The 72089-nt window shown below is 40.6% G+C and overlaps 2 protein-coding genes across 4 annotated transcripts in view; one reads left to right on the top strand and one right to left on the bottom strand.

Annotated features, from left to right (window-relative positions):
* The window catches only part of Cc2d2a (coiled-coil and C2 domain containing 2A), a 71248-nt gene extending 50575 nt beyond the window's left edge, over nt 1-20673 (top strand). For both annotated transcript variants that reach the window (XM_090343815.1, XM_090343813.1), the window contains exons 25-35: nt 1121-1217; nt 1805-1903; nt 5564-5740; nt 8976-9179; nt 10132-10221; nt 10518-10631; nt 12795-12929; nt 15406-15528; nt 16769-16827; nt 18545-18722; nt 20376-20673. In XM_090343815.1, coding sequence (XP_090199941.1) covers nt 1121-1217; nt 1805-1903; nt 5564-5740; nt 8976-9179; nt 10132-10221; nt 10518-10631; nt 12795-12929; nt 15406-15528; nt 16769-16827; nt 18545-18722; nt 20376-20564 — 1465 coding nt within the window. In that variant the 3' untranslated portion in view covers nt 20565-20673. The remainder of the gene's footprint in view (nt 1-1120; nt 1218-1804; nt 1904-5563; nt 5741-8975; nt 9180-10131; nt 10222-10517; nt 10632-12794; nt 12930-15405; nt 15529-16768; nt 16828-18544; nt 18723-20375) is intronic.
* Nucleotides 20674-25659: 4986 nt separating this feature from the next.
* Nucleotides 25660-65507, bottom strand: Fbxl5 (F-box and leucine rich repeat protein 5). Of its 2 annotated transcripts, none has more exons than XM_090343811.1 (11): nt 65354-65507; nt 53587-53802; nt 52616-52711; nt 50680-50866; nt 48189-48371; nt 45202-45327; nt 43018-43178; nt 42377-42459; nt 39995-40717; nt 34916-35064; nt 25660-26413 (listed from the first exon to the last, which is right to left on the bottom strand). In XM_090343811.1, the coding sequence occupies exons 1-11, from the start codon at nt 65435-65437 to the stop codon at nt 26337-26339; spliced, it is 2085 nt and encodes a 694-aa protein (XP_090199937.1). In that variant the 5' UTR covers nt 65438-65507; the 3' UTR covers nt 25660-26336. The 2 variants fall into 2 exon arrangements, with proteins under 2 accessions (XP_090199937.1, XP_090199938.1); XM_090343812.1 differs by having other exon boundaries at nt 43018-43166.
* Between the last annotated feature and the right edge of the window lie 6582 nt (nt 65508-72089).

Below are 72089 nucleotides of genomic sequence, written 5' to 3'. Positions count from 1 at the left end.
TGAGCTAACAGTTAATAAGTTTGGGGGTGGGGTGGAATTCTTTTTTTATTAAAGAACTTATTAACATTGATTTTTACATCATATTTCAAATGACATGTTTAACAAATAAGTATTCAAGAAGGGAATCTCTATATACACTTAGATTTTAGAACATAATTAAAATTAAGCTGAGGGTTTATATGTCATAGATACATATTAATCCATGTAATAAAATGTTATGTCTATCAAGTCATAAATTTTTATGTCTATGTAGTTATGTTTATATTCCCATGTCCATAGCATTGGGTATGCAAATATTGAGTCCTCGCTCTTTACTCTTTAGATCTAATAGCCACATATTAATAACCATCTATTTTTATGAAGAAAAATGTAATGCTTGGAAGGTGAAAAACTTAAAGCTAAACAGTAAATTAGAGATAGAGCAGAGATTCAAACTAAGTCAGAAGAGGGGAGCAGTTACTGCTGTTCTATGTGAAATAATCGCTAAGGAGGAAAAAGCCACACAAGCAAATATAAAGACATAGACTGAAAACATGCTACCCCAGTCTTCAGTCCTGCCATGGACAGGCAATCTCAGGAAGACCTGGTTGGGGTCCAAGTGAGTTCTGGGTCAGGAAAGAATTCTTACTTCTGAATTGTTTCACTTGAGCATAGGATATTGGGTGGGCGACAGGAACCCTTTGACCAGACTCAGAACAACCTTTGGATCAGCACTGCCTTCCTGGGAACACTGTATTGGAAGTCTGTAACTACATTAGCTGGAAACCTTTAGCCTTTGCCAGAGCCATCTTGGTCCTGGAGAGATGGTTCCCTGTAAAGCTGACCATAGAGGAAAAGAGGGAGCTCAGCAGCAGAAGCAATGGAGAGCACAGAGGGTGAGAGAAGGAAAGGGAGAAAGGATGGTTTGATCCAGAGCTCGCTCCACTGGAAGATAAGCATTATATCACGCTATCAGTGTGACCTGGTATAAGACAAATCTCTGTAATGGAAGCCTGGCTTTTAACGCTGACAGCTTATATCTTACTCCTACTTGCATATTTCTCAAAATGTTGACACGTGAGTGCTAAGAATTTCTGTTCTGTCTGTTCTCATGGCCCCGGTCATGTGTGGGATTTTGCAGGGCCCCTAATGGGGATTACAGCACAGCCAGCCTACAGTCAGTGAAAGACGATGTGTACATCAACATTTTTGATGAAGTCGTGTACGACATTGTAGAGGTAAGTGCTCAGTTTTAAGGACGACATCACAAACTGGACCTATTTCAAACCTTTCCAGACAGAAGAGGGAATATGCAGAAGTATGTATTCTGTTCTGAGAATTATACCTACTTGGTTTTTTGTTGTTTTGTTCTGTTTTTGCCAATCCAGGGGTTTTAAATTCTCCTGGGTGCTATCCCTGAACTACTTTTGCTCAAAGTTATCTGTACTACTTGAGTCACAGCTCTGCTTCCTGCTTTTTGGCAGTCAAAAAGTCTCACAGACTTTCCTGCCCAGGCTGGCTTCGCATAAACCACCAGCACTCAACTGCTTTTTATATATTTTCTCATTTAATTCTAAAATAACATTGCAAAACAGACTGTAAAATCTCCTGTTGATTGACCAGAAAACTGAAATTCAGAGAAGGTAAATGGATTTCCAAGGATCATAGAGATATGAACCATCTGAACGAGAATGTGGTTAGGTTGGTGGTCTAAGCTCAGTCCACGTGCATTCAGCTAAAATCCTGCTACTTACCTACTGTCACATTAGTCAAATGTGTGTGTGTGGAGTTATTAAACCAGCATTCCTTGCCACACTTCCTTTAGGATGACCGTGAAAGAGGAAGTGGAATCCATACCCGTATTGAGAGACACTGGTTGGGATGTGTGAAGATTCCATTTAGCACTATCTATTTCCAAGCAAGGGTAAGTAAAGGCAGAATCCTGTGAGAATGGGGGACAGGTTTCTCCATTTTCATTCCTGGTAGTGTCTGAATACTGAGAGAAGGCATGTACAAAGCCATTGGAAAGGTGAAAGTTACTATATACAAAGTTACTTGTCTTCCATCATACTTGCATGGGCTTATTGAACATGTGTGTGCCTTATATGTGACTGGTCTAATCTGAAATTTAAGCAATTTTTATTATCTTTAGTTGTACAAAAAGGTTTCAATTCAACATATCAGATAATAAATACACTATGTCTCCATCAATGTCACTCCTACCATTCTCCTCACTCCCCCCCACATCCCAGCCCTCTGCCCCTCAAGATTAACAGTTGTTTTATTTTTTTTAATTATTTGTAAGTAGTTGCCATAAAACAAAGCAGTTTATGAATACTATGTATCTGGTTTAATGTCACCTCTTCCAATATTCTCATCTATCCCTCCGCAATCCACCCCTTCCCTCACTCTTTTCATTTTGTAGGACGTACATTGAATTCTTCACTGTATTCTTCTAGCCTTCTTTTCATTGTCTACCCTTCTTCCTTTGACCCCTCCCCTTTCAAGTACCCAATTCCTGATGTTTCATTGTGCTTCTCTATGCAATTGATTTCTCCCTTGAATCTACCATATTTCAGTTAATATAATTGTAAATATTTGTATACTCCCAAATTTAGCTACTTATATGCTTGTAAGGTAATTCTAGCTTCCACACATGAGGGAAAACTTGAGACCTTTGCCTCTCTGATGAGGGTTGTTTTAAATATTTAAATAGAAGTGGGAAAGGTGAGACAAAGTTGAAATCTGTCAAAAATAACTGAAATGGAATGGAGAGATGTCTGAAAGTAACTTGAAGAAGGTGATCAGGATCATTGACGACCTATTTAATCAAGAGTATTTGATTAATAGTTCCAAAAAAGAAGCAGCATTCAAGCCATGAGAAATCACTAGCACAGACATGCTCAACAAAGACATTTTTCTCTAGAGTTTCATTTTCCTTAAGAGGTTGACAGCTCTTGAAGGACTTATTAGCTTTAATCTGGAAACAAAGATTCTAAATCTCTGTTAACAACCCAGGATTAAATCCATAGCAACAGGAACGTGTGAGGCTCTGTGCCGATCACACTGCTGCCTGGGCCGCAGAGCCACTCTCAAGGCCAAACGCAAAGCTCCAGTCTAGAGGCTTGGCTTGGCTGGCCAGGCACCAGTGGCTGTAGTCCTCCAGCCACAGGATTATAGGCCACTGTAAACCTGAGATGTGAGGGCTGTCACTAGAAATCAGCCAGGGAAGAAAATCTGCAAAACTCTTGCCTCTAACCACACACACACACACACACACACACACACACACACACACACACACACACACACACACACACACACACACACACACACACACACACACACACACACACACACACACACACACACACACACACACACGGGTCAACTGTATTAGCAGTCCAGACAATAGGGACAGTCTATAGGCATGCTCACCAAGAGAATTTACATTTCCCTCTTTGGAGAGAATTTAAATGACTAAAAAAAAAATTAAAGACCCTATGACTTTACCAATCAAACGATGTGTAGTATTCGACATTTCTGGATTTCACATTTGGAAGGACCCTCAGAAATAATAACTCAGTCAGGCGCTGGTGGCTCATGACTTAATCCTAGCTACTCAGGAGGCTAAGATCTAAAAATCAGAGTTCAAAGACAGCCTGGGGACAAAAGTCTGAAAGTCCATAAGATTCTTATGTCCAATTAACCACCAGAAAACCAGAAGTAGCACTGTGGCTCAAGGAGTAGAGCACTAGCCTTGAGCTAAAGAGCTCAGGGACAACGCCCAGGCCCAGAGTTCAAGTCCCACGACCAACCAAATAAAAAAAAAAAAAGAAGAAGAAATAACAACTCTAATAAAAGGCCCTCCTCGTCTCTGCCATTCCATGTCTCAGCTCTTTCTGGAGCTCACAACTTCAAGAGCTAGTTTGTTCTCTTCCTACAAGTTGTCATAAAGTTCTTCCTTGAACTGTGCTGTTATCTGTGGACTCCCCTATAATCTTCATTCCTAGGTCATTCTCTGTGACCTCTTGAAACTACTATAATCTGACTGAGTGATAATAATAATAATAATAATAATAATAAAGACTTTGTTAGGTATACATTACATACTATTTCTAGGTGGCTTGTCACCTTAATGAAACCTCATAAACACCTGGCCTCATTAACTTCACTTTAAAAATGAGGAAATAGAAGCCTAGAGAATTACATGTCTTGTTCAAATCACGAAGCTAGGATTCAACTTTGACCTGTTTTCAACTGACTGACTGACTGACTGACAAACTGACAGACAGACAGACAGACAGACATTGCTTATCCCTGGGGAATAAGATTAGTAAAAACAGAGAAATGTGATTCTGCTTTATGTTTGTATGTTTCAACGTATCTTTAAAGAATTACCTCATAACATTTGTCCTTTAAAACAGTTTTGTCTGACTCCAAAACCCGTGATGTATCCACAGGGAATATTTGGCACTGGCTGCAGACATTTTGGGTCACTAAGCTAATGAGAGTGGCTACAGGCACCTTGTGCAGAGAGGTTTACCTGGCCCCCATTATCAACCATAACCATGTTCTGCAGCCCATCTTAAGTTCTGACACTTCAAATGCCAGCCCCAAATAGTTTTATATTTGCTTTGACTTTACACAAGTTAAAAATATTCTGGCCAGGCACAATGGCTCATGCCTGCTGTCATCCTAGCTACTCAGGAGGCTGAGATCTGAGATTGAGGTTCAAAGCCAGCCAGACCTTGAGACTCTTATCATCAATCAACCACTAGAAAACCAGAAGTGTCCCTGAGCTGAAGAGCTCAGGGACCATGCCGAGACCCAGAGTTCAAGCCCCATGACCCACAAAAACAAACAAAAAAACAATTCTGCCCTTTTCAGCTTCTATGTAAGTTGGTCCTTTTTATATCAGTGGCTTGTCATCTACTCAGACAGTTTATGGAAGGCCTACTGTTATAGAAAGGTGACATAAAAGGAGGTAAGATGCAGATTCTGTTTGCAGAGAGTAATCTAGGATAGGACAGAGACACATGGCCATAAGTCTGGCAGAGTATGTGAAGGCAGAGAAACAGTAACATAATTTATGAGAGAACTGACACTAGGTTAAGCCTTGAAAAACTACAGAGAATCTGAAAGGTAGAGAAGAAAAGCTAGATATCCCAGAAAAGGGAAAGGGCGTCAGCTAGTATTTACTGAGTGTTTATCATACACTACTGTTCTTAGGATTTTATCTCTCTTCATTCATTCACTCATCCATTCATTTATTCACTGTAAGTCTTAGAAAATGGGTCCTATTATGTTCTACTTTTTACAAATGAGTACTGTAAGACATCTGGAACTTAAAACAGGATTCGAACCTAGACAGTCTGACAGTTGGGCATCTTTTTCTGCTAAATAAAGAAAAGAAGAAACTATGATAGTTTAAGGAATCAGGCCCAAGGTGTGCTTTGAATACCAGCATGAATTATTATTTTTTAGTATGTTAATTAGATAACATAATAATTAGATGGCATTTGCCTTTGAATTTCCATTGGAAAGTCATCAGAATATTTGTCAAACCACATATTCTTCACAGATTGATGGAACATTTAAAATAGACATCCCCCCCGTTCTTCTGGGCTACAGCAAGGAGAGGAATGTGCTCATGGAGCGAGGCTTTGATGCACTCCGAAGCCTGAGTGACGGCTCTTATCTCACCCTGTTTATTACTGTGGAGCCCCCGATGGTTCCAGGAGAGGCAGTTCGAGAAAAGGTAAGCACACAGAGTTTGGAAAGTCATGTCTGATGCTGGTATGATATAAGTTATACTTGCTGGCCAAAGCTTTGGGGCGTTTGTTCTGCTCTGTACCTACACCTGTTCTCCTCTGTTGTCTCCATTCATTGTTCTTTCAGTGGGCCAGGATGGTGGGCAGAGGGCGGATGTATGCTGAGCTAACAGTTGGGTCAGTCAGTAACCCACACTTTTAGGGAAAGCAGGACATGCTGTGTTTTTAGAAGGATTTCGTTAATGTGATCTAAATTAACGATGACATTGCTCTTTGATGACACATCCATTGGCAAGCGTGTGGAAATAGATTCGCTTACATGTCCTCGCCTCCCTTGGCTATGCCTCACATTGACTCAGCTCTTAGGATCCTAAAGCCAGACGACCTCCGTGGGTCACCACAATTCATGCTTACAAAAGAAACAAATGCGCACACAAGTTCACTCTTAAACAGCTCCAGGGAACAAGCGTTTCCAGATCTGCCATGTATCAGCAACTGCTCCCCACCCTGCATCCTTGGGAAACACCTCTGAGAGTGTAGAATTTGGGGTCAGCATTTATGCCTACTGCCCTTGCTGAACCTGAGAGAGTGAATACTTTGACAATAGCATCCTCCCCCCACCGGGTTTGGAGACCCTACTCTGTCACCAGCACTGTCAGACACTGGCTGTATGTTAGTCTTCGATATAGATGTGTTAAGCAAGCTTGATTTAGCCAGGGTCACAGAGGCAGTATGTGGCAGGGGTTATGCCTATTTACTTAATTCTACATTATATACATTCAAAATGTATTCCCGAACAACCATATTTTAGCACCATCACAGAGCAGTGGGTAGAAATTCTACCAAGCTTATATTCATGCATATGACCAAGTTGTTAAATGGCAAGTTATTGTGCTATACAGAGTATTGTACCATTTTTAGTTTTCCATTGTAATTAAGACATTGATGGACATTTTTTTTAAAGCCCACTTCCATTTCCTTTCCAGTATTATGGTTTAGTTCACAGAGAGGAATGCTGTTTAAACCTAGTACTGGTGGCTCATGCCTATAATCCTAGCTACTCAGGAGGCTGAGATATGAGGATCGTGGTTCAAAGGCAGCCTGGGTAGGAAAGTACACAAGACTCTCAACTCCAATAAACTACTCAGAAAAAGGCTGGAAGGGGTGCTGTGGCTTGAGTGGTAAAGCACTAGCTTTGGGCACAAAGAGGCCCAGGGAAAGCACCCAGCCTGAGTCCAAGCCCCAAGACCAGCAAAAATTTAAAAGAAATAAAAAGAAAAAGAAATACTATTAATATCCCATTATCAAGACATTGACAAGGCATGAAGGCTTCCTGGAAAAACAAATGTGCTAGAATTCAAACTTATCCTAGGCTTTGTCACTCACTAAGCCAAGCTTCTCAGAACTAATCCAGGCATTTCAAATTATTTTCCAAAATACTTGTCTTTGTGTGTAAACTCAAGAGAAAACCAAACAATGGCAAGGAGTTTGGCCTAGTGGTAGAGTGCTTGCCTAGCATGCACGAAGACCTGGGTTCGATTCCTCAGTACCACATACATAGAACAAAGCTGGAAGTGGTGCTGAGGCTCAAGTGGAAGAGCTCTAGCCTTGAGAAAGTCCAAGGACAGTGCTCAGGCCCTGAGCTCAAGCTAGGACTGGCCCCCAAAAAAAGAGAGAGAGAAAACCAAACAAGAAAACCAACACAGAAAAATACTGTCAGGCTGAGCTGAAGTATCCAAAGCTCCCTCCAGACTGGGCCACAACATGAGACCTGATCTCAAAAAGGAAAAGAAGAAATGCCATCTCAAATAATAGATAACACTGTTAGTTCTGTGGGTTCTTAACAGAGGAAAATACAGTCAGCTAGCCCTCCATCGGGGATAGACTTGGAGAGGGTATGAAAAGCAGGGGTCACTGAATCCTGTACACAGACCTTTACCCAAGCTGAGGGACCACGGCGAGGCCTCCAGCCCCTGCACAAAGCTGTGCACCACGCAGCCAGCTGCTGCCTTTGGAGACATTTCAGTGCCTTGCTGTGGCTGTAGGAAGCATTTCTGTTAGACCTCCAAAGGAGGGCTTATATTGTTTAGCTGTTAGATAAAGAATGCATGTTGAAAGACAACACCTGACATCCTAAAGCTGCTGTCCTGAAAACATCACTGGGTCACACCAGAAGACTCCAGAAAAGAGAAGCTCTCACCCTGTCAGATTTCTGGGCTTCCCCACTGAAAGCCAACGTTTATGTACACATTAAAAAAAAAATTCTATTCCGAGGATTCATCAATCAGAATTTGTCTACCATTGTTTGATTTTTTTTTTCCCAGTCCTGGACTTGATCTCAGGGCCTGAGCACTGTCCTTGGACTTTCTCAAGGCTAGAGCTCTACCACTTGAGCCTCAGCACCACTTCCGGATTTTTTCTATATGTGGTACCAAGGAATCGAACCCAGGTCTTCATGCATGCTAGGCAAGCACTTTAACCACTAGGCCAAACTCCTGGCCCTGCTTGATTTTTTTAATGGATTGCTTTATTAATCTAATAGTTTACACATGGCAGCTTGTCTCTTCACTTTAAGTCTTGTGGAATGTATACTAGCATCTAATAAATCAAACTAATTCCTAAGTTATAAATGTAATGAAATAATGATGAAGGACACCATGGCATGATGGTTTTCATAAGAATAACTTTACAAAAGCTGTGCACCGGTGGCTCGCATCTACAATCCTAGCTACTCAGGAGGTTGAGATCTGAGGATTGCAGTTCAAAGAAGTCTATGAGATTCTTTTTTTTTTTTTAAGTAAAAGCGTCTTTATTTACATATGAAATGTTACCGTGTTGATTTACAATGGGGTCCTTAATCCTTATTGTTTGGCATTTAACAAAACATTATAACAAAATGTAGCAAATAGCAAATAAACTCAAAGCCTGAATAGAGAACAGCAAGATATTAAATTGATAAATAATTATTTTGATGGGAAGATTCTTATCTCCAATTAATCAACTAAAAACTGGAAGTGGAGCTGTGGTTTCAAGTGATAGATTCCTAGACTTGAGCAAAAAAAGTTCAGGGAGAACCCAGGCAATCAGTTCAAGCCCCACAACCAACAACAACAACAAAAAAAAATCACTGAAACCTACTTTCCAAAACACATAGTAGTACATGTTAACTGTGGGAGCTGCACATGTGCCATTTCTAAACTCCATGAATGTTTCTTTTTGAAGTTTGAGTCTCAAGAAGATGAGAAGTTACTTCAAGCAACAGAAAAGTTTCAAGCTGAATGCACCTTAAAGTTTCCAAATCGCCGCTGCCTTACAACAGTCATCGACATAAGTGGAAAAACGGTTTTTATTACACGTTATCTCAAACCTTTAAACCCTCCGCAGGAGCTCCTCGACTTCTACCCGGATGACCCACACGCAACTGCAGTAAGTGTTCACAGATAGTACTGCCGGACGGTAGCCAAATGGTCATGTTTGAAATCTTCAATAAACTGCCACTTTCCTATAACAGGATACTAACTACATCAAGATCACACGGAATGGAATGAATAATCAAAACCTTTTTAGCATGAGGTTTGCATGAGAAAAGTTCAAAGGTAACAAAGATGAGGAGAATCCTTAGTTTATTATCTCAATGACTCATGATGAGGCACAGACTATAAAATAGATACATTTAATAAGTCTGGGAAATCCAGGATACCAAAAGTATATGTGAACAATCAACTATAGAAAGTGTAGTTGTTAAGTATCAGATGGAATTTGCATTGATAAAAGATATAATACTATAATCATATTAAGTGAAGTAAGCCAGATCTAAAGGAGCATAGGCTCGATGGTTTCCCTCATTTGTCATAATTAGTACACACCTAGGACTCTCCTAGCAAAGGATTACAATAGGGCAAAACCTAGATACATAAGGCCATATAGGTTGAGGCTCCAGGATATGGAAACAAGAGCTATAATGTATGATTATTATTCTTAATGGACTATGTTATTTCTCATCTCTTTTGTTGTCCCTTGGTTATTGTCATATTGTTACAGTATCTTATCTTGTAATCTGGTATATTGTATATATGTTTATTTGAAATAGAAAAGGGGGAAAACAAGATGAGGGGAAGGTGTGGGAGGAGGGAAATGGGGACAAAAACATGAGAAGGGGAAATAATGAGTGTGAAGTAAAGCTCTTTCTATCTGGCGAATAGAACTGTAACCCCTCTATTAATTACAATAAAAAAGATATTATTATCAGAAAGTAGGCAAAGGAAATCAATGAGTCCTTAAGTACAGTTAAATATAAGTTAAACTAAGTCGACAGAAAATTAGTGAACTGGTATGCACATTCATTAGTATTCTTGAAAACGAATTTTGGTTTACACAGGAACTGGTGGCTCGATATGTGTCCTTGATTCCTTTCTTGCCTGACACGGTTTCCTTTGCTGGTGTCTGTGATCTGTGGAGCACATGTGATGTAAGTCTTTCTCAAGTTACTGACTTCCTGCAGATTATGCATAATCTTAAATTGCAACAACATTCATTAGTTATCCTAATAGTCCACTCGGCCATTTGTTTTAACAGGATGAGCTAAATTCTGCATTTTTTTCTAGTTTAATTGTCCTCAAATCTGAGAAATTTGGAAAAAATAATAATGACTGGGAATGATAGATGGCGTGCAAAACCTTGGGTTCCATTCTCAGGACTGAATGAAGCAATGAATCTGGAATAAGCAATCAGTCAGTAGAGCATTTTCTTTTTCTTTTTTGTCAGCAATTTCTTGATCTCCTGGCAGGAGACGAAGAAGAGCACGCGGTGCTGCTGTGTAATTACTTTCTGTGGCTGGGTAAAAAGGCCTGGCTGCTTCTGGGCAACGCTATTCCCGAGGTAAGACAGGCAGGATGGCTTTAGCAGAGGGCTGCAGTTGTCTCGTCCACTCGTACCAGACTGTGGACAGGACTTCTTTCACAGCAGTCCTTTGAGGTGTTTGAAAAATAGCCCGCAGACATGAGATGATTTTACAACAGCACTTGAGATTGCTTTGGGACAATTTTGGACCCTTTACCATCCACCATCCAAAGCCTTTATTTGTCTCAGTCCTTTCAGCATAAGCCTCACTCTGACCATGTTTCCAAACATTCTCATTTCTTCAGTCATTTCACTGTATGTGTGTGTGTGTGTCTGTGTGTTTGCTTGAACTGGTCCTGGTAATTGAATTCAGGGCCTGGGCACTGACCCTGAGCTTTTGTGTTCAAGTTAGTGCTCTATCATTTGAACCACAGCTCCACTTCCTGATTTTTTCTTTTTTATAGTTAATTAGAGATAAGACTTTCACACTTTCCTGCCAGAGCTGGCTTTAAATCAGTATCCTCAATTCTCAGCTTCCTAAGTAGCTCGACTTACAGATGTGAGTCACCAGCACCCAGATAATCTCATGTTTTTCATGCTCCTTGTAAAAAGGATTCAGAGAGGGATGGTAAGGCGAGACCTCTTTCCCAACATGCTTATATCTTCCTTAAGCATCTGCTGCTCACCTGGAGAAGCAAGAAGGAGTAAACCAAATAACACACACATACACATAAAGAGAAAAACATTAGCAACTATGTTTTGGGTTTATCATCATTATTTTTTTTTAATAAAATTGATGACCTCTTGACTATAAGAATTTTATCCCCTAGTACATAGCAAGTATCTCCAAATTTGGAGCACAAAGAACTGATTCTGAGCACAAGGTTAGAAATTTCATGTTGATAGAAGAAGCTTATCTAGCGGATTTCAAAGGCCCTGAGCTCTGGGAATCCCAGGAATTACAGAGCAGGAGTCCTAGCCCCAGTGAAAGAAAGCCTATCAGGGAAGGAAATCACGAGGCCCAGGGTCCAGGTTCAGAGACTCCTCTCTGTGAGTCACGTGATACTAAGCAGTCACTTCATAGCTCCAAAGCTGTGGAACATCGAGTAGAAGCATGCCAGAACAGGAAATGAACACTCATTCACAGTCCAGGAATGAAATCATATAAACGTTTTCTGATCAAAAAGCCCCAAGACTACTAGTCTTCCTATCCAGTACACTCATTCTGAACACTTCGATCTGTATCTTTTCAAATCTTCTATGCAGTTATATAATTCTGAATGGATTGCAGCTGTAAGTGGCTTTGTGAGAGTACAAATATTATTCAGATCTAATCAGCTTCCTGTGTCCTTAAATGACAATTTTATAAAACAATGGAACTCTCGACCATTATTCCCCTGGCCTGTTTTGAATATTATTTATCTTTGATTAATAAAGCATACAAGAAAATGCTGACTGCCTATTTCCATTAATAAGAGTACTTGCCTAGCACTGATGGCTCACACCTATAATACTAGCTGATTAGCTAGGAGGCTGAGATCTGAGGTTCAAAACCAGGTTCAAAGCCAGCCCAGGCAGGAAAGTCCAGAGACCCTTATCTCCAATTAACCACCAGAAAACCAGAAGTGGAAGTGGCGTAAATGGTAGAGAGCCAGCACACACATACACACACACACATACACACATACACACACACATAGAATTCATCCACAAATTTTAAGATATGACTGTTAGGAAAAGTGCCACTATATTTATTTAGTCAACATTGCGCTAGAACAGATGCAAGAAGTGGGGAGGAGGAGGAGCAGAAAGGTGTGCTATGATTTCATTTTTTTTGTCAGTGGTAGGACTTGAACTCTGGGCCTGGGTGTTGTCCCTGAACTCTTCACCTCAAGGTTAGTGCCCTACCTCTTGAGTCACAGCACCACTTCTGGTTTTCTGGTGGTTAATTGGAGATAAGAGTCTCAGGGACTTTAGTGCCCAGGCTGGCTTTGAACCGTGATCTTCAGATCTCAGCCTCCTCAGTAGCTAGGATTACAGGTGTGAGCCACTATGCCCAGTTATGATTTCATTTTTTAAGAACCACTAAGTTTCACTGTGGAATATTCTAAGTCAGTGGTCTAACAAATAACTTATGTAACCTACTATTGATCTTAATTGCCTAATTAATTGAATACTATTTTCAATGGCTTTTCCCTTCAGGGTCCAACTGCCTATGTTCTGACTTGTGAGAGAAAACATTATTTAATATGGAATCCCTGCAGTGGACATTTTTATGGGCAATTTGATACATTCTGTCCCCTGAAAAGTGTGAGCTGTTTAATTGGCCCAGATAATGTGAGTAATGGCATTTCTTTTTTAAACTCGGTTGATTGATTGCTGTTTGCTTGATTGTTTTTAATTTGATATGCTGATTTAAATATCTTATATAGTCAAAATTATGTAAATATAAACATCCACGTATGCACAGAACAATTCAAGAAATGTATGTCATGTCCGGTGGTAGACTGAAGTCACCTAAATAATCCTAAATAAACATTTTGGCTGAATTATTTACTTAACTTGCATAGAAGCAGAATAAAAATCTAAGAAATAAATGAAGAGAAGGGGAGAGAAAGAGAGAGGGAAAAAGAAAGAGAGACAGTTAAAGAACCAGAATTCCGACTTGAGCTCTATCCTCAGTGTTCACTTCTAAAATAGTGCTTCCATCACCCAATTTGTAGTGTTTTGAGAACTAAAAGAAGCAGTCACCTGAAAACTGGGTTTCCTTATTTTTTACAGGAAGTTTCCATGTGCCACCTGACCTTCTAGAGCTTCAAATTATAATGGCTCCACTGTGTCGGTCTGTTTGAGTTCCTTGTGAAAGCTCTTCTACAAAGCTAAAAACTTTAGTTAAAGGGTCAGAATGCCTGAGTTTAAAAAAAACTTCCACTTCACTTGCTAGTGAGAGCCTGGAAAAGTTTCCAAGTCTGTCATTGCCTCAGTCTCTTCACGGGACAAGGTAGGCAATAATGAAGTTAGTGCTTTATGGAGTCGGTACAAAGAGAATGGCTACAAAGTACTGAACACGTGGCAATACCTCCCCTTCCTTACTGAGCCCTCAGCTTTGAAAATGTCAGTAAAAAGTGTTTGCACATGTGTTGCTGATGTCTTCTATTTACACATTATATTTACATAGAATACAAAAATACTTTTAAAAAGTAACAGAAATACCAAAAACATGAGAAAGGGTATCAATGTATGTGAATGAATGCCCCTCCTATCTGGCAAATATAATGTAACCCTTCTTTTAATTACAATAAAAAATATATGAAAAAGTAACAGAAATAATTATAAAATCTTGTACATGGAGTCTATACCCTAATCCTTCAAAGCAGCTGGTCTATTTTTTTAAGAGTTAACTCCTGAAGTTAAAGATAATTTATGCCAGAGCACCCCCAAAATTGTCTTTTATTTCCCCTATTCCTTACTTCCATCTCCTTTAATCCTGTTTTATTATTATTTATTCACCCTGTATTACTGAAAATATCTGCCTAATTAGTCCCCACTTCAGTTCACTATTTGGTGCATTAGGGCACAGTTAAGTATTTTATTTATTTTTATTTTGCTAATCAAGGCTGGGCAGCTCGGCTGCACCCAGTGGTGGCCAAGACAGCTCTGCCATCTTCTGTGTTTTTCCTGGGACATGGAGCAATGACAGTGGAAGAGACACAAAGTGCAAGTAGGAGCATACAGAGCTTGTTAAGCTTAGGCTCACAGACTGAACAGACAAACCCACCCCAGTCTACTGGCCAAAAGTGAAGGGGGAGGGAGGGATGTTTTGTCTCTTCTAGTGGAAGGAACTAAAAACCTAAGAAAGAAGACAGGAAGGTGTGCAGGATCTGGGCTGAGTTTACATCCCAGGATAGCATCTAACACATATTTCATTGACACTCCATGGAAGGCCTTGGCGACTGCTGTCCATAGAGACTGTTTCATTCACTACTTCAGATTGACTCAGAACTGAGGAAGTACTTGATTAAATATCTTGAGTAAACATGGTATGACTTGTTTAAATATGTTGTGTGGATACATTTACCATCTGTGCCTGCCAGTGTGCCTACTAGATTCTGGGAGCTACACTACAAGCTAAACCTGATAAATAATAGGCATGGTAAATGTGCCTAGGCAATAATTTAATAGTCTACTGAGGACACAGATGAGTAAACAATTACCAAAAAATGGTAATTAGTAATAATAAAAGCTTATTTGAGAAAATATAGATGCATTAGAAGCTCATTGAAATTATTCAACCTTAGGGGGTAATTACTAATTTTTTTATATCTGTTTTATAGAAGAAGAAAGTGAGGCACTCAGAAGTTTGATGAATCATTCGGATCAGTCAGTAAATGTGAGAGCCCAAGTTCAAATACAAATCCTAGAACCATTGTACCCATGCCCCCTACCAGACAAGGGCCATTTCTCACGCTGCCTGGTGCTGCAGGAATGGAAAACTGGACCAGGAACTCCATTCGGAGGATGAAAAGAGCAGGAGCAGGGAAGGCTAGCCTAACAAAGGAAGGGTCGTGATTATCTTCCTAAAAATATTTCTTAAAATCAGGAATTGTTTATTTCACCAAACCTACCATCAACAGTACAGTGCTCAAAAAAAAAAAAGTGGAAATTTGGTCAATGACGGCTCTACAAAGACATTGATTATAAAAGGAACACAGGTTTACAAAAATCAAAAAGTGACCAAGTGCTCACAGTTCTTTTCTCTGGTATCTCCCTTGATGCCAAACATACATGCTAATGTGGTCTCATCTTTTTTTAGGTTTGGTTTAACGTTCAACAATATGACTCACCATTAAGGATAAATTTTGATGTCACTAAGCCGAAGCTATGGAAATCTTTTTTCTCAAGAAGCCTTCCATATCCAGGGCTTTCCAGTGTTCAGGTATAATTCTTTTTATTGACAATTGAACATAAAATAAGGGATACGAAATCATTCTATTAAGTAATTAGGTAGTTCCTGGCCCTCAAGTCTACACCTAAATAGAATAGTATTTTCAAACTTACTTGAGACAAATTCACACTAACAAGCACATTTACACACACACACACACACATTTTCATGTGTCTTAGGTAAACAAAGACAACTGGAGAGCTTTGAACAGAGGAGTGACATCATTTGCTTTTCATTTTAATGGGAACATTCTTTGCTATTTTGGGTCTAAAACAAGAGAATTAAAGGCAAGTTGTGATGTCTTCAACTAGAGGCAATTTAAATAATCCAGCTGAGAGTAGCAGTGACTTGGATGAGCCAATAATTAAAAGAATTTAAAACAGAGCTGGGCATCCATGGTTCATGCCTGTAGTCCTAGCTACTCAGGAGGCTGAGATCTGAGGATTTAGGTTCAAAGCCAGCCCAAGCAGAAAAAGTCCCTATGGGACTCTTTAACTCCAATTAACCACTCAAAAACTAGAAGTGTAGTTATGGCTCAAAGTGGTAGAACACTAACCTTGAATTGAAGAGCTAAGGAACAGCACTCAGGCCCTGAGTTCAAGCCCCACAACCAAAAAAAAAAAAAAAAAAGAATTGAAATAATAGAAGAGATAAATTATGTAGTAAATAAGTGATATCAATAAACCTTAGTAAGCACTCTATATAAATGTATTTTCTATTATTCCTAACATCAATGTTGAGTAAGAGAAAGCAAGTTACACATTCACAAAATAACAGTCCACTTGGCTAACAGTACATAGATTTGCAGTGAAATTACATACACTTTGTAATAGTTGACATGTCTTCTTTCACTACAATGACAAAAAAATCTAAGACTGATATTTATTCATGGCCATATTCCTATCTTATCATCTGTGAAGATGACTAACTAGCTGAATGAAAAAATATTAAAACACACACACAGAGAAAAATCCTCAGGTCATAGTTATTTGTGTCATGAAAAAGGGAAATGAAACTGAGAAAGTTCTACAGAGCTCTGAAATTTCCTGCAACTCCACTTACAGTTCATCATGTTTATTGGCATCCTTTATAGACCCCTTCTGTCTTGATGGTGTCTTGATAGTATTAATTTTTTAAAAAGATTTAAAATAAGCATAGACAAGGGAAACACAGCTACTGAAATTAAGTAGAGGTGATCTGTAGTACCTCTGAACAATTTTCTCTTTCACAGCCTGAAGAACTGATTTATCAGCGCACAGACAAAGCAGCTGCTGCTGAGCTGCAAGACAGGTAACATAATAAAAATCCACAGATCCACATATAATCCCATCACTTGCTGGGTAAAACCAAACTTTAAACAATTCTCAGCTTGGATCAGTATGAATTAATTAGGTCAATTAAATGCTAATTTGTGTCTGTGGATACCAAGTTCAGAGGTGAGCTCTAGATCCCGTGGTTCAGCAGAGGCCTTTACCTTGGCATGGGGGTAGAGGAAGACACAGAGGTGCACCTCCAAAGACTTTCCCTCAGCTTACAGCTTAAAAATCATGCAATTATGGGTCTCATTGGGCCACATCATAACCCAAAGCTTAACCAGGCTTCTTTTGTACAATTAGTGGTTTGCAGAATGCCAGCCAGTTTATGAACCTAGTCCAGAAGGCCAGTTAGAGCCTGTGTGAGTCTCTGTAATTTCTCTAGTCTTGTAAAATTAGAACTACAGAGAGCTTTTGAATTTCAGAGCCTGTGTGTCATTTCCATTGGATTATGCCACACGAGGAACATCAAATTATACAGGATTAACTGCGATTCTTTTAAAGACATGATTACTTAAAAAAAAACACCAATTTACTTCCAATTTCTCCATAATGCTTGAGATTCATATATATAATAATAAATCTCTATAAACCCAGTATTTTTCCTGATTGTTTCACCACATTATTGATAAGAAACCAATCATTTATTCTTCCAATATTAGAATGTTTGGCAATTGACCTACTTTCTTGCTTAGGCCATCCAGAACCCAAAATAAAGATGTGTTCAGTGGGCCGGGAATGTGGTCTAATGGTAGAGTGCTTGCCTAGCATGCATGAAGCCACAGGCTCAATTCCTCGGTACCACATACAAATAAAAAGCCAGAAGTGGTGCTATAGCTCGGGTAGTAGAGAAAGCTCAAGGACAATGTCCAGGCCCTGGGTTCAAGCCCCAGGACTGCCAAAAAAAAAAAAAAATGCGTTCAGTGTCCAAGCCAGAAGTGATCCTATGGCTACTGAACAATGGCAAGTTAGATAGAGGGCAGAGGCATTTAGCATCAAAGAGATCCCGGCTCTCTTGCCTTTCTCAGATCATTTCTCTACCTCCAACTATTCTTTCATATGTAAAACCAGTGTCCCCTATCTCATGAGGCCCTAGATGGAATCAATAACAACATATGCAAAGATGTGTTCCAGTATCTGGCAAGTAACAGCTTTGCAAAGTGATAGCCATTTTCCTTCATTCTGTGTTTAAGCTTCAGATCCTATGACTCTAATACATACACATATTAAGTTACAGCAGTTTAGAAAATAAATTCTGTTATCATGAATAAAAGTCACTGAGAAAGAAAATTAGCAATGTAGAATAGGCCTCTCAAATATTTGTGGCTCCCAACAGAAGCTTCAGTCTAGTTTTATGTATCATCTATTAATAAAATATTTATAATACTAGATACCTTGCTAAATATATTCAAGTTAGCTAGTCTCTGGCCATCTAGGGCTAGCTTTTTGGGGTTATTTTCAAGAATTTATAATTGACCTCAGAATACCATTTCTATTCATAGATCTATTTCCCATCCCAACAGATACACAATCCTTAAGGAACACTTTTGTTTACTTTCCAGTTCCCAGAAAATAACCTGTATTAGTTATTAATTTGCCTAGTGAATTTCCTCACCAACATCTAAGCCCCACTATATAGGCATGAGTAAAGTCAAATCACCAAAGAATGGATGGAATCTCTTTCCCATGAACAGGATTGAAAAAATTCTAAAAGAAAAAATCATGGACTGGAGGCCACGTCATCTGACTCGGTGGAACAGGTATTGCACCTCCACTCTGCGTCACTTCCTGCCTCTTCTGGAAAGCAGTCAGGGAGAAGATGTGGAAGGTGACCACCAAGCAGAGCTGCTCAAACAGCTAGGAGACTACAGGGTAAGCACAATGGCTTCAACTGACCCTGCACAGGCCCTCATTTCTTTCTTTTCTTTCTTTTTTTTTTTTTTTTTGCCAGTCCTGGGCTTGAGCTCAGGGCCTGAGCACTGTCCTTGGACTTTCTCAAGGCTAGAGCTCTACCACTTGAGCCTCAGCACCACTTCCGGCTTTTTTCTATATATGTGGTACCGAGGAATCAAACCGGGGACTTCGTGAATACTAGGCAAGCACTCTACCACTAGGCCACACTCCCGGCCCCGAGCCCCTCATTTCTAATGAGAAATTACCCCACCACGTGGTTTGGGCATAGACTAAATGATGTGATTTTTTTTTTTAGGCCTTAGTAAATAACTGATCACTAAATAACAGAATACCTCTATAAAATGAAAATCCTGCCAGATGCTAGCAGCTCACACTTATAATTCTAGCTACTCAGGAGGCTGAGATCTGAGGATCACAGTTCAAAGCCAGCTAGGGCAGCAAAGTCCATGAGACTCTTATTTCCAATTAATCACCAGAAAACCAGAATGAGAGCTGTGGCTCAAAATGGTAGAGCACTAGCCTTGAACAAAAAAGTTCAGGGTCAGGGCCCAGGCACTGAATTCAAGCCCCATGACTGACGAAGGGAGGGAGGGAGGGAGGGAGGGAAGGAAGGAAGGAAGGAAGGAAGGAAGGAAGGAAGGAAGGAAGGAAGGAAGGGAGGGAGGAAAGAAAGAAGGAAAGAAAGAAGGAAAGGGAAGGGGAAGAGGAAGGGGAAGGAAAGGGAGAGAAGAGAGAAGGAACAAAGTCCCCCTGGTTTTTCTAAAAGGACCTTATGAAATATAATACCCTTTATGAAATACAACCCAAGTACCATTAAAATGAAAACAGCTGGCTATAACACTTAAGACTCAACTATACATACATAAAGGTAAAAGCAAACACTCAGTAGGGTGTTTTTTTTTAAAGATATGGCTTTCCCCAAGAAAAATTCTCATCAGTAGTGCACTGTGTTCTTACCTTCTAACTATGTAATAAAATTCAGAGGTAGTTGGAAACCTCGTTGGCTCAATAGTTTAAAATGGATGGTTAAAATGGGTCAGAGTGAAACTCAGGTTCTTGGAATGTTTTCAACTTACTAGCAACCCGTCTACAAGCAGACTTGAGCAAAGTCTGTAGGTTCACATAAAGTGTGGTGGTGAGCAGCTAGCAGGCCTGAGTCCCATCTGCGCCCCCTCGTGTGACACTGTCCTCAGGCTGACCGCACCCTGAGAAGCCAATGCTAGAGGAGGCCATGACAGATGCCTGCACACCTGCTCAGAGGGGAGCGCCTCTGTGCCATCACTGCCAGCAATTTCCTGATACTCCCTATCACTGAAAGGCCACCCCTGTCAATGAACTTCAGTGGTCAGGGTGGAGTGCACCGACTGGCTTCCCCAGGTCTGCAGAAAGACGAGTTCTTAGGCATGCTAGATGCTGTCAGGGAAAGGGAACAATGGAGAGTCTATATGCACCAGCATAACTTCTCTCCATTTTCTGTATTGCTAACATAGACCTAAATGGAAGAACAGACTTCAATGACATTGTAATCTAGACTTACTATAGAGTGATTACATGAGAAAAATGTATCATCATCAAACCTCACTAACTATAAATGGGTTCTTTCTCTCCCAGTTTTCGGGATTTCCTCTTCACATGCCTTACTCTGAGGTGAAGCCTTTAATTGAAGCCGTGTATAGCACCGGAGTACATAATATTGATGTTCCTAATGTGGAATTTGCTTTGGCTGTATATATCCACCCATATCCCAAAAACGTTTTGTCTGTTTGGATCTATGTTGCCTCCCTTACACGCAACCGGTAATTTTTTCACTATCCCTTTTGTATCATGTAAAATTACAAGTAGAATTTAAATATTTTATATTATACTGATTATACCAGAAAATATTTTTAAATAATGAAATAAAATTATCTTTGGCTGTTTTTAGATATATTTAAAAGATCTGTTTTTATTGAAGTCAACCTTGTCTCTCTGCCACTTTAACCCTCAATCCAACCCTGTGATCATCTACAGTAAGGGATACTGAGATTTCAGCCTCTATGCCCTCCTGCTTGTTAGCTTGAACTTGGGTTATGTTTCTCCTGGGCCTGTCCAACACAGTATCTACCATACTGTTAAGCTCTATTAATGAATACTTTTCGGGAGGGGGGAAAGGAACAACTTTGCAATATCAAATTTCTGCCCTACAAAAAATGCTGAGCAAGCCTACATATGCACACCCATTAAAATACAGTGTTAGCAGAAGAGAGACTAAATATTCACCCAAATGGGAAGCAGTTCTAAGATACTATTACAGATTATCTGTGGCTTTTCCCCAACCAACTCCTGGCAATGTATGTTATAACCCTTATCTCCAGCACATTAGGAGAAGCCTTTGGGAGATAATACAGCCTTTCGTGGGAGGGGGACTCAGGTTTATGCGCTCTTGCAAGTGACTGTAAAGAGCACGTTCTGTCTCTGCCCTACAAAAACAAAGATATGAAAATGGTGCATGGATGACTCACTCCTACAATTGGAAGGCTAAGTATTTAAAAATCATGGTTCAAAGTCAGCCCAGACAGAAAAATATGTGAGATTCTTCTCGCCACTAAACCACCAAAAAGTCAGTAGAACTGTGGCTTACATGGGAAAATGATGCTAGCCTTGAGCCAAAACGCTACTGGACAACATCCAGGCTCAAGCCTTAAGACCTTTGTTCAGCACAACAACAACAAAAAGCCAGCATCTTGTCGGGGCATGGAGGCTCACGCCTGTAATCCTAATTACTCAGGAGGCTGAGATCTGAGGATCAAAGTTTAATCTCCAACTAATCACTAGGAAAAGGGAAGGGGTGCTGTGGCTCTGGGGTAGGGTGGTAGCCTTGAGCCCAAGAGCTCAGGAACAACACCCAGTCCCAGGGGTAGAGTGGTAGCCTTGAGTAGAATAGCTCAGGGGCAGCACCCAGGCCCAGATTCAAGCCCCATGACCCACCAAAAAAAAAAAAAGGTAGGCATAAATCAAAAATAGCTCACAAAACACTGGATTTGGACTTATCTTGAACTTTCCTGACTACAGAATGAAAAGAAATCAGTGTTTTAGCTACCCAGACTGTAGTAATTTGTTACAGTAAACACTGTAGACAAATACATTGTATCATACTGAGTCATTAAGAGAAGAAGGCAAATGTACGTGCTCTATCTGAAGATGTACACAAAATGGCATCCTTCTCCCTTTAGCTCACTCAACTGGCAACCAAAAGTAGCTTCCAATGTTGATGTTTTCTGTGAAACAAATAGTGTTAGTAGCAAATACTTACGTTGTTCTTACTGTAAAAGGAAAACCTATAGGAAGTTTGAGATAACCTCAAAACAAACCCCAAAAGATGATCTGCTTAAACAGCTTCCTTAAAGGACACCAAGAAATTGGAAGGCTCCTTTATTTTAAAAATATAAACAGCAATAAAACTAAAATAAGAAAGCCATCAGAACAAGATACAGCTTCATGGCATCAACAGATACCCACTCTTCGGAGCACATCATTCCTAGAAAGGCTTTAGTGGAATTAAAACACAAGGTGAAGTCTCATTGCTATTCCCATCCACTGATTCTTCTCTTTTTTTCCCCCCTAGTGGTTAATTGGAAATAAAGTCTTACAGTATTTAGTGTCCAGACTGGGAATCCTCAGATCTCAGGTGAGCCACCGTGCCCGGCTCTTCCCTTCTCTTTAAGTGGCGCCTTCAGAGGGCATGGCATTGGCTTCATCTTTCTGACATAAAATTACACACAACACAAAAATGACTTGGTATGTGCCTTTCTCAATGGCAGGTTTCACTCTCACGATGTTTCACAAAGCCATTAGGACATAACAACTTCAAAATGTGACTACTGGCCGCAGATGCAGTGGCTCACGCCTGTAATCCTAGCTACTCAGGAGGCTGAGATCTGAGGCTAAGGGTGAGAACCACCTGAGAAGCTTACGGCTTGGATGAGCTGGTGAGCCCCCATCTTTTCCAGTGGAGACTAGCGTACATGTGTATATGTTCCCTGGAGGTTTCTAGGATTTCCTAGGAGATTTTAAATTTCCACATAATTGTGGTTCCCCCCCCCCCCAAAAAAAATCACAGCTTTGTGGTCTTATTTAAATTTCTGAAGAAAGCACTGTTTTTCTGAGATTGAGAACACTTGAATACATTTAGAAAATGCAGTTGCCTTTTTGAAGACATACCTGAGTCACATAAGGTTCGGGGCAGTAGTTAAATGTTTGCTCTTGTTTAACTAGTCTAATAAAACATTCCCAATTTGACATACAGGTAAGTCAGAATTGATAGCAATTTTCCCCAAGACTGCAAGAAGTTAGCACTAATTACAAGCTGTATATAGTTAGTGAGATTATTGTGTATATTCAAGATTAAAGTCTCGTTTTCTGAACTGTGACTTCAGTAACTCAGCAAAAGAAAAAAAAACTGCATTGAATTTTGGATCATTTCTTAGTGCGAGGAGCTAATAATGAAAATACCTCTTGGGATATGCTTTGTAAGCAAGAGTGTGAAAATGAGTGTTAGTGATGGCCAGTCCTGGGGTTTGAACTCAGGTCCTGAGCACTGCCTTAAGCTTTCCTCAGGCTAGTGCTTTACAGCACCACTTCCAGCTTTTTTGTTCATGTGGTACCAAGGAATTGAACCCAGGGCTTCCTGCATGCTAGGCAAGCGCTCTGCCATTAGGCCATGCTCCCAGCCCTAGGCTGAATCGTCTTAAAGAAATGAAAGCTTCCAGTGTTGTATCACTGTTCTTTGGTTGTGTAACTCAAGACATCTAATCTAAGTAGTCTACAACAAAACTATCACAGTGACAATGTGTGTGTGTGTGTGTGAATTAGTTTATTGTGTGTGGGGGGGGGATGGGCAGTCCTGGGGCTGGAACTCAGAGCCTGAGCACTGTCCTTGGGGTTTCTCAAGGCTGGGGTTCTACCACTTGAGCCATAGCAACACTTTTGGTTTTTCTTTGTATGTGGTACCAAGGAATCATTCCCTGGTCTTCGAGCATGCTAGGCAAGCACTCTACCACTAGGCCAAACTCCCGGCTGAGAATTAGATTTTGTAATCACACCAGTATATTATTTCTCTGTGTTGTAGTTTTTTTTTTTTTTTTTTTGGCCAGTCCTGTGCTTGAGCTCAGGGCCTGAGCGCTGCCTTAGGCTTTCCTCAGCCTAGTGCTTTACCTTGGGCCACAGCACCACTTCTGGCTTTTTCTATGTGTGGAGTACCAAGGAATCAAACCTGGGTCTTCGTGCATGTTAGACAGGCACTCACTCTACCACTAGGCCAAACTCCGGGTCCCTCTGTGTTATAAATTTTGAGTCAGAATGTCCAGCAGCAATGAAGAAAGTCGTTTTATTTCCAACAGTGAGATTCTAAATTACAATATAGTATAGACATAACCTTTTATTATTAGGGCCAACCTTTTTCTATGCTTAGGTCTCATTTAGTTAGAAGAGTTCTGAATTTTGCTCATAGAATTTTCTGTTTTATAAAAAAATACTGAGACCTTTTTATCCTTTGCTATCAGTAGTTATTTGAGGCAGATGGGGGCAAGGGATATTTCTGTCCTCTACTTAGGACTTACAGATTAGAAAGGCCCATGGCTGGCTGTGCAAGGGTTTGGTATAGGGTCAGGATATAGGAAACTCAGGTCAAGATTAAGACTGTCTGATTTTCTTTGTATGAAATGATAGTAGTTTCTGATTTCTTTGGTAAGCTTTATGTTATGTTATTAAATGTCTCTTAATTGATTTCTGAGGTCAGTTAGGATGTGGTTAGTATGGGCATCTTTTAATTAGAACTTTGAGCGTCCCTATGTTTTTTAGGTAAGTTGTTAAAAGTGCCATATACTTTGTCATTTTTTTTGCCAGTCCTGAGCTTGAGGTCAGGGTCTGCACTGTCCTTGGATTTTCTCAAGGCTAGAGTTCTACCACTTGAGCCTCAGCACCACTTCTGGCTTTTTTCTATGTATGTGGTACGGAGGAATCGAACCCGGATCTTCATGCATGCTAGGCAAGCACTCTACCACTAGGCCAAACTCCTAGCCCTACTTTGTCACTTTTATTCAAAAAATAATTTTATGACCTAAACACTTGGAAATAAACTCAGGATAATTTGAATAGTTTTTTTAAACATTGGATGAGTTTTATTCATACATATTAATATACTCAGCTTGTCTTGTTTTTCTTGTTCTTCTGCATGCCTGTAAGAACTTAATGACTGGTATTTGGGGGACTGGTTTAGTGAAGAGAATACTGAATTGAGAAATAGGAAGCTGGGTGCCGGTATTGTTGCCTACAATATTAGCTACTACTCAAGAAGCGAGACTTGAGGATCATGGTTCAAAGCCAGCCTGGACACAAAAGGACCTGAGACTCTTCTCCAATTAACCTCTAGAAAATGGGAAGTGGGACTTGGCTTGAGGGTAGGATGTGGCCTTGCACTGAAGAGCTCAGGGACAACACCCAGGTCCAGAGGTAGGGTGGTAGCCTTGAGCTGAAGAGCTCAGGGACAGTACCCAGCCTGAGTTCAAGATCCATGACCCACACAAAATAAAAATCTGATTACTGGCTGGACACAGGAGGCTTCTACCTAAAATCTTAGCTACTCAGGAGGCTGAGATCTAAGGATTACAACTCAGAGCCAGTTGGGGAAAGTAAGTCCATGAATCTCTTTATCTCCAATTAACTACCAAAAGAGCTGGAAGTAGAGCTCCATGGCTCAAGTGGTAGAGTGCTAGCTGTGAACCTCAGGGATGGCGCCTGGCCCACAGTCAGAATCATACTCAAGATGTTTGTCAAGGTTATGACTTCACAGGGGCTCCAAAGACATTTGATACTAAACGTGGGTTGAATGTATAATAAAAGAACAACACAATGTTACTTGTTAAAGTCCTCAAAGTAGATTTTATTTATACATTTCTTCAAATAATTGTGGAGTTCTTAAAAATCCCTCCCAAATTTGACAATTTAGGGGCAGCAGTGGAAACCAAGGGTCTTAGAAGAAAGCAAATACAAACGGACTAGTGCTTTGCTAGCTCACTGAGCTAACACTAAAGAAGCCGATTTATTCTTAAAGGACTATAGGTATGTTTGAAGTGGCCCTCTGACAATCTGTTTCAAATAAAATGTTAAAGAGATTAGTTTCCGAAATGTGTAGCCCTGAAGATCAAACTTCATAAATGTATGCCTGCAAACAAGTGCAAAGCTTGGTAGCATCTACACAGAAAACCAATAGCCCCACTGACTTTAAAACTCAGAATAAGCTAAATGGCATGGTAATAGTGACAGTATTTTCAAAGCATATCATTAAAAGTAATCTAGTAAGACTGTTCACACTCTGATGAAAAGACCTAATCCCTTTCAAAAAGAAAAATGTATTTTGCAAGAAAAACAACACTGTACAATTCACTGGTAAATTAAGATTTTTTTTGAGGTTATAAGAAATGGGGCCAAAACAAGACACACTCCAATGGGATGATAAGAAATGTCTTATAAGTAAAGTGCATGAAAGGAAGCCTGCTCTGCTAAATGAAGTAGACAAAGGTGAGAAGTCAAGGGTCATTCGCCAGAGCGGCAGCAGGCCCGAAAACCACACTGCAAATTCTGGCATCCACTGGCGGTATCAGCATGAGGACCTGCATGAAAACAGAAGAATGTGAAAGGAGGAATTTCTTGGCAATCATATAAAAATAACTTTTCTTATGAAAAAGTTAAAAATTTGTTTTACTATGTTTATATCGCATAAATAAAATTTAATGAGTACATAAAAAATTAATCAAACACAAACTGTCAAAAACAGCAAGGCTTTAAATATCCTTCATAGTTCAAAGGGTAAACAGAAGAGGAGAGAGAACTTTTTGGCAACAATCCTACAACATAAAAATCCAAGAAAGGACGACAGTAAAACTGCCAAGATAATTTAACATCGACTTGTATATAATATGAACATCCTCCCAAGAAATACAATTAAGTCAGGAACAATCCTGTGAGCTAAAGAACCAATCATTAAAAGAAAACCAACTACAGACACACAGACCTGAGCGTTTGCAATGTTTTTGTTTGTTCGGCTTTTTTTGTGCCAGTCCTGGGGCTTGAACTCAGGACTTGAGCTTTTTTGCTCAAGACTTGCACTCTGTCACTTGAGCCACAGCTAGCTCCTCTTTTGGCATTTTGGGGTAGCCAACTGGAGGTGACAGTTTCATGGACCTTCCTGCCCAGGCTAGCTTTGAACTGCGATTCTCCGACCTCAGCCTCCTAGGATTATAGTTATGATCCCAACACCCAGCCATTTCCAACGTTTTTAATGAACATTTGTAGCCACCCCATCACATATGGTTAAAATTATTTTCTAAAATTAAGTATATAATAATTTATTAGGCTATCTAAAACTGTGACTCCCTTACAGAAAGGAAGAAAAGGCTATCTGTAGACTAACTGTCATCTATCCAACCACACAAGGCTCAATGAACGCAACTAGGAATTAAAAACCAACAAAGGTGGGGCCAGAAGTGTGGCCCAGTGGTAGAATGTTTATTTAGCATGCACAAAGACCCAGGTTTGATTCCTCAGTACCACATATGTAGAAAAAGCCAGAAGTTGTGCATGGCTCAAGTGGTAGAATGCTAATCTTGAGATCCAAGGACACTACTCAGGCCCTGAGTTTAAGCCCTGAGGACTGCCAAAAAACAGAGAATCTGAGAATCACAGTTTGAAACTAGCCTGAGCAAGAAAGTCAATGAACCACTAAAAAAGCCAAAAGTGGAGCTATGGCTCAAGTGGTAGAGTGCTAGCCTTGAGGGGGGAAAAAAGTTTCATAGCACAGACTTAGTTTTCATGAAGAAAAGCGAGTGTGGAACAGTTGTTTCTCCTCCACTGAACTCACACTCACAGTATCCTGACATCATGAACAAATAGCGTGGCTAATTAGTTCTTGATGCAATACCTAGAAAGCCAAAACTTTTCAGGTGGGTAAGGCAATGCAAAATGAAGAATGACATTAACTCTAACTTTACTGCAGAACACATCAAAAGAAACTAATTACTGATGAGTGAACACATAGGTTATATGTACTTTCAGAAACTTTTTTTTTAATATGTACTCTCGAGACAGCATATACAAAAGAAAAGGGAGAATTTTTTTTCTTCCTTTTTTTGTTGGTCATGGAACTTGAACTCTGAGCCTGGGCACTGTCCCTGAGCTCTTCAACTCACGGCTACCGTTCTAGTGAGCCATAGTGCCATTTCCGGTTTTCTGGTGTTCACTGGAAAGAAGAGTCTCGGCCTTCTGAGTACCTCAGATCATAGGCACGAGCCACCACGCAGAGAAAAAATGGAAAATTCCAGGACACAGAGTCACTGAAGTACGATGTTGATACAGTTCATTATGGAAATGACACCACCTCTCAGTAAGAAAAGAAATACTCGATTTTACAGATGCGTGCAGAATTGCAACAGCTTACATTTCATTTATTTGCAAATACTTATGTGTAATTTTAAAATTGACAGGATGCTGGGATTAGCTTTGATTGTAGCACATCCAATAATGGATATTGTGCAGATGAAGAGACGAGGCCAGACTTAGAACTGCTGCAGCTGACAGTATATGTGGATATACATTCAAGTTTTCCCATCAGAACGAGCCTAACATTACTTTATAAATTTGCCAGCCCATTTTTATTTTACCAAAATTACCTATTCCACTTTTATTCAATTAAGTGTTGAATGTAACTTGCCTCAAATTAAGATACAAAACTAAGTCATCTTAACAATAAATTGTGTGTGCGCGCACGTGAGAGAGTGCAGATAGGCAGTACATATTTTGTTAACTAGAAATGACCTGCTATGAAATGCTATGCGTTGGAATTATTTTCCCATTATCTGAGTTAGACCAATTTTCACCTTGAACACATGTCCTGCTTTACCTACATACAACACAATCCCTGACCTTTGCACATCTTGGCTCGCCTTTCATGGTTTACTTGATTACTACTGCGTTTCTCCCATCTTTTAGTTCCCATCACCCAGACAAGCCCTGCCCCATACCCCACACTTCCAGCTCCAACGTGCCAATCTTATGAAATGCCTAAATTTCTAGGTTTTGCCAAGGAGTATGTGGTCATCATTTTATCCAAATGAAATTCTGTTTTTCAAATTTTTAAGACAGAAGTGAAACATACATAAAGACTCAATTTTCAGGCTGAGAGTTTAGCCTAATCATAAAACTGTTTGCCTAGCATGCATGAAGACCCAAGTTCGATTCCACAGTACCACATACACAGAAAAAGCTGGAAATGATGCTGTGGCTCAAGGGTTAGAGCTCGAGCCTTGAGAAAGCCCAGGCCCTGAGTTCAAGCCCCAGGACTGGTGAAAGAAAGAAAATAGGGAGGGAGGAGGGAGGGAGGGAGGGAGGGAGGGAGGGAGGGAAAAGACCAGGAACTGCCGTTGCTCATCTTTTTGGTTCAATTTTCTAAACTAAAACAACTCAAAACTACTTTAAAATGTGTCCTACTGTTTTCCCTTAGAACCAGTTCCTCATTATGTTACCCCAGGTTGGTCCCAAACTCAAGCAATCCTCCTGCATTTGTCTCCCAAGTAGCTGCAATACAGGTGTGTGGACCACCCACATGAGTATACCTATTTAAAAAAAAAACAAAAGAACACAATGGAATTCTATGCTGCTGTCAGAAAGAAGGACATCTCCCCATTTGTTAGGAAATGGAAAGACTTAGAAAAAATCCTATTAAGTGAAGTAAGCCAGACTCAAAGGAACTTAGGCTCAATGGTTTCCCTCATTTGTCATAATCAGTAGAAACCTTGGGCTCTCCTAGCACAGACTTGCAATAGAGCAAAACCTTGATACAAAAGGCCATATAGTAGGACGCTAAATGAAAGGATCTCTAGGATATAGAAACATAAGCCATATAATGAGTGATTGTTATCCTTAAGGTACTATGTTATCTCTCATCTCTTTTGCTGTCCCTTGGTTATCTCATATTGTTACAGTATCTCACTTTGTTATCTGATATATTGGATATATTTGTATTTGATTATTTGAAATTGGATAGGGAAGGGGGGAAAACCAAGGGGGGGAGGGTAATGGGTACCAAGACATGTGAAAGGGTATCAATGTATGTGAATTAATGCACCTTCTATCTGGCAAATATCATGTAACCCTTCTATTAATTACAATAAAAATATATGAAAAAAATAAAATAAAGACTTTAAAAATCAAAAAAAAAAAAAAGATGACAGAAAGCTAAGCATAGTGGCTCACACCTGTAATTATAGCTACTCAGGAGGCTGAAATCTGAGGATCCTGGTTCAAAGCCAGTCCAGGCACTAACGACCTTGAGACTCATCTCCAATTAACCACTAGAAAACCAGCCTTGAGCTGAAGAGCTCAGAGACATTGCCCAGGCCCAGTTCAAGTCTAATGACCTAACAACAACAAAAAAAGATGGCATAAAGGTAAAGTAATAAAGATGGATTCAACAGTAGCTTGGTAAGGGCATGGGGGGAGAAGCATAAATAATGCCCAGAAGCAGTAGAAATATGTGACTCATTTTCAAGGGAAATTGTAAAGTATCACTAACAGTAAGATGTTAGTGTACCAAAACAAGTGTCAGAAATGAGAACAGTAGATAGCAGAAAAACTGAGCTACTATCAGAAAGAAACATGATTAAGATGTTCTAGATTTCCAATATTATCAAGTAGATAGACACTAACAATTCAAACATCACTCTCGTCAAATACCAGAATTATCAGGAGCAAATTTCTTAATGTAGGGGAACCCAGATAGTTATATACGAATTAAATGACATTAAATAAATAGAAATAGAAAAATAAAATTATTAAAATCTTTAAATCATAGTAAAGAATAAATCTTATAACAAGGCATTTAAAATATTATGAGAACTATAAAAGTTGCCATTATTTCCCCCAATTTTGATTAAATGACATTTTAAGTAGTGTAAATTATTCATGCTAGTGTGTATCTGCACTTACCTGCACTTACCTTTAAGTCCTCTTTAACTTAAGTTAGAAACATAAGAGAGCAAATCATCTGAGACTTGGTCACCTCCAGAACTATGAGCTAATCTATCTTAATTTATATATTATACATACTTGGAGATGCAAACCAATACAAAAAGCTTATTTGCCATTATTGTTCAAATGTTCTTCAGGGCTCTAAACTGTGTCATTTAAAGAACACTTCTTAGATGATAAAAGAGCTTATCAATAGTATGGCTAAGAAATCTTTATGTTCAAATAAAAAAAAATTTTAAATCCACAGAGAATAATCTGAAAGAATCAAAATCACATCTTTATAAGTTCTAGCAAGTCATCTTGCTCAACACACTGTTTAAATAACTGACAAAGTCTCTGCCAGTGCATGGAAACCATTTCATTCTACTTTGTCACATTATTTAGTTTATAACTAATGCATACTGATAATTTACTTCTTTTAGCTAATAACCTGGTAGTTAATTAAGTATATTTTAATGAAATACATTTTAAGTTAAATATTATTTTCAAATATTTACTATAAAATGCCATCTAAATATATTTTTATCACTATAAGGCCATACTCTAAAACGTCGTACTTTAGAAAAATAGTAGTAATAAGAAGGGGGCCATTAAGCATTCATAAATATTTCCTATACAAGCTGGGCTGCTTTGAAAGACAGTGTCAACCTTCTAAACTAGATAATTATTAACAATTTTTTAGGTTTCCATAAGTCATTTTAAGAAAAAACTTGTACCAAAGAATTGTTTTAAGAGCAATTAGCTGGATTTATAGAACCCAGGTCACATGACAAGCCATCCTTTAAGTTACACAAAATGAAATTTCAATGGTTTCTTAAAGCACTACAATTTCCTTTCAAATCTTTCAGAATCAGATGTTAAAAATTTTACTGAAAATTACCACTTATCAAAAAAAAATCTTACATTCAAAAAAGTGAATACAACAGCTCCTCTTGAACAATGTAATATTTATATGTTCTAAACAAATTAAGATGAAAAGAATACTGACAAAGTACTAAAGATTTAATTATTTTACTTATCTTTTCATCTAAATTATTTCAAGACATTTAAAACACAAACACAAAATACGGAGATAAATCATAAAAATGAAATGAAATCCCACTATCTTACCACCCACAGCATCTATATAGCTAAACACAATAAACAAATAGGTGTAGATTTGTTCCCAAGAATAACCGATACTGAAATTCAAGTGCAATAGGCAAATAACTTTCTCATGTAATTGCTTACTTATTACTGTTGATAATGTGCTATAAATGCTAGGAAGTACATTGAAACTACAAGGAAGTAGAGTTATATTTAAGAACAAAACATATGCTCTGATCTCAAGTACTCCGCATGTATAGTAGTTGGTTGACCACATGGTTTGTACACGTTCAGCAGGTGAAACTGCAGAACTGACTTTTACTGTTCCTTGATTACACTGAAGGGATCAGAGACAAAATTTGCTCCCACCTTATGATGATACACTAAAGCCATGAGTCATGGCTTTAGTGTATTTTTTAAGCCCATTTTTTTCTTACAAAGAACTTTTGAAAAAATGCTTTTCCCAAATTATATTCAGTGTCTTCTAGGGCATTTGATAGTCCAGTAGAGATTGAATTTCTCAGATGTATGAAGAGCTGCTTCTCAGCTCTTACTAAACAAATCATCCTCCTGTATTGATCACTGGAAAAAATTTAGACAGGTCAGATTCCACTATCCACTTACTTTTTTTTTTTTTTTTTGTGCCAGTCCTGGGCTTGAGCTCAGGGCCTGAGCATGAACACTCTCCTTGGACTTTCTCAAGGCTACAATTCTACCACTTAGGCCTCAACACCACTTCCGGCTTTTTTTCCCCCTATGTATGTCATGATACACTAAAGCCATAAAGTCATGGGTTGCAAAACAATGTGATTCCAGAAATAAGAGTTGAGATTTCCTGTTTCATCGTATATGTCTTATTATTTATTTTTGCTGGACCTGGGGCTTCAACTCAGGCCCTAACCACTGTTCCTGAGACTCTTTTTGCTCAAGGATAGCACTCTATCAGTTGAGCCACAGTGCCACTTCTGGCTTTTTCAAGTAGTTTATTGACAATAAGAGTCTCACAGACTTTCCTGCGTGGGCTAGCTTTAAACCACAATCCTCAGAGCTCAGTTTCCTGAGTAGCTAGGATTACAGCAGTGAGTCACTGGGGCCTGGCTCATATGACAATCTAATTTCTGAGCAATGGCAAATTTGCTAACTTCTCTACCTCCTGTTATGTCGTTACTCTCTAGTCATTCTGGCTCCTGTCAACCCTCCTGACTGAGAAAAGCCCAAATCTGATCTTCCAGTATATGTGGGTACTTAAAAAGTAAGTGGATAAGGGCTGGGAGTTTGGCCAAGTGGTAGAGTGCTTGCCTAGAATGCACGAAGACCAGGGTTCAATTCCTTGGTACCACATACATAGGGGGAAAAAAAGCCGGAAGTGGTGTTGAGGCTTAAGTGGTAGAATTGTAGCCTTGAGAAAGTCCAAGGAGAGTGTTCATGCTCAGGCCCTGAGCTCAAGCCCAGGACTGGCACAAAAAAAAAAAAAAGTAAGTGGATAGTGGAATCTGACCTGTCTAAATTTTTTCCAGTGATCAATACAGGAGGATGATTTGTTTAGTAAGAGCTGAGAAGCAGCTCTTCATACATCTGAGAAATTCAATCTCTACTGGACTATCAAATGCCCTAGAAGACACTGAATATAATTTGGAAAAAGCATTTTTTCAAAAGTTCTTTGTAAGAAAAAAATGGGCTTAAAAAATACAAACAGGGGCCGGGAGTTTGGCCTAGTGCTAGAGCACTTGCCTAGCACGCAGGAAGTCCTGGGTTTGATTCCTCGGTACTAGGTAAAAGAAAAAAGTTGGAAGTGGTGCTGTGGCTCAAGGGGTAGAGCACTAGCCTTGAGGAAAGCCCAAGGACAGTGGTTAACCCTTGAGTTCAAGCCCCAGACATGGCAAAAAAAATACAAACAAGAAATATATATGTGCCAGATACCAGTGGCTCCTGTTGTAATCTTAGCAACTTAAGAGGATAAGATCTGAGCAAAAGATCTGAGATCAAAGCCTTCTGGGCAGGAAAAGTTTGAGACTCCTTATCTCCAATTAACCACAAAAACTGGAAGTGGAGCTGTGGCTCAAGTGGTAGAGCACTAGCCTTGTGTAAAGAAGCTCAGGAACAGTGCTCAAGTCCCAAGTTCAGGCCCAAGTAGCAGCATTAAAAAATATGTACATGCCAGGCACTGACGGTGACTTACTCTTATAATCTTAGCTACTCAGGAGGGTAAGATCTGAAGATCGAAGTTCAAAGCCAGCCTGGGCACAAAAGTCCGTGAGACTCTTATCTCCAATTAACCACCAGAAAACCACAAGTGGCACTGTGGCTCAAGTGGCAGAATGCTAGCTTTGAGCTGAAAGCTCAGGGACAGTGCCAAGGCCTAGAGTTCAAGTCCCATGACTGACAAAAAAAACAAACAAAATATGTGTATGTGTACATGTGTATATGTGCGTGTGTGTGATGATATTTAAGAGTAACTTCAAGAATAAATTTCCAAAATACGACAGAAATTTTGATCATGTCTAAGCATATCAGCCTTTTCTCAGTACTTATGCCCTATGGTCTCCTTAATCCTAAGTAAGATTTACCTGTAACCAGACCCAGAACTCATACTAATACTACCAAAGTCTTCCTTTGTCTACTGCACTGGATAAGGAGATATTGCAGGGAAAAGAAAACGAATATCCCTCAGAAATCCATGTTTCAGAATACCATTACCTCTAAATTGAATTCCAAAATCTTTAAAAAATTTTAGCATTTCCATGACAATCATATTTGAATGATAATACGTGACTCTTAAATGTGGTAGAATAGTATCTGAAATAGCTATCCTACAAGAAAACTTACCTTCAGGAAGCTAATGAAATTCTGACTTAAAAAAAATTAAATCAAACGTAAAGGACTAAAAGTCTGTATAATTAGAAGTCTAGAAAAAAGAACAAATAGAAACCATACTAAGTATGACAACTGCTAAAAAGCTTTAAATCAATGCCTTGAAAATAATTCTCACTGTTAAAAGGCATTACCGTTAATGTTGTCACAGTAGTAAAAGTATTCATCATTCAGGGAAGGGCATGCTGAAACCAAGTCCTGCAGGCCTGCACCAGTTACAGTAAGACAACCAGAGAGATTAAGATGCTCCAAATATGGCAGCCCTCCTCCCAGAGTCAAAACCCTGTAGGGAGAAATCATTGACAGTTAGAAGACATGAACGTACGGAAGCGTCTGAACTCCCATGGTCCACACTTCATTCACTTACCACAACTGGGTGACAATAAGAGTTTGGAATTTCGGAAAGACACTAAACAACTGGCTTCTTCCTTGGGGGGAATATTATAAACTCAGGAAAACTTTCTATATTCTTCCTACACATAGTCAGTAAACAAGTCTATAGGGCTTTTCCTTCAAAGTACAGTAGAGTAACTCAATTTTCACAGGAAGGAAGCACTGAACCCCTATGTTAAGAGTGTTCATTCTCGTACCAGAGTATCATATAAAAATCAAAGCTATGGACATTTTTAAACCTAAGAACTAGTCCCTCTGAAATTATAGGTAGAAATAGAAAATAAAAACAAAAACTTCCACACACATGTTCAAAGTATCATTATCCACAACAGAAAACAAAAACAAAAGCAAATGTAGAGCCCGGAGTATGGCCTAGTGGTAGAGTGCTCACCTAGCACTCATGAAGCCCTGGGTTCGATTCCTCAGTACCACATACTGGGAGTGGTGCTGTGGCTTGAGGGGTAGAGCTCTAGCCTTAAAAAAGCCCAAGGACACTGTGCAGGCCCTAAGAAAAAAACTCAAATGTCCACTAATGAATGGATAAACAAAATGTAGCATATGCCTATATAATTAAAATGTTACACAGCTACAAAGGACCAAAACACACTATGACATGCATGAGCCTTGAAAACAGTGAAGAAAAGCAGAAACAGCCAGGCGTGGTGGCTCACACCTGTAATCCTAGCTACTCAGGAGGCTGAGATCTGAGGATCAAAGTTCAAAGCCAGCTGGGGCACAAAAGGACCTTAGACTCTTACCTCCAATTAACCTCTAGAAAAAGGGAAGTGGGGCTTGGCTCAAGAGTAGGGTGGTAGCCTTAAGCTTGAGAGCTCAGGGACAGCGCCCATGTAGAGTTCAAGCCCATAAAAAAAGGCAGAAACAAAGGGCTACTTAAGCGCACAGTCCACTAATGTTAGTATTCAAGAACAGTAAATCCAGAGACAGTAAATTAGTTGCTGCCAGGGGATAGAGACAAGGAAGAATGACTATAGATTTCTAATAAGTATGGGGTTTCACTAGCAATGACAAAAAAAACATTTTTAAATTAGGTAACTGATAGTTGCACAACCCTGTAAATATGCTAAGCCTCTGGAATGCACATTAAAATGGGCGTTATTTTAATTTGTGTGAATTATAAAATAACCTAAAGAGAATCTAATAGTACATTCTAAAAGAATTAAATCAGTATTTATATAAATAGGATAAAGTGAGAAGATGATTAGAACAATGGTAGAGGAAAGATACATCAAGAACAACACTGAAGACATTTATTTTCTATTAAACATAAATTTAAACAATATTATAATAATAAAACAGAAAACCAGAGCTGGGCAAGGTGGCTCACACCTGTAATCCTAGCTACTCAGGAGGCTGAGATCTGAGGATCATGGTTCAAAAGCCAGCCTGGGCAATACAAACCCTGAGACTCTTACCTCCAATTAATCACTAGAAAATGGGAAGTGGGGTTATGGCTCAAGAGTAGGGCGGTGGTAGCTTTGAGCTGAAGAGCTCAGGGACAGTGCCAGGCAGAGTTCAAGCCCCAAGACCCTCCCCCACCCCGCAAAAAAAGAAAAGAAAGCCAGGAAGAGAAAAGGAATGTCAAAAGAAACTGACACAACACAATGAGTTTTAAAAATCATTATGCAAAGACAGGTGCTAGTAGCTCACACCTGTAATTCTAGCTACAAAGGCTGAGATCTGAGGATCAGAGTTTGAAGACAGACCAGGCAAAAGTTTGTGAGATTCTTATTTCCAATTAACTACCAAAAATCCCGAAGTGGAACTGCGGCTCAACTGGTAAAAGCACTAGCACAGAGCTCAAAAGCTCCAAGACAGCAACCAGGACCTGAGTTCAAACCCAAGGACCAGCACAAAACATAAATAATAAAAATTATTATGCAGCAACGAAATTAGGAGCAAACTAAAAGGTGAGATTTGAAGGTATTATTAATATGAAAATACTACTGAGTCATGTACTCAGGGAGGACACTGAATGTTAAAGCATGGGAGAGTACATTTTAGAATTATGCAGTTACATGATTAAAAGAGGAAAGATACTTTTTTGGGATGTGAGCCAAATCTGGCTCCTGAATTCAGGGCCTGGCTGCTTGGTCTTTTGTGCTCAAGGCTAGCACTCTCCTACTTGAGCCACAGCTCTATTTCCAGCTTTTTGGTAGGTAAGTGGAGTAAGAGTCTCGCAGATCTTCCTAACTGGGCCGGCTTTGAGTCCTTATCCTCAGATCTTAGACTGTTGAGTAACTCGGATTATGGGCTTCAGTCACCACCATAAAGAACTTCCTCTTCTTTGTTTCTTCCAAATTACAGGTTTCTACCACCCTATAAAGGCTCAAGTTAACAGCAGTAGTATAGTAGTTCATAATCTCTGTACCTTGACAGGGCCACAGCAGCTAGAGAAAACAGTCCTTGTTTTTTAAAAAATACAAAGTCTTTTCTCTATCTCTATTTTGTTATTGTTTTGTTGGCCAAGCTCCCCTTAAACATATAATTATTACCCTGCCTGTCTCTCAGCTTTGGGATTGCAGATATACCATGCTCAGCCTAAGAAAACAGTCTTTTACTTTTTCTTTCTTTTGTTCCCATTCAAGGGTTTATTCTCAGGGACCAGGAGTGTTGCTTATCTTTTTCATTCTACCACTGAAGCCACAGTTCCACTTCTAACTTTTTGCTGCTAGTCTCATAGACTTCCTTGCCCAGGCTGCCTTTGAACTGTGGTCCTCAGATCTCAGCTTCCTATGTAGCCAGGAGTACAGGTGTAAAGCACTGGCTCCCAGGTAAGAAAACAGTCTTTAACAAAGGGATAGTAGATTTAGCTTATGAACTTATGAAGTACATAATCCAAAACTAAAATTAAAGATACTACTTCTGCTGGGCGTTAGTGGCTCACACCTATAATCCTAGCTACTCAGGAGGTTGAGATCTGAGGACTGTGGTTCAAAGCCAGAACAGGCATGAAACTCTTATCTCCCATTAACCACCAAAAAACCAGAAGTGGTACTGTGGCTCAACGTGGTAGCCTTGAGCTGAAGAGCTCAGAGTTCAAGCCCCATGACTGATCAAGGGGAAAAAAAAAGATACCACTTCAAAATACAGTCTAAATTAACTCAAAAAGCATCTCATTCTAGGACAAGCTGCATGAAATGTAAATTTTCATATCACAAAAGGAGGGGAGAAAAACTGTCAGCCAAACAAAATTGTCCTTCAGCAATAAATACCATGTTTGTAACAATACCTGAAGAAAAAAAAAATTCCAAAAGCCTGAACATCATGTTTCAAGGAACTAGAAAAAGAGAACCTCAATCCAAAGTTATAGCACAAAAAAAGGAAATAATAAAGATCAGAATAAAAATAAATCAAGTGTACTTGAAAAAAAATCACAGGAGGAAAAAAAAAATCACTAAAAGAGGTGAGCATTTTAAAAGAAAAAAAAAAATCAAGGAAACCTCTAAACTACATTTAAGAAAGAAAATCAAAACAAATAAAAGGACGGACAAGCTGGGTAACAGTGGCTCGTGTCTATACTATCTGTAGTCCAAGGGACTTGGGAAGCTGAAATGGGAGGATTGTAATTTGAAACCAGCCTGGACAGAGAAGCTGAGCTAGAGGCATGGCTCACATGGTAGAGCACCAGCCATAAACAAAAAGTGCGAGTCAGAATGTTAGGCCCTCAGTTTGAGCCCCAATAGTAGCACACAAAAAAGAAAGATCATGAAAGACTACTATGACTAATTACAAGCCAAAGAATTGAATATTCAGGAAGACCTTGGAAAATCTCTAGAAAAATATACTCCAGAAAAGGTCAATTAGGAAGATAGAGAAAACCTAAATAGACCAGTAATGAAAAGATTTATTCTGAATCTTTTAACATAACAGCAAATAGTAGATACTTTGTAAATATCCAAATGGTTTAGTCTTTGAAAATAAAGTTAACAGTAAACAAGTCTATACTCAGATTGCAAACTTTTTCAATTAGTCACCATATATAAAACATGCCTTTGTCTCCAAAAGCAATTCATTCAATTCACCCAAATTATTATTATTTTATTATTATTATGTCGGTAGTGGGGCTTGAACTCTGGGCCTGGGCACTGTCCCTGAGCTCTTTAGCTCAAGGCTATCGCTCTATCACTTGAGCCACAGTACCACTTCCAGTTTTCTGGTGGTTAATTGGAGATGAGAGTCTCATAGTCTTTTGTGCCTGGGCTAGCATTGTGCCCGGGCTGCTTTGAACCTCGATCCTAAGATCTGAGTAGCTAGGATTACAGGTGTGAGTCACCAGCTGTGCCCGGCTCCAAATTATTTAAGAATGACTTGAGCTGGGCGTCAGCATTTTTTTTTGCTCATGGTTAGCACTCTACCACTTGAGGCACAGACCCACTTTCAGCGTGTGTGTGTGTGTGTGTGTGTGTGTGTGTGTGTGTGTGTGTGTGTGTGTGTGTTCTAAGAACATCCTTGCCCAGGCTGACTTCAAACCACAATCCTCAGATCTCAGCCTCCCGAGTAGTTAGAATTAGAGGTGTGAGCCACAGTGCCTAGCATAATAAAAAGGTTAATGTGAATAACTGCCAAAATCATACCATAAAACAAACAAAAACAATTCTCTACTTTTCTGCAAGTTTCACTTAAAGAATTAACTCTCTGACTTATCCAGAAATGCAGAGGAAAACTCCTAAATGCTGAAACGGAACCTTGTAATTCCACATCTACACAGGTATCCTCCCTCCTAAGTTTCTAAATGTTGGACCAGAACAGGTTCTTACTCATTGTCCATTGAAAGGGACACTTTGGAGCGGATGACTCACCTGAGACCATGGTCTGTGATCTGATAACATCCAGAGAGACTGAGAAACAAAAGTACTCGTCCAGTCACTTGATCACATTTGTCACTCTCAAAATAAAGTAAGTCATTTTCCCTATGCAATGTAGTCCTTAATGCTTTTCCACACATTGCAGAAGACCCTGGGAGTGTTGCCATAGTTCTTAGAGCGGTTCCTGTGCAACAGAATGAATGACCGCAGTAAGCAAGAGCTGGAGCAGCACAATGCGGCTGCCAACAGACAGTCGTCCTTAGTCCGACAATATCCTTCCTGTAGCAACCAACTGAGGAACAAGCAAAGCTGGATGCTGTTTCCATTACATGGAGACTTTCCACACCGCGGTGTCTCCATTCCACAGTATCTTCAATATCAGCCAAATCTTCAGCATCTAACATCCACACATAAGGAGAAGGGAAGCTTTCAGAAGAAACAGGTTTAGTCCAGGCGTGTTCGTTATCTATTTCTTCTCCAACGTCTCTGTTAGTTAAATCATGCAAACAGGCATATTGCTTGGCAGACTGCATGGTAATGTCTTTATTTTTCCATGTAGTTGAAGCAATTTGATTTGCAGAAGTTTTGAGAAAGCCACTTTGAGAAGTCAGGATGCCAAGAGCTTTGGAAATTTTCTCCAGAGCCACATCTGTGATTTTCTCACAGCCAGACAGATCAAGATGCCGAAGACTCTGGCAGCAACCGAGCCAAGACCAACTACAAGTAAAAAGTAACAAGTTCTTAGTGAGGACTCTCAAATTCCTCAAAACGACTTGACCTACATGTGTACATGTAACGTATCACTACTCATTTACCAAACATCCATCATCAGGCAGTATGCTTAGTGTTGGAATACAAAAAGATAGTAAGAATAATAAGAACTAATAATATTGCTAATCTAGCAGAAGGACAGGATAGGAGAAGGATAGGAAAAATTTGTTTATTATCTTAAAGCAAGTAGCAATGTATTTAATATATACTTAAAAGTTAGCAGTCAGACCCTGGCACAGTGGTTCACACCTGTAATCCTAACTACTAAGGCGGCTGAGATCTGAGGACCATGGTTCAAAACCAGCCCGGGCACTACAAAGACTCTGAGACTCTTATCTCCAATTCTCCAATTAATCACTAGAAAACCAGAAATGTTGCTGTGGCTCCAGAGCTCCAGGGGCAGGGTGGTAGCTTTGAGATGAAGAGCTCAGGGACAATGCCCAGGCCCAGACTTCAAGTCCCACAACTCACAAAAAAAAAAAAAGAAAAAAAAAAGTCAGTTGAGTTTGGCCTGATGGCAGAGTGCTTAAATGCTTGCCTAGCATGCATGAACACCTGGGTTCAATTCCTCCATACCACATACATAGAAAAGGCCAAAAGTGGTGCTGTGGCTCAAGCGGTAGAGTGCTAGCCTTGAGAAAGCCTAAGGACAGTGCTCCGTTCCTGGGTTCAAGCCCCAGAATTAGCCAAAAAAAAAAGTTAGCAGTCAAAATATAGACATGAAGGAAAGTGACTAAAAGCTCTAGAAACATACATTAGCCTCCTAAACAGGAAAGCAAGGGTGGGAAAGAGGGTGAGCTACACTACAGAGGAGGCTGGTTACTTCCTTGGAAGAGTTAATCTGCAGAGTAGCTTCAAGTGGCCGGTTCAAAACCAACTGTTAAGAAGTAAAGTGTTGGGGCCGGGAGTTTGGCCTACTGGTTAAAGTGCTTGCCTAGCATGCATGAAGACCCGGGTTCGATTCCTCGGTACCACAAACATAGAAAAAAGCCGGAAGTGGTGCTGAGGCTCAAGTGGTAGAGCTCTAGCCTTGAGAAAGTCCAAGGACAGTGCTCAGACTCTGAGCTCAAGCCCAGGACTGGCAAAAAAAAAAAAAAAAAAAAAAAAAGAAGAAGTAAAGTGTTGCCCGAAGGCAGTTAAAAGCCCAGCTAAAACCTTAGAACCATGTAATATGGTAAAAAGCAAGGCTAGGGCCAGGAGCATGGCCTAATGGTAGAGTGTTTGACTAGCATGCAAGAAGCCCTGGGTTCAATTCCTTGTACCACATACACAGAAAAAGCTACAAGTGGTGCTGTGGCTCAAGTGGTAGAACTCTAGCCTTGAGAAAGCTCAAAGACAGTGCCTAGGCCCGAGCTCAAGCCCCAAGAATGGAAGGGGAGAAGAAAAAAAAAAAAAGCAAGGCCTACTCACAGCACAAGATGACACACAGCTAAGAGCTGTGAATAAGGGACAGAACATTGGAGAGTGCATTCAAATTGAAGCCACACAGATTTGGTGGTAAATAGTATAATCAAACAGCAATTAGTTACAATCATATAAATAAGAAACTTCAGAAGGTTACTGATTCACAGAACTTGTAACACTGAAATATTTTAAATAACTAACCTGTCAAATGCAGAATCTGAGATGTCAGTCTGGGTAAGATCCAGATGCTCCAAGTTAGGACAAAGCTCTAAAATCTGTCTGACCTAAGAGAGGGAAGCAGTCACTGTGAAGATCCAGACCTTCAGTTAAAGCCAAAGACAACAGGAAATGCAATCTAGTTGCTTCCCAACGTATGTGCATTTAAATATGCAGACACACATATTCTCTGGGCTCAAATCTCTGAGTATCTTTTAGAACTTTTGACACTATAGCCAGACAAGCCCATTCTTCTTGAGGAAGACCCAAGATCATTCTAATGTATAAAGTTACCCTTCTATAAAAGTGATTTAGCTCATCTCATCATGCCTCACATTTGATGAGGAATCATATGAAATGCTATGTGGTAAAAATAGGCTTTACCACATAACGCCTATGAAACTAAATCATACACTTCACCTCGCCTCGTCTTCAAAGTTCCTCATCTAGAACGCCAGTAATAGAACTCATGCTGTGAAGGCTGTTGTAAGAAGTGGAGTAATACAGAAGCTAACCATGAATGCCTATCCATATAAAGTCCTCAATTATTCTTTTCCTAAGCAAACCAAAGTTCTATCACTATGTTGACTTTCATCATACTCAGGTTGTGTTTACCTGTTACCTACCATTTTGCTGGAAACTGCAGAGCTGTATGCTAGCACTAATGTTTTCACAGAAGTCCCAACATGCGGCAGAACATTATGAATTAAGCCATGGAGTAAACGTTTTTCCATCTGTGCGATGCTAATGGCAGTGGATTCCTCTGCAGACTCTTCTGCAAAATAAACTGGGATCTCTAAGAACTCGGTGATCAGAGTTAGAATACTTAAAGACCATCAAAACATTAAATATGAAATACTTTGTACTCTCCTTAGGCTCATTTCTGCAAACAATTCAACTTGCAGGCAATGAAAAGAACTCTGAATGCTTCTTTAAAAAAAAATGTGCAACGCCAAAGAAATAAATGATGAATGATTACTACCTGTTATTCTGCTCAAGTAAAAATAAGAGTTAGAATACAATTGAAACTGATCTTAGCCTGGTCATAAAGAATCAAGCAAAATAAGGTATCTCAGAATTTCTAAGTTCAACTTGGACATGGTCTGGCATTTCACTTAATCACATCTGTAAGGATTGAGTAGGTATTTACATGGTGGTAGACTCCTGGCGTAGCCAATGTAATGCCTGATTCAATCCTCAACACGGCACAGAGAGAGGAGGTGGTGAACAACTACTACTAATTTGACATACAGGGGAAAACTTTTGTCACAGGCATTATTAGAAAAGGTACATTAAGTCTTTTACTCCGTTTCTCTAAAGAGGTAAACTATCATTCTGTTGAGAACTGACTCCTTTCCCTTCCTCCTTTTCCTTTCCTTGCTTCTGCCACAAAACTTGTCATATTCTAACAGAGTACATTTTGCCTGTATCTTCTTCCGTTTTGTTTTGTTTGGCTGTTCATGGTGGGGGCGCTGATTTTTGTACTGGAGCTTCAACCCAGGGCTTAGCACTTTCACTCAGCTTTCTTGCTCATTGCTGATGCTCTGCTTTTCAAGCCATGCCTCTAGTCAAGCTTTGTAGTTGGTGCTGTGGCTCAAGTGGTAGAACTCTAGCCTTGAGAAAGCTCAAAGACAGTGCCTAGGCCCTGAGCTCAAGTCCCAAGAATGGAAGGGGGAAAAAAAAAAAAGCAAGGCCTACTCACAGCACAAGATGACACACAGCTAAGAGCTGTGAATAAGGGACAGAACATTGGAGAGTGCATTAAATTGAAGCTACACAGATTTGTTAAGCAGGTGCTATAACATAGAGTTTCAATCCCAACCTATAATTCCCATATACATTATTACTTGTATTTGTGTGTGTGTGTGTGAGGGGGCGGGGGGTTATGCACACCAGTCCTGAAAAGCTTTCATGCTCAAAGCCAACACTCTTATCATTTTAAGTCACAGTTCCATTTCCAGCTTTTTGGTGGTTAATTGGAGATGAGTCTCACAAACTTTCCTTCCCAGGCTGGTTTCAAACTGTGATCCTCAGAGTTCAACCTCATCAGAAGCTATGATTACAGGCATGAGCCACTGGTACTAGACATTATTCTTATTTCTATCTTATGACTTTACAAACAAGTATAACTCAACAGTATCATACTTTCTTCCTTTTGGCCTCAATAAATTATTATTAATTAATCAAAACAGACCTAAAAACCACACAGTAAGCTACAAAGCACTATAAGAAATGTACTTTATTTCCATTCAGAAAATTGGTACCACTTTGGGTTAAGTACAAAACTACAATATATGTTAATGTTTCAAACAATAAATTTCTTAATGTAGCAGTACATTTTATTTATTTTTGTTGGTCGTGGGCCTTTGAAATCAGGGCCTGGGCACTGTCCTTAGACTTTCTCAAGGCAAGTGCTCTACACTTGAGCCACAGCACCTCTTTTAGCTTTTTCTGTATATGTGGTACCAAGGAATCAAACCCAAGGCTTCATGCATGCTAGGCAAGCACTCTACCAATAAGCCACCTTCCCATCCCATAGCAGTACATTCTAAAACAAGTTTTTGGTTTTTTTTCTTAAGAAAACATAAAACACATTAATTTTTTGTATGTGCAGCAGTACCTCAGCTGTAACCCTGGGCCTTGTGCTCTTGCTCATCTTGCTTGCTCACAGCTGGTACTCTACCACTGAAATCCTCTGATCTCAGCCTCCTGAGTAGCTAGGCTTACAGATTCCTAGCTCTATCCAGTATTAAATCCAGTGTCGACTATGAAAACACCCTGTGATAATGTTCACTGCAGACACAACTTACCAGATTCATCTATGTCTGCATCTTCATCCCACTCCTGAAATGCACGACTTTCATCTTTCCTATTCTTCACCCACTCCTCATCAGGTTCGGTATCAAGTTCAGTGGCAGGACCACAATACCAGTCACCTATCAATGAAGAAACAAGGAGTAGTAAGATTAGGGTTCCTTCTATTACAAAAACCACAAACAGGTCGAGATTCCCTTCTTGAATATTTGTTTGTTAAACATGACATTTGAAATATGATGTAAAAATCAATGTTGATAAATTATTTAATTTAAAAAAAAAAAACACAAAAGGGCCAGGAGTTTGGCCTAGCAGTAGAGTGCTTGCCTAGCATGCATGAAGACCCAGGCTCAATTCCTCGGTACCATATACATAGAAAAAGCTAGAAATGGTGCTGTGGCTCAAGTCACAGAGTGCTAGCCTTGAGGAAAAAGCCCAAGGACAGTGCTCAGGCCCTGAATTCAAGCCCTAGGACTGGCAAAAAAAAAAAAAAAATTAAGAAAGAAAACATACACACACACACAAAACAAAATCTCACTAGTTTACAATAAAAATCTATGCATAAAAGCACTTGAGTGCTACATGATGAGAACAAGCTATTTTTAGGAATATTTAATGGTAGCTTTATAAAAAGAAGGAAGGGGAAAGAAGAGGAGGGGAATTCAAGTTCAAACATGCTACAAAGGAATTATGACTATATGAGTTCATTAATCAACAATTGATATATAGCTAAAATAAATCTTTCTAGAACTAAGGAAACAGAACTACAAAAACTAAGAATAATGTGTAACATACCTATTATGCATCTACTTTTCATACAAAAAGTTTTTCACTTTTACCTTTTACAGAGATAATTTTAATGGCTATAATACCTTTTCTAAGAGAAATAACGATCATTATCCTACATGAAATTTTAAAAATCACTGAATCATAATCTGACTTTGTAACCAGTTTGTACAACCATTTAATAACAATATTTTAAAATCACTGAAAATAACCTTTCTTCCTACTGTGGCTTTACAATTACTACAGCAATAACCTAGGTGGTGGCAGCAATGAACAAAAGGAATATGACTCCCCATTTCTGTACTAAGGAAGCGATTCAGAAGTTAGAAGGAAAGAGACTAAAGTAAACTGAAACCACACATGTAAAAATCCTGAAGAACACACTGTAATAACTAAATTACCTTGTTGTGAATGACAATGAAGAATTTAAAAAATTCCTATCGTAAGGCCTACGTCAGGCTTCTCAGACTGCTCCCTGACATTCTGGAGCTGCTGGGTCTTGATGTAAGTACTGACCTGCAGATAGCAAGGTGCTTTTTAGCAGCAACCTTGGCCTTTATCGACTAGACGCTAGTGTGGTATTCAAAGATGGGTCCAATGAATGCTGCCTACATTTCAGGTGGCCCCAAGAGGGGGACAAAAGCAACCAAAACAAGTACCATAAACATAAAACATCTCTGTTGGAACTTTTGGTTTAAATACACTAAAGGCACAAAAGGCATTATTTTAGATTTGGGTGACTTCATGAAAGTTGGCAGAGCTCTATCACATCTGATGACATCAATATCAAATCATTAGCTAATTCTGTATTTTTCTTAATAATGCTTTATTATAAAGAACTGAACAAAAACTATTAGACACATTCATATTCTGCCACATAAAAATAATTCTCAGTATTTGGGCTATTCATCTACTCAATACTTGAAAGACCATCACTTGAAAATATTAAATATCTAACACGAGTTTATTTTAAAAGTGCTACAGTTGCCTACGGTGGCAGGACTCTAACAGATCCTAGCACTTGGGAGACTAGACTATGACAGGAGGGTGTCAGTTTAGGTACCAGCTAAGCAAAGTAGTGCGCACCCATCTTCCTGTCAAAATACAACCAAAGTGCTACATAGTATCCTACCAAAAACCAAAGCCCATATGGAAAAAAATAATGTGAGAAGACATATTTCCATGTTAAAGTGAGCCATAGCAGGAAACTATGGGGAAAAAAATTAACGTGATGGAAAAAGAGGTATAGCTCAAATGGGAGAGTGCCAGCCATGAGCAAAAAAGCAAGTGAGAACTTGAGGGTCTTGAGTTCAAATTCTGGTATCAGTATTCACACGCATGCACACACACATGCATGCACACACACATACACACACAAAATTAACTTTGACTATTTGAAAAGACTTGATTTAGTGACAAAAATGAATAGATCATATTATTGTATTCATAATCACATGCCATTACTGCAGTATACATTCATGGAAAGAATAAAAGTAATTTACCACAGTGAAATTGTGATTTAGAGAAATGATACATTATCAGTTACATAAAAAGATAGGGGGCCAGGAGTGTGGCCTAGTGGTAGAGTGCTTGCCTAGCATGCACAAGGCCCTGGGTTCAATTCCTTGGTACCACATACACAAAAAAAGCTGAAGTGGCACTGTGGCTCAAGTAGCAGAGCACTAGCCTTGAGCAAAGAATGTCCAAGGACAGTGCCCAGACTCTGAGTTCAAGCCCCCAGACTGGCAAAAAAAAAAAAGAGAGAGATGTTTTAAAGACAAAACAGTTATTTTGAGCTGTGACCCTCCCCCCCAAAAAAAGCCACAATGATATCTCATCTTCATATTCTACAGAACGTATTCTGTTTTTTAAAATATTCACCTAATTAGTTTTTTCTATAAAAATGCAGTATAATCAATGTGAGTGTACATATTACCTATCCCCAACAATTAATAACATTTTGCCAGTATTTCTGGCATCTTCTCCCCCAACTAGTTTTTCCTAATAAAATTAAAGGAATGCTAGACACATATACTTCAGCACTGCTGGCTTTTCCACACCAGGGATAAACTATGAAATCTACTTTTTAGTCCAGTTCTGTTTCCTTCCCTGACATTACTTATAAACAGCTGTGAATATTCATCTAAAAAAATAGTCTAAAGTACTTTTTTAATAAATCACAGTCACTTGTACCTACCTCTGGCCCAATGAACAGGATAAAGATGCTTCCAAAGCGATCCAGTTTTTGCCAGCTGAGACCATTTAGTGCTGACTTGACTACATCGACATAATTCTTGAGGGTTGAGATAACTGAAAATTGACAGCATTACCTCAGGAGGAAGATGGGTTATACCTGTGGAGTGCTCTGAGACTTCTGCTTCTGAAATAAAAAAGAAAAGCTTTAGCAGTAAAGGTTACAAGAGCAAATGCAATAAGAAATTACAACCATATTTCTATAAGCAAAGTCCAGTGCCTGAAGTTAATTCCTTCCTGCTTGCAAGATGTGAAAAGGAAGTAGCATGTATTAGAGGTAACATGGGGATGTTAAACTTGTTAAGAACCTGCAGGGTTAAACTATCATGGCCTACATCATACTTCATCAGTGTGAACTACAGCAATGACTAGCTTCCTTTTACAAAGGCATCACAGGCACGCACACACAAAACAATACTCACTTTGTAGCCTAAGTGGCATCATTAGAAAAAGAAGCCAAACAGGTTAAACAGCTTTTAAATCAACAAGTGAGGAGTCAGCCAAATTATGAGATCATGAAGACATTTTTAATGACACAATCTCACACAGCCCTCTCTAACTATGCATTATGACTCCCAACAGAATGTTTCTTGAGTTCCCTTTGATTTGCACATTCATCCTAAAAGGTCTGTGAAATCTGACTTCATTAGCCTGTACATACCTTAGCCAGTTGAAATAACATAACCATTTCTGACATATCAATAAAGACAATTTTTGTCAGAATCTACTGTAGATAAATCAATGAATACACAATTTTCAATAAGCTATTATTTCTGTAACAATTTTGAGAAAACAGTGCTGCAAAGAATATAAAACAAAGAAACTATCTTTCTAAAATACTGTGAAGAATTTGAGTACCCTACATATTTGGTTTGTCTTCACAAAGCAACTTAAATATAGAAAAGGTATAAACACGTTACTTTAAACTGTATTTTAAAATTCCACATACTTAAACATAATGCAGCTATAATCTACTTTGAAGCAAGGGGAAAACCAAATGCAGTAACTCTGTGATGCTTTTAAATTCCATATTATAGTTAAAATTAAGCAAGACACAACAGGTCTTAGCTTGGTATGTAAGGTAAAAGCTATACCGCAGAGTGCAGCTTACAAGCTTTATAGGTTTAATCATAGCTTACCTTATATAATAATCCTTTCAACATCAACCTAACTACTTTGCTAAAGAAAGTATGAGAAAAGGACCAATTTCAAAAAACTGTGTGCTATTTTAATACTACTACTCCTCACCATCAACAAGAAGCCAGAGAATTTCTACTGGTCTAAGGCTGTCAACTTTCTTTTAGTGCAGTTTTAAAAAGGAAAGCTAATGAGATAAATAAGAATAAAAAAAAAAGTCTACTAAGAAAAAAGTCAGGAATCTTTTAGGTATATTTCTCATTCATCTTCTCAAAGCACAAGTACACAGTACAACTTTGCCTTTCCTACTTACTATCTGGAGTATTCCTAGATATAAACAGAAAGACTGATGAACAGGAAAGGGTAAAAATAAAACTACAAATGCCCTTTAACAGAGAAGAATTATATACCAAAGAACCCACTGTAAGGTAAATATGTCGAAGAAAAAAACACATCCAATCTATTCAACATCATAGGTGCACAACACCGTATACTGTAAGTTATTAGTTGCTCTCTCTGGCACTTACATGGCTGACTGCAATGAGTCAAGGTGACTGCCGAGCATTGCAAGACAGTACTACATAGCATATAACTAGCCCATGAAAAGACCCATTACTTTTAAGCCATTAGAAAGTTTAAAAATGTGCACATATAGGAACTCTGAGTATAAACTTAAGTGACTTTGAAAACTGACAAAACAATACAAGGAAAGACAAAAGCAGACAATGTAGCCAATGGAGCTCAAAAAGATGTGGACTTCAAGGCAGGTGCTGGTGGCTCAGCTCTGTAATCTTAGCTTCTCTGGAGGCTGGGATTTAAGGATCACTGTTCAGAGTCAGCCCTGCAGGAAAGCCCCTGAGATTCTCATCTCCAATTAACTGACAAAAAAGGCCAGAAGTAGAGCTGTGCTTCAAGTTGGAGAGTGCTAGACTTGAGTAAAAGGAGTGCCCCAAAACAGTGCCCAAACCCTGACTTCAAGCCCTAGGACCAGCACAAAAAAAAAAAAAAAAAAAAGACACTAGAGTGCTCTGAACATAAAAGTTTCTCAATTTTGATTAGTTACAGTGATCATTTTAATTATTGTGTACACATGAATTCATTCACAAAACTCTTGCATACCTACCCACATAAATAAACAAGACATTAGATTATCACAAAACACTGGATTCTAAAGTAGAAAATACTGTCCTCGATTACTTTTGTAAGTGAAAACAACTTCAAATGACAAACCTGACAAATTATTCCTCAAGTACCCCTGAACTAAGAAATTGTTAAATAGACAAATAAATAAATCTCACCTCTATCTGATTTTTCATCCACAGAATATTTGAAAAACTTCTGTCGCTCTTCAGCTTGATTCCATAGGCTAAGACCTCTAAGCAACTCTGCAGTATCCTTCTGAGAACAGTGTTGTGCAATCACTTTCTTTTTAATATCTTTAAGTTCTTCATAGGTAAAATACTCCATTAACATGGGCTGAAAAACCTTAAGTGAGCAAAATATTCACAATAATATTCCATAACCCTTAAATTATGAAAAGTTCAAGTATAGTATTATGGATATTCCCAAGAGATAAAAATTTTACATATTATCAGTTAGTTTATGCCAAAATTGCAAAGAATATCACCAAAATGTTCTTCCTCAATGATGTCTCCAATTAATAAGTCAGATCCTAAACATTTTAAAGCATCAGGACAAGATCTGTCTGTCAAAATTTATCAAACACTCCTAATCATTCTCTTGCTAGACGTTTATGTCAGTTAACTTCCTTCTTATAATAGGTAACTGAATTCTACCTCAACAGGCCCTCTACCACAAATGAAAATGATACCCAGTGTACTGACCACAGAAGTCACAACCCTTTTGAGATCCTGAACTATTTCAACATTGTCTCTTGATTCTGGAGATGTTTACTTGATATATTATTCTAGTGTGGTAGTGTGGAGATTTCTTCTTAGTAACTGGCAGGTAGTCCCAACATCTAATTAATAAAATTATAACCTTCAAAGTTTGAACCAAAGCTTTTATTGTTGTTTTTAGTTTTACTGATAATCCTGATGTGTATCACAGGTTTAAAATACTGCTCTACTGACTGACTTAAATGTCTTCTCTATATTACAATGACTTAAAGAACCTTGAAAAAATAACCATATCCACCTGACTTAATTGGTCTGAAAATATGTTAAGAAACAGCAGATTCTCTCATTATTCTGAGAAAGTGAAAACACAGTTGGGAATCACTGTTCAAAGTCAGCCTGGACATAAAAAGACCAGAGACTTACCTCCAATTAACACCTAGAAAATGGGAAGTAGGGCTTGGTTCAAGGGTAGGGCGGTAGCCTAGAGCTGAAGATCTCAGGGACACTGCCCAGGCCCAGGGGTAGGGTAGTAGCCTTGAGTTGAAGAGCTCAGTGACAGTGCCCAGGCTGAGTTCAAGTCCCATGACCCACAAAAAAAAAAAAGACTAAAAGTTCTTTTGGTTTAATGTTCAGGAAATATTTAAAGATTTATAGAACCATCTAAAGATTTTTAAAAGGGAAGAGCTCAGGGACAATGCCTAGGCCCAGTGATAAGACAATAGCCTTGAGCTGAAAGCTAAAGAGCTCAGGGACAGCGCTCAGGTAGACTTCAAGCTCCAAGACCCACAAAAAAAAAAAAAAAAAAAAAAAAAAAAAAGTAATGTACTCACTACCTTATGGATGTAACTGTAACCCCTGTATACATCACCCTGACAATAAAAGAAAATTTAAAAAAAAAAAAAGCACTAGGCAACAAGATGACATAGAAAGTTGGCAACAATGACACCGGGTGTGATAGCTCATGCCTGTAATACTAGCTACTCAGAAGTCTGAGATCAGAGGATCAAGGTTCAAAGCCAGCCTGGCCACAAAAGGACCTGAGACTTATCTCCAATTAACCTCTAGAAAACAGGAACTGGGGCTTGGATCAAGAATAGGGCAGCAGCCTTGAGCTGAAAGCTGAAGAGCTCAGGGACAGTGCCCAGGCCAAGTTCAAGCCCACAACCCACCAAAAAAAAAAAAAAAAAAAAGTTGATAGCAATGACATCAACACATGGTAATACATATTTCTTAAGTAAATAAAATTTAATTATTCATTTAGTCAGAACAACATTCAGACAACTGGAGGCTTCTTTCCAGCAATACCTCCTCTGCCTCCTTTGGTATTTAAAATTTGTATAAGTCTAAAGAAATCATAATGAGGAAAAATTATTACCTCTTCCTCTTCTTTCATGTGAGGAAGAAAATCTCTTGTAAAAGCCTCCAATCTCTCCTTCAGCTGTTTGGCATAATTTAACTGCTCATATTCATTCTAAAAACAAAAACCCAAAAATGTGTATTATTAGGAAAGCTTTGCTTCGTTATTTACATTGTACCTGACCCCAGGAACATTTTCAGTTTAAAATCCAAAATAAAACCTTAGAACGAAACAGATGTATAAGATGTCTTTGGGAATATGGGTACAGGTCAGTCACAGAGTTTCCTAGGATCCTAAATTCAACTCTCAGTATTAGGGTAAAAAAAATCTAAAACCAATAAACTTTGGACTTCTTTAGTGACTTTACTCCTTTTTTTCAAAAAATTTAAAAATTAGAATTGAGTGCCAGTGACTCAGTGCTATAATCACAAAACTGAGATATTGAGAATCAAGGTTCAAAACCAACACAGGCAGAAAAGTCCTCAAGAGTCTGTCTCTAATTAATGAGTAAGGTATTGGATAAAGGTATGGCTCAAGTGGCTGCTGCAGGAAAACCAAACAAAAGCACAGGAAGGCCCTAAGTTCAAGTCCCAGAACCAGCACATAACACACACAACAAACAACAAAATCTGATCAAATTCCTCACCATTACCCCTTAATTTTTTTTACCGCTGTGGACTGCCTACAGACAAAGTCCTGTAACAAGAATCCTCCTGGCTTTGACTAAGGTAATTTTCAACCACTGACTTTTATCTTGCTCCCCAGCTATAAGCTCCTACTTGTTTTAGTTGAACTTAGCATTACTTAGCATTAAGCTGGATCTCTTTTATTGATTGTAAGCCTCTATTACATCTTGAATAGTCTTCCTAGCCATCATAAACCAGTCGAATAGTGTTACTTTTCTTTAACAGTATTTACTAGAAACTGCTCACAAATTTTGCCAATGACACACAGAAAATGGCACAATTTTGCTTAGTTTTGCAACTCACCTTCACATTCTTTAGTCCCTTTTCAAAGAGGCTAAGCATCTCAGAGAGTTTATTGTCAGAATGTACATTATAAATGGTCTGGCTGCGTTGCTGAAGCAAGCCAATAATGTATTCATTTTCAATCTGTTCATGCATTTTGAACTCCTTGAAAGTAGCATACAGGGACTGCAGAAGAGCACGGAAATCATTGTTGTTGGAAAAGTTGGTTTTAGAAAGCTGAGTAAAAAAATGTAAAAAGAAAGGCATAATAAATAAATGCAAACAATGTACCAATAAGGAACATTCAAATGCATTACTCTTTTGTACAATGTTATTTCCCTTACACTTGATTATATTAAAGTACAGACAAAGAAAATTCAAAAATTAACAAGCTGTAATTATATAACAAAAAATATATGTTAGGCCAGGAAAATGCGTTCTGAAGGAATTTGCATTCTGAAGAACTTGGTAACAGAAAAATAGATGTCACGTCTTTTAACTAAAATTATTCTGTAGGTATAAAAAATACAAGCAGGCATATCAGAGATATATGTAAACATTAGAGTTAAGTTCAGATCATGTAATTTTTTGTTCAAATATCCAAAAGCAGTCTACTACAGTTTAAATTTTAATTAGCAAGATGAGACTGACCTGTTCTAAAAGTACAGAATACTGAACAGTAGCCAGGTGCAGTGGCTTATGCCTATAATCCTAGCTACTCAGGAAGCTGAGATCTGATTATTTTGGTTCAAAACCAGCCCAGGCACTAAAAAGGGCACTAAAAAGTTTGTAACACTCTTATTTCCAATTAATCAACAGAAAACGGGAAGTGGCACTGTATCTCAAGGGGTAGGGCAGTAGCTTGAGCTTAAAAAGCTCAGGAACAATGCCCAAGCCCAGAGGTTTAAGTCCTACAACTGACCAAAAAAAAAAAAAAAAGGAAAACTAAGTTGTTAGATCATTACTACACAGTTTAAGGGAATTATTTTTTAAGGCAATTTATATAAATACCTAATGGCTTACATAATAAACTATTTATCTGGCTGGAAACACTGCAGCAGTGCAATGCAGGAACCTAGAAGCCTAGTCTAGCAGAGCATGATTCCATAAATCCACTTGAAAAAAAGATGCCAGTCAATTAAAAAAACAAACGTGGGACTATGCACTCATTGCTCATGCCTGTAATCCTAGCTACTCAGAATGTTGAGATCTGAGGATCATGATTCCAAGTCAGCCCAAGCAAGTAAAGTCTGCAAGACTCTTTATCTCCAGTTAACCAGCAAAAGGCCAGAAGTTGAGCTGTGGCTCAGTGGTAAGAGCTACAGCCTTGAGTGGAAAAAGCCAAGTGAGAGTTAGAGGCCTCAGTACTGCCCCTCCCCCCAACATGCACACAAAAGGAGAAACACATCACTTTCTCTTAATCTTGCTACTAAAGAACAAAAAACGTCCATTCCAACTCAATGCTAAATTTCTACTTAGTACTGAATTACTTCCTAATATTTTAAAATTTATTAAAAATATTGCTTCAAGCTCAAAATAGTATTAAAATCCTTCATTACTTACATCAAATCTACTTTTTTTTTTTTTTTTTTTGTCGGTTGTAGGACTTCAACTCTGGGCCTGGGTGCTGTCCCTGAGCTCTTTAGCTCAAGGCTACCACCCTACCCCTTGGCCTGGGTGTTGTCCCTGAGCTCTTCAAGTTCAACGCTACTGGCCTACCCCTACTCCTTAAGCCATAGCACCACTTCCAGTTTTCTGGTGATTAACTGGAGAAGAGTCTCGAAGACTTTAGTGCCTGAGGCTGGCTACCACTCTCCTCAGATCTCAGCCTCCAGAGTAGCTAGGATTATAGGCGTGAGCCACTGTGTCCAGCATAAATCTACCCTTTTTGTACAAATGAATTTTTTCAAAAATCATTTTAAAGGAGAAATGATTAGATCAAGCACAACAGATAGCTAAATGAAATAGAAATGTTAACAGCAAAATTCCTAGATTGCTAAGGTCTGATCTAATATTTTTGAAATGAAGTATAATCTAAGCTATCTCATAAGCTTGTTCTCAGTAAGAATTTTGGTCTGATGACCAAATGTTGAAAAGATGACACATAATTTCTAAAGCAAAACTATCTTAGTGGACCTAAAAGGAACAACTAAATACATTCTACAAAAATCAGTATGTGTTTGCAGCACCTGGTAGCTCATACCTGTAATCCTAGTTACTCAAGAGGCTGGGATCTGAAGATAGCAGTTCAAAACCAGCCCTAGCACTAAAGACTGAGACTTTTATCTCCAACTAACCACTAGAAAACCAGATGCTGCTGAGACTCCAGGAATAGGGCAGTAGCTGCCCAGGCCTAGAGTTCAAGCCCAGGACCTGCTCCCCCCCCCAAAAAAAAATCAGTATGTGGACTGGGAGTGTAGCCTAGTGGTAGAGTGCTTGCCTAGCATGCACAAAGCCCTGGGTTCAATTCCTTGGTACCACATACACAGAAAAGTTTGGAAATGGCGCTGTGGCTCAAGTGGTAGAGCTCTAACCTTGAGAAAGCTCAAGGACAGTTCAAGCCCCAGGATTACTGGAAGAGGGGGTAGTATGCATTCACAGTAAGAGAACCAATCCTAGAGTCAAGAGTCCTAGGACTGGATCCATAGTAGCACTTATTTAGCTATGTAACCCTAGGTACATTACTGTTCTTCCTCAACATCTCAGTTTCTTGTTGGTGTTAAATGGGAATAAAGAATCTATACATGCCAGGCATGGTGGCTCACACCTATAATCTTAGCTACTCAGGAGACAAATTTGAGGATAGCGGTTCAAAGCTAGTCCAGCACTAAAGAAGAGATTTTTTTTTTTACTTTATTTTTATTTCATATATTTTTTATTGTAATTAATAGAAGGGTTACATTATATTCTCCAGATAGAGGGTACATTACTTCACATACATTGATACCCTTTCTCATGTCTTGGTCCCCTCCCCGTTTTCCTCCCCCCCACCCCCCCCCCCCCCGCCCCTCATCTTGTTTTCCCCACTTCCCTATCCAATTTCAAATAACCAAATACACATTTATCCAATATATCAGATAACAAAGTGAAATACTGTAACAATATGAGATAACCAAGGGACAGCAAAAGAGATGAGAGATAACATAGTACATTAAGGACAACAATCACTCATTATATGGCTTTTGTTTTTATATCCAAGAAGTCAAGAAGGAGAGATTCTTATCACCAATTAATCACTAGAAAACAGGAAGTGGTACTGTAGTTCCAGTAGTAGAGCTAGCCTTGAGCTGAAGAGCTCAGAGACAGTGCCCAAGCCCAATGACTACCCCACCCCCCACCACACGCACAAGAATCTATACACATTAATATGGTTATGCAGCACTTAGGAATTGGCTACCATTATTCTGAAAATTAGACATTGGATAAATTCATGCATTTCTGACTCCATTCAAATATTTACTGAGCAATTATGAGCCAAGGCACTGTTTCTAGCATTTTGAAGTACATTGAATAAAATGAAGATTGCTGCCTTTATGAATTTTATGGTCTAGTGAAGAGAAGACAATGAGTCATGTGTAAATCATCTTACAGCAAGATTTCACACAGTAAATATTCCAACTTTTTACAGGGTACTTGCTAAGTAGAAACTACTTAGCTGTTGTAACACAAAAGCAGTGAGACAATAAGTAAACATATACCTGTGCTGTATTTCCATAAAACTTGGAATTTAAGGATAATGGAATTTGAACATTCATGTAACTTTAAAAAATCTGTTGTTGGGCTTAAAATCAGGGCCTGGATGTTATCCCTGAGATTTTTTGCTCAAGTCTAAAACTGTACCACTTTGAGCCACAGCGCCACTTCTAGTTTTCTGTGGTTAACTGGAGGCAGGAGTTTCATGGACTCTTCTGCTTCTGCTGGCTTTGAACCACGATCCTCAGATCTCAGCTTCCTGAGTAATTACAATTACAGGCATGAGCCACTAGTGCCTAGCTTTCCATGGAATTTTCAAATATCAAAATATTATTTTAACAACTATGTAACAATGAAAAAAAAATAAAAACAATATGCAGGGCAGATCTGATTAAACTCATGTTATAGATTTCAAGAATCCTAATTAATGTCACACTAGACTCAACAAAATTTATTAGTGGCCAGTAGTTGTTATCATGTGTCATTTTACTTAATAATAATTTTTTTAAAAAACCTAAAAGTAGTCAGTAGAAATAACACAAGTTAAAAGTGCCAAAAGCATAATGCTCTCACATGAATTAAGGAAAATAACATTACAAATTAGCTACAAAAATGTCTATGCCATAGAGTCGATCATGAATAGTGGTTAAAAGCATTCTGGAACCAGATGGTAAAGTGACGCCGACAGCAAGTCACTAAATATCCCTTTAAGCCTACCTCACACTAAAAACCGTAGCTATTAGACAAGCACTCTACCACTAAGCTACATTCCCAGCCCTGATTGATTGTTTAATTAGGATACTTCTATTTGTATAATAACAATTAAAAAATGATACTTTCCAGAAAAAAAAAATAGCTACTCAAGACTGACAAAGATTCACAGTTTGAAGCTAACCTAGGCGGATGAATTCTAGATACTTTTTATTTCACTACCAAGCAAAAAGCTCAAACTGGAATATGGTGTAAGAATGACAGAATGACAGCAAGTGTTTAAAAAAAAAATTTTAAAAAAACACAGCTTAGAGCTCGTGGCCAACTACAAGCCCCAGTACTGAAGTTCTAAGGATCTACTGAACAGTATAGTAAGTATAACTAACAATAGTTTTGTTTCTCCAAATTTGCAAAAGAATAGATCTTAAGTGTCCAAATCCTCTCCCCTCAAAACAAACATACACGCGCGCGCGCGCGCACGCGCACACACACACACACACACACATACAGCTAGAGTAATGGATGTGATGAATTATTAGATTTTGTTCAGCATCACACAAATGTATATTTACCCCACTAATCTATAGTCTTTGAATTGTATGTTCTTTTTTTTTTTTTTTTTTGCCAGTCCTGGGCTTGAGCTCAGGGCCTGAGCACTGTCCTTGGACTTTCTCAAGGCTAGAGCTCTACCACTTGAGCCTCAGCACCACTTCGGGCTTTTTTCTATGTATGTGGTACCAAGGAATCGAACCCAGGTCTTCATGCATGCTAGGCAAGCACTTTAACCACTAGGCCAAACTCCCGGCCGAATTGTATGTTCTTATTTGTCAATTTTACATTAATAAAGTTAGAAAAAAATGGTCACAGGAAAAGTCAACATGCTTAGGGAGTGAATACATTTACAGAACAGGCTGAGGAAATACCTTCATTTGTGTTAAATTCTTGGTGTTTGTAAATTTGATAAATAAGGCAAGACCACTGATATATAGGTAAGATAAAAATACTACTCATGGACTGCAAGTGTGGCCTAGCAGTTACAGTGCTTGCCTAGCATGCAAGAAACCCTGAATTCAATTCCTTGGTTACCACGTATGAAGAAAAAGCCAGTCTGGGCACCGGTGGCTCACACCTATAATCATAGCTACTCAGGAGGCTGAGATCTGAGGATTTTGGCTCAAAGCCAGCCTGGGCATGAAAGTCTGAGACTCTTATCTCCAATTAACCACCAGAAAACTGGAAGTGGTCCCAGTAATAGAACTAGCCTTGAGCTGAAGAGATCAAAGACAATAACCAGAGTACAACCCCCATGAAGGAAAAAAGGAAGGGAAGGGAAGGGAAGGGAAGGGAAGGGAAGGGAAGGAAAGGGAAGGGAAGGGAAGGGAAGGGAAGGGAAGGGAAAGGAAAGGAAAGGAAAGGAAAGGAAAGGAAAGGAAAGGAAAGGAAAGGAAAGGAAAGGAAAGGAAAGGAAAGGAAAGGAAGGAAAAGCTGATACTGTGAATTCCAGTGGAGGAGCACTAGCCTTGAGAAAGCTCAAGGAGAGTGGCCAGGCCCTGAGTTCAAGCCCCAGGACTGGCAAACGCAAACGCAAACACGCAAACACACACACACACACACACACACACACACACACACACACACGTTTTTCAAAAAGTGCAAATGCTTTCAACCTAGAAACTGAAAATTGGTAGACTTAGCAGTTAATATGACACCCAGAACACATATAATATGACTTCTTAAAAATAGTTTTTTCATGAAGTTTCTCCAAAAGTCTGTTTTGCCTCTAGCAAAAGTATTAATATCTGTATATAAACTTACAGAAAAAAAAATCGGGACACTATCAATTCCAAGGACACATTGGGGCAAAAAATAAAACATCTAGTCTATACAGGTGTTTTACATTTGTTTCTTTAAGCAGTATCAGACACAGGTACTATAAGCTCCATGCTATAGTTTAAATCTACTGTAGCTCAGAAAAACCATTCAGCCTAATCACAGAACTGAACAGTAGACAACAAAATGGAGTCCCAGATTTTAGGTCTACAACATGTATGCTTTCATAAGACACAAGCTGCCGAAACCATAAGCTCTCTTTCTCAATCCAAGAGTTCAGGAAGAATACTGCTCTGGACCAAAAGAATTAACTACAGGGCATTTTTGTCCCCCCTCCTTCCACCCCAGGAGATAAAAAGTCAGGTCTAGAGACAGTTTCGATTGGCGCCACTGTGGAAGTGCTACTGACACCTAGAGGGTTAAAGCTAGGAATGCATCTAAAGCATCCCACAATGCAGAGGACTGCTTACACAACAATCATCTGGCCCAAAATGCAGACCAGTGGGTTTCAAACACTGTTCCATGACCTATTCAGTACCACGAATGGATAAAATACAGTGCAACACACACACACACACACACACACACACACACCTGAACCAGATTTCAACAAGCCTATCTCCCCCACTCTAACTTGGGATGTACTAAAACATTCACTTTTCCTTCCACAAAAATCCATTTATGACTGACCATGGGTCTCAGGACATTTTAAAAAATGTTCTACAGTGAAATATAACAGTTACTACCAATCCACATGGTAGCACAGTCTGGTATCTTACAAATTCAACAAGGAACCTATATGAACAGGACACACATAATCAACAAACTAACAAACAGTATCATGTATCCTCAATATTTTAAGATAATTCATTGTCTCATTTAAAATAAAAATATACATCCTAAAATAATAAAAACTTGGCTTCAAACTCTCAAAAGTGTTGCCACATTAAGCCAGTAAGTACAAAAATAGGAATGAAAATACTTAACATTACGACCGCAAAAAGTTGCTATTTTTCTGTCCATCCGGCCAGACAAATGTTTTCATTTAATCAAGGGAGACTTGTCCTCAATGAATAAGCTTGAGTTCTACCTGGTCAAATTGACTTTACAGATGGGAAAGAGTAATGACCAGCAGATGAACTATATTTCATAAAATTATATGGTTAGTAAAAATGAACTGGGAGGTAAGGTGGAAAAAAAAGGAGCACTTCAGAAAGGGGAAAAAAGGCTAAGATTAAAATTCAGACTCTGCTAATTACTAGTTGACTGCATTGGGTAAGTTATTTAACCACTAAGACTATTTCCTCACTTTTAAGTAACAGATAATACTTGTCTTACAAGGCTCTTGTAAGGATTAGAACTAACATCATGTATGTAGTAAGAACTTAATATATTCCTCTTTCCTTCATCTCTCTTTTTTTTTTTTTGTGGGTCATAGGGCTTGAACTTGAACTTGGCCTGGGTGTTGTCCCTGAGCTCTTCAGCTCAAGGCTACCACTCTACCCCTGGGCCTGGGCACTGTCCCTGAGATCTTCAGCTCTAGGCTACCGCCCTACCCTTGACCCAAGCCCCACTTCCCATTTCCTAGAGATTAACTGGAGATAAGAGTCTCAGGTCCTTTTGTGTCCAGGCTGTCTTTGAACCATGATCCTCAAGTCTCAGCCTCTTGAGTAATAGCTAGTATTATAGGCAACAATACCAGCACCCAGCCTCCTACTTCTCAATTCAATATTCTCTTCACTAAACCACTCCCCCAAATACCAGTCATTAAGTTCTTATAGGCATGCAGAAGAACGAGAAAAACAAGACAAGCTGAGTATATTAATACATATGAATAAAACTCATCCACTGTTTAAAAAAACTATTCAAATTATTCTGAGTTTATTTCCAAGTGTTTAGGTCATAAAATTATTTTTTGAATAAAAATGACAAAGTATATGGCACTTTTAACAACTTACTTAAAAAACATAGGGACGCTCAAAGTTTTAATTAAAAGATGCCCATACTAACCACATCCTAACTGACCTCAGAAATCAATTAAGAGACATTTAATAACATAACATAAAGCTAATCAAAGAAATCAGAAACTACTATCATTTCATACAAAGAAAATCAGACAGTCTTAATCTTGACCTGAGTTACCTATATCCTGACCCTATACCAAACCCTTGCACAGCCAGCCATGGGCCTTTTTAATCTGTAAGTCCCTAAGTAGAGGACAGAAATAGCCCTTGCCCCCATCTGCCTCAAATAACTTCTGATAGCAAAGGTGATAAAAAGGTCTCAGTATTTTTTTATAAAACAGAAAATTCTATGAGCAAAATTAAATTTTGTGTTAGACAACAATACATGGCCTCCCAACTTCAGAACTGTTCTAAATGAGACCTAAGCATAGAAAAAGGTTGGCCCTAATAATAAAAGGTTGTGTCTATACTATATTGTAATTTAGAATCTCACTGTTGGAAATAAAACGACTTTCTTCATTGCTGCTGGACATTCTGACTCAAAATTTACAACACAGAGGGGCCCGGAGTTTGGCCTAGTGGTAGAGTGAGTGCCTGTCTAACATGCACGAAGACCCAGGTTTGATTCCTTGGTACTCTACACATAGAAAAAGCCAGAAGTGGTGCTGTGGCCCAAGGTAAAGCACTAGCCTGAGGAAAGCCTAAGGCAGGGCTCAGGCCCTGAGCTCAAGCACAGGACTGGCCAAAAAAAAAAAAAACAACAACTACAACACAGAGAAATAATATACTGGTGTGATTACAAAACCTAATTCTCAGCCGGGAGTTTGGCCTAGTGGTAGAGTGCTTGCCTAGCATGCTCGAAGACCAGGGAGTGATTCCTTGGTACCACATACAAAGAAAAACCAAAAGTGTTGCTATGGCTCAAGTGGTAGAACCCCAGCCTTGAGAAACCCCAAGGACAGTGCTCAGGCTCTGAGTTCCAGCCCCAGGACTGCCCATCCCCCCACACCCACACACAATAAACTAATTCACACACACACACACATTGTCACTGTGATAGTTTTGTTGTAGACTACTTAGATTAGATGTCTTGAGTTACACAACCAAAGAACAGTGATACAACACTGGAAGCTTTCATTTCTTTAAGACGATTCAGCCTAGGGCTGGGAGCATGGCCTAATGGCAGAGCGCTTGCCTAGCATGCAGGAAGCCCTGGGTTCAATTCCTTGGTACCACATGAACAAAAATGCTGGAAGTGGTGCTGTAAAGCACTAGCCTGAGGAAAGCTTAAGGTAGTGCTCAGGACCTGAGTTCAAACCCCAGGACTGGCCATCACTAACACTCATTTTCACACTCTTGCTTACAAAGCATATCCCAAGAGGTATTTTCATTATTAGCTCCTCGCACTAAGAAATGATCCAAAATTCAATGCAGTTTTTTTTTCTTTTGCTGAGTTACTGAAGTCACAGTTCAGAAAACGAGACTTTAATCTTGAATATACACAATAATCTCACTAACTATATACAGCTTGTAATTAGTGCTAACTTCTTGCAGTCTTGGGGAAAATTGCTATCAATTCTGACTTACCTGTATGTCAAATTGGGAATGTTTTATTAGACTAGTTAAACAAGAGCAAACATTTAACTACTGCCCCGAACCTTATGTGACTCAGGTATGTCTTCAAAAAGGCAAATGCATTTTCTAAATGTATTCAAGTGTTCTCAATCTCAGAAAAACAGTGCTTTCTTCAGAAATTTAAGTAAGACCACAAAGCTGTGATTATTTTTGGGGGGGGAGGGAACCACAATTATGTGGAAATTTAAAATCTCCTAGGAAATCCTAGAAACCTCCAGGGAACATATACACATGTACGTGAGTCTCCACTGGAAAAGATGGGGGCTCACCAGCTCATCCAAGCCGTAAGCTTCTCAGGTGGTTCTCACCCTTCCAGGTGCACTGAGCACTGAGCACTCACCTTGACAGATCTAGGCTGGACTTGATGTCTAGGTTCATCTTGGAAGATCCTAAGTGTAGAGGGAATTTGGACACCAAGGTATTTTTTTTTAACGAGGTAATTCAAGCTGAGTATCAAAATCTTAAAGTAGTTCCGGTGTTTAAAAAATTAAAAAAGAAAGTACACATACAACTTACTGGTTTTTGTTTTTGTGCTTAATTTTCAAAATGGATTGAGGGAAAAGATGGTTATGGGAGTAGGTGGGGGTAGGATCTGTACCTTCAAACTGTGAGTCTAGAGCTTGGCCTAGCACTGATAATTAGGCATCCTCCACTCATCTCTCTGGACTATAAGACAGTTGTGGAAGGTGTTGGTTTTTTTTTTTTTGGTTTTTTGGTTTGTTTTTTTGCTGTTTACCTTGATGCCTCACGATGCCATGTAATGTAGCTTCTAAAATGTTACGTTTCCTTTTAGTTTAAACGTATTCATGTTTCCAAGGCAGCCCGAAGTTTTAGGGCTATCCAATGACTTTGCAAAGTAAATTCAGTATTGCTTTAGATTTTCACTTGCACACACCGGTATTGCTTAGGCACAAGACCCTAAAACACTCCCTAAGCTTTTTCCAAGCTTGTGTGGCACCAATAAAGAGTTCAAAAGGGGTTCCCAAGAATCGTGCCAACTTTTCCCGAGGCCCCTCCCTCTTTTAGGTGACCCCTCCCCCAAGTAAAAAGAATTCCCACAAAGAATAGCAGCTGTGTTTCAGCAGAATCACAAGGGGAGGAGGGTGGGGAGGGGGGGAGTTACAGGGAAAGCCAGGAGATCACCTTTTCCAAGCCAACCTGGGCAAGGAAAATCCTCAGATTACCCCCCAAAGCGGAAGTGGAGCTGTGGACAGCGCCCAGGCCCGGAGTTCAAGCTCCAACATCCACATACACTGCCTCCCCCCCCCCCCCAAAAAAAAGAAAAGTTGCAAGGGAAAAAGATCTCGGTGATTGCAGAATGAAGATCCTGTGGTTTCCATGTCTGGTGACCCTTCCCCCCCCCCCCCCAAAAAAAACCATCAGCCCATGGAAAAGTCAGGGGGGGAGTGGGGCACAGAAGCTCCAGACTCAGAAAGGGCGAAGTGCGCGTTTGCCAACAGATTCCCCAGATCCCCCTCCGGGGGGGGGGTGGGCATGCGGATGCGAGGAGACGGCAGGAACCCCCGGAGGACGCGGGTGAGGACGGCACCCCGGGCGGCCGACCCCGGGGTCCCCGAAGGTCCGCGGGCCCCCAGTCCCTCCCCCCCTGCCCCGGGGCGCCTGGCGGCGGAGGCTGGCGCCGCGCGCGACCCGGCGCGCCCCTCCCCTCCGCCCCGCTCCGCTCCCCGGCCCTCCGCGCAGGCCCCGCGGGAGGACGCGGCCAGCCGGGCAGGGGCCGCCCTGCGCGCCCCGAAGGCACGGCCCGGCCCGCGGGCACGCGGGGGCCCCGGTCCCCTCCCCCCCGGCCCCACGCGGCGCTGACAGCCGCGCCGGCGGCCGTTCCCGCGGCCGAGGCGGCCCTGGGGGGCTGCGGGGCCGCGCAGGCCAGGCCGCCCAGGACCAGCCCCGCGCCCCCCCGCGCCGCCCCGGGGCTGGAGACCCCCGCGGCCCGTTACCTTGTCACAGTAGCGCCCTACGAGCTGCTTCATCCGCCAGTGCGGGGCGGTGAAGACGTCCACTTCTTCGGGGAAGGGCGCCATCGCCGCAGCAGCGTCTGCCTCAGCAGCCGCGGCCGCCGCCTCTCCATAGACACCCTCGCCGCGGGGCAGAGGCGGCGCGCCCCCCTGCGCATGCGCCCGCCCCGTCGGCGCGCGCGCCCGGGCCGCCGAGACGCGGGAGCGCGCGGGCCGCCGCCATGCGGTGCCGGCCGCCCACGTGACCGCGCGGAGCCTCGCCCCCGCCCCCGCCCCTCCGGGAGCGCGGGAAGCGGCCGGGCCTCCCGCCCGCTGCTTCCGGCCCGCGGCCCGCCTGGCTCGGGAGCCCTTGTGTCCCGTGGCCGGGGTCGGGGCGGACGTGGGCGCCGGGCCGAGTCACCCCCGGCCCGGGTGACCGCACAGTGCGGCCCCCTTCGCCCTGCGCCCCCTGCGCCTCTAGGGCCGCGCTCCCTAGCGGCTGAGATAACCAGGACTTGGGGCTTCGAGCTGTGCCCCCCAAAAAACCTGTCACGTGACAGGACCGGGCACAGATATCTAGTGTAGGGCTGGAGATGCCCTAGGCATCTTTCTGGGGAAGGATCTGGAGGGGGCACGGGGTCCTGGGGCTCCAGGGGAGGGCGCTCGGGGTCCTGGGGCTCCAGGGGAGGGGCGCACGGGGTCCTGGGCTGGGGGGAGGGGGCACGGGGTCCTGGGGCTCCAGGGGAGGGTGCTCGGGGTCCTGGGCTCCAGGGGAGGGGCGCACGGGGTCCTGGGCTGGGGGGAGGGGGCACGGGGTCCTGGGGCTCCAGGGGAGGGCTCACGGGGTCCTGGGGCTCCAGGGCAGGGCGCACGGGGTCCTGGGGCTCCAGGGCAGGGCGCACGGGGTCCTGGGCTGGGGGAAGGGGAGAAATGGGGTCCTGGGCTCCAGGGGAGGGGCGCACGGGGTCCTGGGCTCCAGGGGAAGGGCGCACGGGGTCCTGGGCTCCAGGGGAGGGGGGCACGGGGTCCTGGGCTGGGGGAAGGGGAGAAATGGGGTCCTGGGCTCCAGGGGAGGGGCGCACGGGGTCCTGGGCTCCAGGGGAAGGGCGCACGGGGTCCTGGGCTCCAGGGGAGGGGGGCACGGGGTCCTGGGCTGGGGGAAGGGGAGACATGGGGTCCTGGGCTCCAGGGGAGGGGCGCACGGGGTCCTGGGCTGGGGGGAGGGGGCACGGGGTCCTGGGCTCCAGGGGAAGGGCGCACGGGGTCCTGGGCTGGGGGGAGGGGGCACGGGGTCCTGGGGCTCCAGGGGAGGGGCGCACGGGGTCCTGGGCTGGGGGGAGGGGGCACGGGGTCCTGGGGCTCCAGGCATGGAAATGCCTTCGGGCTCCCCCATCAGCCGGATGGCCTGGGTGGGGGAGGGCAGAGCCAGCCCCGGAGCTGAGTGCGGGAAGGGAAGGGAAGGGCAGGGCTCTGGCTCAAATCCCGCCATTTTAAGCTAACACTCAGAAAGAACAAGACTGAAAATGACTTCTGCGCCCAGAGAAAGGTCGGTCAAGCATCCTTGTCAGATCTCTGCCCAGCCTGCCCGGGACCTCCAGGGTCCGGTCCTTGACCCCGCTGGCTCCAGGCCTGGTGGGTGCGGGAATGGGCAGAGGAGACCTAGGTGAGAGCCTGGGTTTGCTGCCAGCTGCCAGAGGGGCCCCGCTGTGCAGTGTCCACTCTCGTCAGCTAGCTGTCCATCTCCAACTCCTGACAGCCTAGGGGCCCACTGAACAGTCCACAAATGACCGACTAGCAGGAGTTGAGAAAGATCAAACACCGAATAAGTCTATCCATACGCTTGGACTCCTGTGTGAAGCTGTGTAGTTAGCCCAAGAATCCCAAGAGCTGCTTTGGCCTCTATTTCAAGGCATTTATTAAAAGCCAGTCAGGTCCACCATGAAGGCCCCTGTGCAGACTTTCCCCATCCTGTATAAGCCTCCCCTCAGGAGCTGGGTAGCCTGGGTAACTGGTTTACCTGGAGGCAGGCTCCTTCCCTTTGCTGACGTCACGTCCTGGACCACCCTGGTCACACTTCCTCCCGCCTCCTCCAACTTAAACTTGACCCTGCCAGGGGTCAGCCCCTCAGTTCTCGAATAAACTCTTTTCTGCCCTGGACCCTGTGGTGGCTTACTCCTGGGGAACCTTATAATGCCAAAATGTAAGAACTGAAAGTGATCTTGAGCCCGTGTGGAGGCTTACCCCTGTAATCCTAGCTACTCAGGAGGCTGAGATCTGAGGATCAAGGTTCAAAGCCAGCCTGGGCATAAAAGAACCTGAGACTCTTATCTCCAATTAACCTCTAGAAAATGGGAAATGGGACTTAGCTCAAATGTAGGGCCATAGCCTTGAGCTGAAAAGCTCAGGGACAGGGCCCAGGCCCAGAGTTCAAGCCCCTTGACCCACAAAAGAAAAAAAAAAGAAAAACAAGGAAATGATCTTGAAAAGGGCCCATAGGTTATTTTTCTCTTTGAAAGAAGTTAACGTTATGTCCATAAGCTGAATAAAGTAGCAAATAATCCTCTTGATAGGATTATATCAAATTTTAGCCAGAGAGAAAAGACGCTGAGCAATGTTGTATTGCCATTGTGGGTCTCTACAACTACTGCTAGGAATTGCTAAAAGTGTCATTGTTGATTTAATCACCTCTGCATGATTTCTTCCCCCTGTCACAGCAGACAAATCCCAAGAGACCATCTAACTATTGATGACAGCAATAGGAACTAGGTCCAATGTGAACAAAGTTGTAAAAAAAAAATCTGTATTGTTTTTCTTCCTACACGTTCTTTGTGAAAATCTATGAACATTTTTTTTTTTTTGGCCAGTCCTGGGCTTGGGCTCAGGGCTTGAGCACTGTCCTTGGACTTTTTCAAGGCTAGCACTCTACCACTGAACCTCAGCACCACTTCCGGCTTTTTGCTATGTATGTGGGGTACCGAGGAATCGAACCCGGCTCTTCGTGCATGCTAGGCAAGCACTCTACCACTAGGCCAAACTCCCGGCCCTCTATGAACATTTTTTAATCCAAAATCTAACAAACTAAAAATACAATAATGGTTTTTTCTATAGAAAAAAATGTTTCAAATTCTTGTTCCCAGAGATAACTAGTCTGGCTAAGGTCTAAGGTGTTACTCTGCTAATTTGAGTGTGTGGCATGGACTGGAATTATAGCTCAGTGCTACAATAGTAGGTAAAGTGCTTGCCTAGCAAGTGAACATCATAGGTTTGATCTCCAACACCAGAAAAGAAAATACAGAGGAATACAGTTTAAGCTTTAAAAAATGAAAGTATGTTGCAATTATGAAATACTTGGATCATATCCCTCAGTACAGAGTTCATCTTCAAGGTTGGTCACGATAACCAACCATCAGCTTCTAGGCAAGCTAAGCTGATTTGGTGGCAAAGCTTTTAAGAGAAATCCCGTAATCCTAGCTACTTGGGAGGCTGAGATCTGAGGATTATGGTTTGAAGCAGAAAAGGCCTTGACACGCTTATCTCCAATTAACCCCAGAAAATCAGAAGTAGCTCTGTGGCTCAACAGAGTAGAGCTCTAGCCTTGAGCAAAAGAGCTCAAGTATAGTAACCCAAAAACAACAACAAAAATAGAATAGAATTATTAAAAGAAAAGCAGCCAGTGTGGTGGCTCACACTTGTAATCCTAGCTACTCAGGAAGCTGAGATTTGAGGATCAAGGTTCAAAGCCAACAGGGGCAAACTCTTATCTCCAATTAATCACTAGAAAACGGGAAGTGGGGCTGTGGCTCAAGGATAGGGCCTTAGCCTTAAGCTGAAGAGCTCAGGGACAGCATCCAGGCCAGGGGTAGGGTCGTTGCCTTAAGCTGAAGAGCTCAAGGACAGTGTCCAGGCCATGACCCAAAAGAAAAAAAAAAAGTAGCTAGAAAAAATGCTACATTGGGGCTGGGAATTTGGCCTAGTGGTAGAGTGCTTGCCTAGCATGCACGAAGACCTGGGTTCGATTCCTCGGTACCACATACATAGAAAAAAGCCAGAAGTGGTGCTGAGGCTCAAGTGCTAGAACTCTAGCCTTGAGAAAGTCCAAGGACAGGGATCAGGCCCTGACCTCAAGCCCAGGACTGGCAAAAAAAAAAAAAAAACATGCTACATTGTCTTCCATATTCTTTATACTTTATATGCAAATAGATCTCTTAATGAAATGTGTGTGTATAGATAGATACACATATACATTTGTCTATAGTTTTCTCCAAATCTTTTCTCTATGACAGACCATTATTCCACACTGATTTTTCCTATACAGTTACAGGCATATTGCTTTGTCTATTGGTTTATTAGGGTTCCCCTAAAAAAAATGCCATGTTGGGTGACTTTATCTTCTCATAAGTCTGGAGAAAGTCCAAGGTCAAGGAGGCCTCTTAATCTCTTGAGGCCACCTCTGCCTTTGGCTGGCAGATGGCCATCTGTGCCCCTGTCCTCATAGGGCCTTTCTGTCTGGATCTCCTATTCCTATAGGAATACCACCAGGTTGGCGCTGACAATGCCAAACACCTCATTTTAAACGAAATCACTTCTTTAAAGGCCCTATGTGTAAGTGTAGCCATATCCCAAGTACTATCAACAAGGCTTGAACCACAAATGAGTCCCTAATGCTATAGAAAGAAAGGTTATTTTTTTCCAAAGACATAGTCGAATGTTTCTCACAATGACAATAAATAAATGTCCCATCAATAGAGTTCTTAGATGTTAGGTAAATTAAAGAACATTAGTTTAATTAAAAACTACGCCTTTGTTAAAAGTTTAAGCTTTCTATATATTGACACAGAATTAAGCCAAGATTTATATTTTTAACATGTTAAATATGCTTTCATGTGTGGGATAAAGCATTTCAAGAAAGCCGGATGATTGTGACATATGCCTGCAATCCTAGCTACTCAGAAGACTGAAATCTGAGTGAGACTCACAGTTCAAAGTAAGCCAAATAAGAAAGTCCTTGAGTCTTATCTCCAATTAACCACCAAAAGGCTGGAACTAGAGCTGTGGCTCAAGTGGTAGAACACTAGCCTCGAGCACAAAAGAGACTGTACCCAGATGCTAAGTTCAAGCCTCAGGACCAGCACAAAACAACACAAAATTCATCAACCTTGTAAGCTAAACTTCTAGGATAGGAATTTGCAAAATAATGCCTTCTTAAATATATGTAGTTTTAATATTTTTGCTTATATCAAAATGGTAGCAATGGCTATCTTTTGGTAATGGTACTGTTTAATTTGGAGGGAAACTAGAGTTTTCTCAATTTTAACATTTTTTTTTCAAAAAGAAATAGCTAGGAAAAAAATAGGATTTAAGGTTTCATTTTGATCAATAGTGGCCTCCTTAGTCTGTAATGTTGGAGCTATGTCCAGTCTCTGTGGTAGAGCCTTTCTCCCTCACAAACACATAGAGAGGCTTCCCACACCTGTGTCCAGAGAACTTTGGTTACATCTTCTGCCACATGGCACTGTCCTGACATTAATGTCCCAGCTTTCCATGAAAAAGCCATTCCAGTGAGACCTACATGGATATTGTTCCTCACATCACCACTATACTCCATAGCACTTCCTGCTTGGCATACACAGGACACCCTGTGCTACTCAGACAACCAAAGTCGTTCCAAGTTTCTTTTAAATCCAGATAGTTGCCAAAGTTGGAGACATGACTCTCATATTGGCCTTTTCTTGCTCAGTAGCTCTTTTGTGCCTACAATGAGTTTCAGTGTCCATTTAGTTTCACAATCTCAAATTTGCATATATGTCTCCCTTTGTTGAGAGAGAGAGAGAGAGAGAGAGAGAGAGAGAGAGAGAGAGAGAGAGAGAGGGAGGGAGGGAGGGAGGGAGGGAGGGAGGGAGGGAGGGAGAGAGAGGGAGAGGGAGAGGGAGAGGGAGAGGGAGAGAGAGAGAGAGAGAGAGAGAGAGAGAGAGAGAGAGAGAGAGAGAGAGAGAGAGAGCGCTTGACCTTGGATCTCAGCCCATGACATCACTGGGAGGTGGTGAAAGTTTTAAGAGATGGAGCCTAGTGGGAGGTCCTCGAGTCAATGCAGGTTTATCCTTGAAGGGGATATTAGGATGCCAGGCTTTCTTTTAGGTCCCAGCCATGAGGTGAACACTTTTGCTCCCCAGTGCCACCACAAAGGTCTCCATCACCATGGACCCCAGACCATAGACTGAAACCTCCAAAAGTGAGAGCCAAATAGAACAGGTCCCTTTATTAGTTACCGCAGGTATTTGTTACAAAAACAGGATGACTTTACTGAATGCTGTTCCTTTTCTTGCCTAAGGCACCAGATTGCAGTATTGGAACTATGTGCTCTGAGCCTCTTGCAATATGTGGTGTTCTTCCCTACAAGTAGGCCTCAGACACCCAGTATACAAGGAGGAAGGGGAGGAAGAGAAGAAGTTGGACATACACAAAAGCATAACAAAATAAAAGAGCCGAGAAGAGGAAGCTGTACAAAAGAAAAGAGGGAAAATAGGAAACAAAAAGGCAAGGAGAAGTATAAAGGAAAGAAGCAAGCCACAAACTCTTTGCTATTAGTTTCTATCAAAAATTACATGCCTAATACAAGCTGTTAACCTCTGAGCTAGTGGTAAGGGTGACAGTTGAGGAGCCTGTCCTTTAGCCTACTGGACGGACAAACAAGTAAATAGAAAACGATGCATCATCAGATAAGAAGTCCCATGGACACATA

The sequence above is a fragment of the Megascapheus bottae genome, chromosome 13 (assembly GCF_031878675.1).
Source record: "Megascapheus bottae isolate mThoBot1 chromosome 13, mThoBot2.hap1, whole genome shotgun sequence".
Lineage (NCBI taxonomy): Eukaryota > Metazoa > Chordata > Mammalia > Rodentia > Geomyidae > Megascapheus > Megascapheus bottae.
This window is presented reverse-complemented; position numbering and strand designations above follow the sequence as displayed.

Coding starts and splice junctions, on each gene's coding strand:
- Fbxl5 (XM_090343811.1), bottom strand. CDS start 65,437: ATGGCGCCCTTCCCCGAAGAAGTGGACGTCTTCACCGCCCCGCACTGG. Junction 48,372..50,679: donor GGATGAAAAATCAGATAGAG/GTGAGATTTATT, acceptor TTTTTATTTCAG/AAGCAGAAGTCTCAGAGCAC. Junction 35,065..39,994: donor ATCACAGACCATGGTCTCAG/GTGAGTCATCCG, acceptor TTCTCCCTACAG/GGTTTTGACTCTGGGAGGAG.